This window comes from Eulemur rufifrons, chromosome 7 (assembly GCF_041146395.1).
Source record: "Eulemur rufifrons isolate Redbay chromosome 7, OSU_ERuf_1, whole genome shotgun sequence".
Classification (NCBI taxonomy): Eukaryota; Metazoa; Chordata; class Mammalia; order Primates; family Lemuridae; genus Eulemur; species Eulemur rufifrons.
Window position 1 is genome coordinate 8,705,141 of NC_090989.1, and position 71,332 is coordinate 8,776,472.

Below are 71,332 nucleotides of genomic sequence, written 5' to 3' on the forward strand. Positions count from 1 at the left end.
TGACAAATGTAAATAAGGAATAAGGAAAAGATTATAAGAAAATGTCCATATCTCATATTTCCTATGTCAGATGAGGGTAACTTTTTAGACTAACAAATACAAATAAAGGTTAAGGGAAATTTTTACAGAATCCATAGAGAATTATTATCGATTCCTCGGAATCTCACACACATTACTAAGGAGGACAGTGATTCAAAGTACACATATATGGGATAAAGACTGACGTTTTCACCTGCAGGGGAGGCGGGTATGAGAGGAAGTAGCACAGCAAGCCCGTACCCTCTCTGTGTTAGAAAGAAGTGAGAAGTGTCCGTCCGGGAAAGTGTTCTCAGATTAAGAAAACCCTTTGCATGGAAAGATACATCCTTTCAAACATGATTAATATGTCTTGCCTGTAGCTTTCTGCTCAAATTATTTGTAATTCTAGTGAGGAGGAAGCATTTCTTTCTAGCCAAAACAGCCGTCTGGATGAATACAAATGAGTTTATAAAAGGTTTGCGTTACTAATGGGACAAACTCCCAGGCAGGTGACCTCCTTGGTTTGAGCTCTGTGCTGAAGGCTGTCAGCGTCCGCCTGGCTGGCGTTCTCCTCGGGCTTGGTGGAGAGCCAGGCAAGGCTGCAGCTCACTCTACAGCAGACTCTGCCTGTGGTGGAGGAGGGAGGAAGCTGTTTCCAGAAACTTCCACTATTTCCAGAATCTTCTGCAGCTTCCAGAGCCCTCTGCTGCCCCCAACAATCTCCAAGTGCAGATTCCTTCACTGGGCAAAAGTAACTTGCCACCAGCCAGTGTGGGACCCACGGTGAGTCACCGTCTCCAGGACAGGGGCAGATGCCCCCTGAGTGGATAGAAGGCTCGGGGGACCCACATTCCTCAAGACCTGCTGACCGGGGAAGGGATCCCAGCCCAGCTCCTTAGTGAGAACGGGGTGGGCAGAGACCTGCAGCCCCACGGGAAGAGCAGAAACTGGGAAGTAAGTTGGCTGCCTTCTTTCTGAGAAGGGAAAAGTTGGAACATTCCAGAAGGAAGAGCTTTCTAACACTTGGCTTCCCTAATGCATAGAGGTTAAAAGCTTGGAATCAGATTTTTTAGTTCAAATCCGCTTAGGCTGTGGGACTGGACAGCCTCACTTTCCTCCACTGGAAGATGACAACAATAATAGTACCGGCCCCACAGGACGGTGGTGACAATGCCATGACTTAAAGCATGGACTACTCTTACCATGCTGCCTGGTACATGTTGAGGGTTGAATAAATGCCAGTTGTCATTATTCATACTTTATTTAACAGTAATTAAAGAGAGTGGATAACTAAAACAATTTACCTCCAAGGCTGAGACCAAACAGAGAAATTGAAAAACAAGGGTGATCTTAGAGCATTGGCAACATTGTGCCAAACATTGAAGAATAATAACCAATATTTTAAAAAGTAAAATTTCTAAAATGACTTTGAATGAGAATTAATTGTGATTGAGTCCATTCAGAAGATGAAAGTAGACATTTTTTTTTTTTAACCAATGCTACCTCAGCTCTGTGTCACAACTGCTGCTTTGGAAAGAAACATCCAGGGACAATGTGACTGAAACCAGGGTGTCCAAGGACTCTTCCTAAAACCATAGTTTAAAAGTTTTAAGCAGCCAAAATAAGGCTTTTTTTTCTGAGTAACAGAAAATAAGCAATAAGGAAAAAAAAAAAAAAAGAAATGGGGAAATGAAATTTAAATGTTTTATTGAATGCCTTAGCAGTGACGATCCCCTTTTCCTGCCAAACACCGGTGACCTGTTGTTTCTCCTATTTTCTCCCTGGAGAGTTGAGAAATCATTGCCTGATAAGTCATTTATCTTCAGTGCAGGTACAGCACGGATATAACCACATATTACCCAAAATGGGGAATTCACGTCACATTATTTTCTGTCGGTGAGTAATCGACGGGAAATGGGAAATGTCACTACGAGGCGGGCTGGCCATCTGGTCACAGCCTCTCCATGCATACGGCAGCTGATCTACGTGGAAATATTAGAGCAACAAAGTCTGAAGCTGTTTTGCTTCTCCAGGGAACTTCAGTTCATGCATGGAAGGAAGGTAATAAAGTCCAATTATTCCGAACGCGGCTACACAAGGCATGTGAAAATTATCTCATGTAGGGTAACTCTGAGCTAAGTATTTTTTAAAATAGCCATCAGTCACTCCCAGTAACAAAATCAAACAAACCGATCAATCTCTAAGGAACTACCCATTCATCAAAAGATGGTGGTGAGATGTTGGCAATTTTTCATTATTCCACGTGTAATATTTTAAATCTGACACGCTGACAGGGTGGTCGAAATCTGTGAAATGATCACGTCCAAGAGGAAGGACAGTTAAGCTTCGTAGCGTTGGACCCTTCACGCATTACCTGTTTGTCACAGTCCCCCACATTTTCCCTTTTAAGGTGGTTGCTTCCTTCTTAGTGCGTGGCGTGGTACCTGTAGTTGACAGCGACAATTATAAGAGGCCCTTACTACTGAGCAGGAACAAAACTTTGGGGATCTCTGTGCTTCTGTGGTCCTCAGCGCCGGGGTTTTGTCCATCAACATCCCGGTCTCAGGAGGTCGGCGTCCACCACACAGAGAAGCAGGTCTGTGCTGGCGGGATTCCTCCCGGCCTCGCCGAGCATCTGGCTTCAGTAGTGAGATGGATTGGGCCATTAGCAGGTGAAGGTAAGGCCCAGAGGAAAGATTAATTATAATTAAGTAGTCTCAGGCCCTACTGCCCAGGCGAACCTCACCAGTGTGAAGTGCCAGTAGCTGACCGCTGGGATTGAAAGTTTATTTGAATGAACACACCCTTAAAAAAAATACTAAAGTCCTTCATCTGTTTTTATTTTCTCTACCTCAGTGAACGTACAAACATCCCAGCAAGTTCCACTGGACTTTCAGATCTCTGAGTCAGTAAGATTCATAGCCTTTTCTGAGACCCAGCTTTGCCAGGAGGAAGGAGCTCAGTGAGCAGTCCAAGGAGGATTTAAGATTGAGGAGCTGGTCCCCTGAGTCCTTGACTGGTCCTAGTAGCTGTGCAGCACTGGTCAAGTCAGTTTGTCTTTCTGGGGCTCAGCTTTGTCATCTGCAAAATGGGAGCATCATACAAAATGGGAACCTGGCCCACTGCTTGTTTTTGTAAATAAAGCTTTATTGGGACACAGCCACGCCCATTCACTTGCTTCTGTCTGTGGCTGCTTTGGGGCTACGACAGCAGGGCTGAGCAGGAGCAAAATATCCCATGGCTGGCAAAACAGGAAACTTTCACTGGCCTTTTACAGGAAAAGTTTGGGCCCCCTGGACTAAGTGATCTCCTTCTAGGTTCCCTCCAGACTTCCATCTGTGACTCTGGGAAGAAAGAAAGAGCGTGGGGCCTTTGGGTACCTGAGTGAAGGGACAGCCCTGAGGGGAGAAAGAGGCTGGATGGACCCACAAGGGACACCTGTGAGCTGGCATCGTGTGGCTTCCCTCTGGCCCAGGGCCGTGCTTTGGGGGTCCCAGTGGGAAGTGTAGTGAGCAGGGAGAGGTCCGGCTCAGGCTTTAAAGACGAGCTATAACCCTTGGGCAGCAGATGATTGATTCCCAGTAAGAAGTCGACGATGCCAGTGGCTCCCCGGTACAGCTGTGCAGCTGGAGAGGTCAGATGTGGTCGGTGGCACTTTGTCCTCATCAGGGAGGGTCAGCTGCGCTCACAAGGCACCACCCGGGCCCCTACACGTGGCTGCCGCACAAATCGCCCGCCCTTGCCAGCCTGCTGCTCACCAGCTCAGGCAGTCACCAGTCTAAACCTCTGTGGCGTTTCCAAAGAGTCCCCTCTGCCTGGGCTCCCCATCTCTCCAGCCCATCCCAGCTCCTCTGTCATTACTGCTTCCCCCACCTCGGCCAGGGGGGCTCCTGGCCATCCTCCGCCCTCCCTTTCTGCCCTGGCCACCACGCTGCTCCCCTAGCCCCACACTGCCAGTTTCTATCCTCTTCATCCTTTAAGACTCAGCTTGGTGTTCACCTCCTCCATGAAGCCCGCTGGTCTCTCTGCCCCACAGTCCCCCAGGTGCCAGCAAACAGACACCCCCAGGTTCTGTGCACTTCCATTCTGGCTGTAGATGCCACCACACCTTCTTGACTTCTGGGTCTCTGACTTATGCTTCTCTCGGGGTCTCAGGGTTGGGTCTTGGATGGGAAGTCGAGTTTGACTGCTTACGGGGTGGTTTGGCCAACCCCACCGAGGAGGGCCTTGGCATCTGTTCTCCACGAGAGAGCTCTGGCTGGCACACTTCACAGAGCACCACGTGTGGGCATCAGAGCAGCTTCCGCGGCAGCAGGGGAGGGAGAAAGCTCTCTAAGGCCAGAACTCCAAGGACATGAGTCCAGGGGGCCTAGCAGCCAAGGCAGAGCCGAAGTAGGAAGCACCTTGTATCCATGCATTTCGCCTATGGTATATTCCAGAATGATCTGAGAAAAGATGTGCACCCCTGAACCCTCACATCACCTAGGCCCATGGTCTGAGTCCCTCTGTGTGTCCTAGTCTGGCAGAGGACGTTGGGCAGGACATCGCCCGGGCCCTGCTTCCTGTCCTCACAAGTGCCTACCAGCCCTGCGGCCAGGGCCAGCGGCTGTCTCTGAATGTAACATTTGAATACCAGGCGGCAGCATGTGCCCTGGGGGGCCCAGGTCCAACAGGTTCTGGATATATGATCTTGCCTCTCACGTGGTGGCCACACCGCCCACCCCTCTCATTTTGGGAAAGAGAAAAATGTCAATACTTTCCTTCAAATTCTAAATTGTGGTTTTTAATTTATGTGTTGAACTCCGGGACAGCGGCATCTTCTCGGGCTGCTCTCGGGTTACCGCCCCCGCGCATCTGCATCCTGTTCTCTGGACGGCGCCATATATCACAGGCTCCTCCCAGCGCCGTGGGTCGTGTGGGCTCTGGGAAACCGGGGGCAGCCGGACAGGCTGGGGTGGGGCAGAGGGAATTCTAGGCTGCTGGGATACTCCGGGCTTTGTGGGGCTTTGGGCAGGAATGTTTGCAAACCCCCAGCCCATCCTGGGGAGCGCTCAGCATCTCCCCAAGTTAGTAAGTGAGGACAAGGAAAAACATTTGCTCCAAGTCAGGATGCGCAATTTGGGTTTGAGTCACTCCCCTGTGGTTCTTTTTCTCTTTATTTCAAGACAGGCTCCGAGCCCGCCAGGGGAAATAGCATGTAGTTTTCGCATAAAGTGGGATCTGAATTTGGGGAAGCAGAGACCAGACTGTTGGGCACAGAGTGTGGCTGCCTTGATTACACTGGACGTGAAAAGAAGATGGATTTTATAATGAGCAGAGGCGGCAGGGAGCCTACTATTATCGCAGTTTGGGAATCAGTTTAACTGACGGAGAAGAGTCCAAAGATTTGTGCTGGGAGATACAGGCCTTTATTTTTAGAGTGAAGGCATAGATAAATGTCATATAATAACTTGATAGGGATTTTTTTAGCTGACATATTGCCACTGACAGAAAATTCTAAGGCCTAAGGCATCATGTCAGCCTCTGGCCTTCTTGTATAAAACTCCAAATATTTTCCAGCATGATTTGTATTTGGGGAACCCAGACAGTGCTGCCATTTTCCTTGGAAAGGAGGGGGAGGGAATTGGAACAATAGATGCGTCCCTGAATCTTTTTCCTACAGTCCCCCTGCCCCTGCTCAGCTAACATGGGTGCCCCCACCCAGCATCAACTCTGCACCAGGGACCACTTGTCCTCTCTGTCTGCATCCCCCACCCCCGCAGCGACCACCAGCCTTGGGCCTCCCTCTGTCGTTCCCAAGACATCTGCCCACACAGATGCACCTCCAATGTGTGGAATAAGATTTCCTTGGCAAAAAAAATCCCAAGCCGTCTACAGGACTCAGTTTCAGGATTTTCTTGGAATGTTGTGAAAATCTGTGTTTTTGCCATGGAACATTCAGAAGAAGAGGTCTGGGGGGCTCCAGTTACAAGACGGTATGTCTGGGGCTCTGTTTCTGGACTAAATGGATATTCCGCAGCCACTGGTCTCTTCTCCTGGGTGTCAGGGAGCCTGGGCAAGGCGGGAAGCCACCTTGACAACACGTTCCCACGCACTCCCTGCCTTCATCCTCCCGCCTCCTGCCCACCCCTCTCCAAGTGGTTACCAGAAGCAGCCACGTGATACCCTCGTGCTTCTCTCGGAACAATCCTCTGGCCACTTCGATGTGGTGCCAGGAGCCAGCTGGACGGCCTGGTGGTTTAGGAAGGAGCTGATCTTTACAAAACGGCCTCCACTTTTAGATACGTTGTGACGATAGCCAACTTTTTAAATCTTTGATACGCAGTGCCTATCCCCCCAAAAGTGGATTTTTTTCTTCCTTTCTGAAATGACAGCTTTTCAAGAAAATTTGGCTTCCCCCCAAGCCACTGCCGTTTCGGGATGTCTGCTCTGCACAGCTTGCAAATTGAAGCAAGCAGATGCTTGGGCTGCAGCATCCGACCTGGTTCAGATCCCCGCAGGAGTCGCTCTGCAGAGCAGCGCCCACTCCACAGGGAGCGTTGGAGGAGGGAGTTTCAAGAGACACACTGGCTGACTCCCATCAAACATCTAAATAGAAATGGGGCCTGACCTGCTTCTATTCTCTGCCCAGGTGGGTGGACAGTGGAGCTGGGCTGGCCTTGGAGGGAGATTATCTTTTGCTTGGGGTCGTCGTGGCTCCTGGTGGATTATTTATGGAGTTTCCTGCTGTTGTGGGTTGAATTGTGTTCCCACAAAGAATTTGTTCAAGTCTTAACCCCCATACGTGTGAATGTGACCTTATTTGGAAATAAGGTCTTTACAGATATGATCGAGTTAAGATAAGCTCATGCTGGAGTAGGGTAGGTCTGCAATCCATGGACCCGAGTCCTTGTAAGAGCAGGGAAATTTGGACACACAGGCACACAGAGGGAAGACGACCATGTGAAGGCAAAGGCAGAGATTGGGATGAAGCAGCTACTAGCCAAAGAATGCCAAGGACTGCCAGCAACCACCCAAAGTTAGGAAGTATGTGACCAATGTGGATGTAGCTTCCTGTTCAGCGGCTGCAATGGATGAGGTTCTCACGGCGTGAAGGTGGCACATTTGAAAGATCGGAATCTGGACCCAGGGCTTGTTTGTTACTGGGCTTGAGTGGGAAACCAGAGACACTTATGGCTTTTATTAATATCGATTGGGAGAGAAAAAGTTCAGAAAGGAAAAGGAAAAGAAAAAATAGGTTTTGCTAGTGCAAAGGCTGCACTGTTTGGAGTTATGGTTTCTCCCTATGAGAAGACCTCCCTCAGGTCCGAATATCATTTCTGTAACGGGCTTCCTCAAACAGGCCTGGTGGTCCCACTAACTGAGACTGATCGTCTCCCTCTCTTCATTCTGGGTAATTTGGGACAGAGATTACATCTTATCTTTGCATAACTCCCTAACAGCATCTACCAAATGGGTCACGAGAGTTCAACACACCTTTATTCAACTGAACGCTACATTTGTTGAATTAAAGTCCTAGGTGCAGCAGTGTGAAAGCTTTTTTTATTTGATGAAATGAAACTTGTAATTTCATCTCATTTTTGAAATTCTCAAAATTTTGAAACTTGAAAAAGAGATAGCATTTGCAAAGCACAGGAGTGAGTAGACTGAAAACCACTTTCAGACCAGAAACTAAAAATTTGGGTAATTATATTAATCAGCGTTCTCCAAAGTAACAAGACCAACAGGGTATGTGAGTGTGTGTGTGTATGTGTGTGTGTATAAATATGCATATATGTGTATGTATGTGCGTACAAATACATATATGTATGTGTGTACATATGTACGTATGGAGAGAGATTTATTTTAAGAATTGACTCGTGTGATTGTGGAGGCTTGGCAAATCCAGAATCTGATGGGGGAGGCAGAATCCTGGAGACTCAGGGGAGAATTGCGATTTTAGTCCAAAAGCTTAAGTCAACTGGCAGAATTCCTTCTTGCTCAGAGAGGTTGGACTTTGTTCTGTTCTGGCCTTCAACCGATTGGATGAGGCCCACCCACATTAGGGAGGGCTTTACTAAAAGTCTGCGGATTTAAATGTTAATCTCATCCAAAACACACCCTCACAGAAACATCCACAATAATATCTGACCAAATATCTGGGCCCCAGGGCCTAGCCAGGTTAACACATAAAATACATCACAGTAATTCTCCAGATCACTGTTTCTCAGTGGGTGCACCATTGTCATTTGGGGCACAGCACTTCTCTGCTGGGCAGGGCTGTCCCCAACATTGTCCAACATTTAACATTTTTAGTTCCTGCTTACTAAATACCCATGGTGATCCTTGTCGTTGCAACAATGAAGACTGGGCCCACACATTTCTCAGTGCCCTCTTGGGGGCTGCTTCTGCCCAAGTTGGGAACCACTGATCTAGGTTGTCGGACTCTGCAGTAATGTCAGAATGTTGGCAACATGGAGACGAACAGTGGGCTTCTCACGTCTTGATGTTCAAACGTCACAGGCATATGACTATTGGCTAATCCAGGGGGTGGCAAACCTTTTCAGTAAGGAGCCAGATAGTGACTATTTTAGGCTTTGGGACTGTATGGACTCTGTTAGAACCACTCAGCACTACAGTGGTAGGATGAAGACAGCCATAGACAACACATAAATGAATGAACATGGATGTGTTCCAATAAAACTTTAATTTATGGATGCTGAAATTTGAATCTCATATAATTTTCATGCCATGAAATATTCTTCTTTTGATTCTTTTTAACCATTTATGATGTAAAACTACATTCTTAGCTCATGGGCTATCAGAATTTATCTTTCCTATGTCTCACCCCTCACAAATTGACTGTGTGTCCAGCTAAGAATTGAAAAGATCTTCAATAAATTTTAGTTGAACCAAATGGGAATTGAGCAAATACAGTGCTCTTCAAACTTTTTTATTATTCGCAGAAACTTTTTGGAATTCAAATCTGACAGAAACCCCAATGTTTGAAATAAATTAGTATTTTATTAGTAAATTTTTATTTTACAAGTTCAAATTTATAGTATTTGTATATTTTGATGAATATAAAAATCAAGTTCCAGGTGGCTGTGTCAAGATGCTCTTTGATTAAACTGATCCAGATGCTGAGAGAGGAGAGTGAGAAGTTTCTGTCCTAAAGCAGAATCATTGACAATATCTAACAACAGTTTATATTCTTATTCACAACTATAAATGTCAGACAAGAAGTATCAAAACTTTACAATAAATGACAAATATAATACCATGATTCAGCACATTACAAGCTGTTTTTTACAAGCTGTTTCTTGTAGCCATGACAATAGTATATTATAGCTACCCTCCCACAATTTTATGTGAGTGGTTAAAAGCAAGTCTGAATTTTTCGAAGATCAATGCAAGAGACACAAACTTCCTAGCAACTGGCATATTTGCAATAAATGCAAACTTCCTGGCAGAAACGCTGGAAGAAGTTTGCTTCCCAAGTAGGCACAAAGAGAAGAAAAACGGAAGGCCAGTTTAGCATGCAAGTGGTCTCTGTGTATATTTTTGATATATGAGTGTTTTTCCTGTTCTTACTACAGTGTTTTTAATAGTGAGAAAATTTTTTTAATTTGTAACATTGGGTTAAAATATACATATCATAAAATTTACCATTTTAAACATTTTTAAGTATGCAATTTGGTGGCATTAAGTACATTGACATTGTTGCGCAACCATTTCTAGGACTTTTTCACCATATCAAACAGAAGCTCTGTACTATTAAACATTAACCCCCCTTTCCCTCTCCCCACAGCCCCTAGTAACCACCATTCTACCTTCTGACTCTGTGAATTCACCTATTCTAGGTTCCTCATGCAGGTGGAATCAGACACTATTTCTGTGTCTGCCTTATTTCACTTAGCATGATGTTGTCAGTGTTCATCCACACTGTAGTGTGTATCAGAACGTCATCACTTTTAAAGGCTGAATAAAATCCCATCATATAGATATACCACCTCTTATTTATCCATTCATCCATCAATGGACACTTGGATTGTTTCCACTTTTTGGCTGTTATGAATAATGCTGCTGTGAACACTGGTGTACAGATAGCTGTCTGAGTCCACCTGTCAGCCCTCTGGGCATGTATCTCAGAGTGGAATTGCTGGGTCACATGGTAGTTCTGTACTTAATTTTTGGGAGAACTTCCATACTGTTTTCACAGCTGCACCATCTTACATTCCCACCAACAGTGCAAAAGGATTTCCATTTCTCCACATCATCACTAAAACTTGTTGTTTTCTAGGGGTCTTGTTTTGTTTTGTTTTTTGATAAGGGCCATGCTAATGTGTAAGAAGTGGGAATAGCGACCAGGAGCGGTGGCTCACGCCTGTAATCCTAGCACTCTGGGATCGTTTGAGTGCCAGGAGCAAGACCCTGTCTCTACTAAAAATAGAAATTATATGGACAACTAAAAATATATATAGAAAAAATTAGCTGGGCATGGTGGTGCATGCCTGTAGTCCCAGCTACTTGGGAGGCTGAGGCAGGAGGATCACTTGAGCCCAGTTGTTTGAGGTTGCTGTGAGCTAGGCTGACACCATGGCACTCTAGCCCGGACAACAGAGTGAGACTCTGTCTCACAAAAAAAAGAACTGGGAATATCTTTGAATGAGATTTGAGTTGAGCATTTGTAGCCCCTGAAGCACCTTTAAGTCTCTCTAAGTCCCTTTAGGGTTCCGTAGATCACTGTGAAATGGCGGGGCTGGGTTTTTTATCCTCTCTCAGGATTTGCCCTGTAGGAACAAGGTCTTCCTTGACTTCATTCCAACAAGTGAGGAAAGTGGTTGATTTCAAGCTGGAGGCGAGACAGTGAAGCAAACAGCTATCTCAGTGCAAGGACTGGAGCTCAGAAACCAGCCAGCCCCTCTCCTGAGGACCAAGTTGAATGAGGACTTGTCCCTCTCCCTCTCCCCCTTCCTCCCCTCTCTCCCTTCCTCCCCTCTCCTCTCCTTCCTTCTCCTCCTCTCTCTCTCTCTCTCTCTCTCCCCCCACTGCCTTCCCCCTAAGCAAGCACAATAAGACCATTTCCCTGTTCTCCCTGCAAGGATCCAGCACCATTATACTGTAGGAGATGATTCCAGTTTAAAATGTATCAAATCAATAGCAGTTTGGGATCAGTGGAGTTTCATCCAGGTAGACTAATCTACAAACCAATGGAGGCCATCACTGCTTCTATCAGAGTGGATTCTAGGCACACCTGCAGAGGGCACACCTGCCTGTCTCTTCCCCCTGCAGCATGGCCCTGGGCTCTGCCCCTCCCCAGACTCTGCAAGGCCCACTGCCCTGGCCTCAGACTCACTCCAGCTCCTCCAGGCTGCTAACCTTTCCTGCTCCGCCATGAGAGCTGTGGCGCTTTCTTCTCTGAGGGAAAGAAATTTCTCTCCAAATAGCGTTAAGTTGTGATGGCTCTTTTGGTCTCCCAAAGGCAGCTCCCACCTCTTGTAAGAACTCATATCAAATACCCCCGGGGCTAGACTGAGCAGCCACTTGTCCATCTTTCTAGCTTACATTCACTGTCCCTCTCACCCTCCGAGTTGCCAGGGCAAAGAGGGCCCCCAGCTCCAAATGACTTCTCAGCCTCCTCAGGGTTTCCTCTTCCTTCCTAGCCGCAGAGGGGTCATGACCCCTTCTTCATTCTGGAATATGTTCTAGTTCAGCTGGGGTCATGTCCCTGAGGACCCAAATTTCTCCTCAGATGTGACCCAGGGGCTTGAGGTCTCACAACCAAACAGGGCTCCTGGCGACTGATATTTGAGTTGGGGTCTGTTGGGATGCAAGTAACAGATATTCCCACCTCACTGTCTTAAGCAAGAAGAAAAATGTGTTCTCTCGCTGGAGCCGAAGTCCTGAGGCAGGGCGACTCCCAGGTGGGCTGACTCAGCAGCCCCATGTCTTCAAGCACTCAGGTTTATCCAGCTGTCCACCAACACGCCCAGAGCCGGGCTCGGTGCCCAGGGCAGCTCCCAAGGCATGAGATGGCTGCCAGTTGCCGGTCATCACATCCAGAAACTGCACTGTCCAGTAGAAAGAAGAGGAGGTGCTTTATCTTCTTCACTCTTCTTTTAAGGGTAAAGAAGCTTTACCTAGCAGCCCCCTGGACATTTCCTCAAATCTCATTGGCCCTGATTGTATCACATGACCAAGCCTGACAAATCATGGCAGACGGATAGGACCACCATGACTTTATGTTTTTCTAGATGTCTCCTGAGACACATGCACATAGTTCCTGAGCAAATTTGGGATTCTGTAAACAAGGAGGAAGAGGAGAAGTTTCGGAGTCTGTGAGGTGGTAGGCAGACTGAGCCACCACGCTTACCTTTGGAGTCATCCCTTGGCATCTGTCATATACTTGCTTCGTTATTATGTTTTTCATTCTTTTCCTTTTTTTTTTTTTTTTTTTTGAGATAGAGTCTTGCTGTGTCACCCAGGCTAGAGTGCAGTGGCATCATCATAGCTCACTGCAACCTCCAACTCCTGGGCTCAAGCGATCCTCCTGCCTCAGCCTCCTGAGTAGCTGGGACTATAGCCACCCACGCACCACCACACTAGGCTAATTTTTTCTATTTTTAGTAGAGACGGCATCTCGCTCTTACTCAGGCTGGTCTAGAACTCCTGAGCTCAAACAGTCCCCCTGCCTTGGCCTCCCAGAGTGCAGGTGTGAGCTCCTTTCTTTTTTCACATAAGAAATGTATAAATATTTTCTTGTTCTAAATAATGTATTCAATACAAAAGTCTGTGGAGTGAAAACATGAAAAGCACCCTTCACTTCCCTCCCCAGTTTTACTTCTGTCCCCAGAAGGAACCTCTGGCTCTTTTGTGGTATGTCTTCCTCCGGTCCCTTCATGCACACGTGTGTGCTTTGCTTTAAGTTTTACTTAGATGGTATCTTGTTCTGCTACTGGCTTTTTTCCATTTAACTCTCAGTACATGTGAATCCACTTCATTCACTGTAATGACAGACCATTATTCCACACGGTGGATATTCCATTGTCTTGCATTTTAACGAACTTTTCAACCTTGTGCCTTAGCCCCTTAGGTAGATTATAAACATCCTGAAAGCATACAGTGTTTGTCTATCTCCGAACACTTAATAAAATATTCTCCTAAAAAATGAAAGTCAATTAAAAGTTATTGATGGAAAGACTCTCTCTCCCTTACCCAATAAAAATTCTCTTGGCACTTCCGACTGCAGGTAGAAGCCTCCTCTCAGCCAGTAGAAGGAATGCAGTGCCATAGCCTATCAGTGTGTCACTCTCTTGTCTATCCTCAGAGTGGCAAGTCAATCTAATAGCCTGGGAGAGTTGTTAATTTCCCACCGTTCCTGTGGCAGTGTTTTCCAGGTTTGGGATGGCACGCCGTCTCCATCTCCCAGGCAAGAATAAGAGCACTTGGCCACTTAAAAAGTTATACATTATCTCTTTGCTCAGCTCACACAGGAGCATCGGGGCCAGGTCATTAACAGCCAGCACTTCCTGGAGAACCGTTTCAAGGGCTACTAATGGTGTTCACAGACTGTTGCACTGCAGCAGCTATCCATATGCACAGACACATGCTCTTAACCCTTTCCAGGTTTCCAGAGGCAGTCATAACTACAGAAAACAGATTACAACTGAACCTATTCTATACCCTTTGGTGGGGAGAAATTACTTCGGGATGAGGCTATCACCTCAAAACAGATGAATCAAATTTAAGACTAGGATAGACTTCTCAAGGCAACCACTCTCTAAGCAGATGTTGATGTTCAGACCTGCTGATAACATCAACGACTCTCATCTCAGGTCTTGTTGTGGCTCCTCAGACTCCTGAATCTGCTGAGCTTCCTGTAGTAGCTGAAAAAATTACCATTGTGCGGGAGCAAAGAAAAGAAACACGTGGCTCGCAGATGTGCTCCCTGTAACAGGGAGGACTCTTGAAGTTTGAGCCGGGACAGGAAATCTGGAACTACGAAAGGAAATCAAGCAATAGGAATGAGACTGAAATTAGTTTATGTTCCCCAGCTGATAACACACAGGGACAACTTTTTGCTTAATCACTTTAATTACTATTGACTATGAAAATTCTGGTCCCTACTCCAAAGAAGTCAACAACTGAATTGGGAAAATGGGATATCCACATACGAAAAGTTGGACAATGACACAAGGTGATGTGGGATTAGGTCTAGGTAAATGCCTATTATGGGTTCAGAGGGAGAACCCATTGAGATGACAATGCTGTGCTTCCAAATAGGGCTAGTAATCTGCTTTGACACAACATAGAAAGAGCATGCTTGACCACACCTTCTCACTTATTCCTGAGTAGCTGGGACTACAGATGTGTGCCACATCTGGCTAATGTTTTTTATTTTTTGTAGAGACAAGGGTCTTGCTATGTTGTCCAGGCTGTTCTTGAACTCCTGGTCTCAAGCAATCCTCCTGCATTGGCCCCCCAAAGGGCTGGGATTACAGGTGTGAGCCACTGCACCTTACCAAGGTTCTTAATAAGTAGGTCAGGGCATGATTTGAAGGATTTGGCTCAGGGTTACCATACAGGCTCCACCCCTCGCTGCCCTGTTGCTGGTGTCCCCAACACCTCATGTGGGTGTTTCCATAGACAAATATTTTTCCAGACCAACATTGGCTTATGTGGCTTCAGACTCTGGGATTCAGAATGGAAAGATGAAACCTTCACAGCAACTTGGAGTTTTCTTTCAAGGGGAATTTTCTTTACAGAATATTTTGTTTTAATTGGTAATTAAAGGTGGGCAAAACATTCCTGTAGTAATGGGTTTTCCTCCTCTCCAAGCCTGTCCCTCCAAGAGAAACAAGCACAGGCAGGGCCCCAAGGCCTGCCCTGCTAACTAGAGGCAACTGCTCCTAATGGTTTATGGTCTGGTCCACTCAATTTCTCATGTGTCACCTTTCTAGGGGCTGCAAGGCCCAGCGATCTGGACACAGGCCAAGAAGTCAAGAACTGTTGAAGCCACAGTCTCCATTCTCCTACTGACACCAGAGACCACCCAGCCCAGGGAAACCATATGGCCTCTTGTTTTCCTGATGTATGAGGTGGGTAGAATGCTTTTCCCCCAAAAGAGGACTCCAAGGGATTAATTAGTTAAAACCTGTAAACATGTATCATTATAATTATTATTCCAGTTTCTAGTCAAAACTGAACTGGCCAAAAGGAAAGAAAATCCTGACACTGCCTTTGAGGGCAGCTGCCACTGCTTTTCTGGAATTTCCAGTCTGGCCGGTGGAAGAATGTCCCAGGCAAGCTCAGTGCTTGATTGGCCCAAAGCTGTGTGCCTGCCACAAGTGAGGATGAGGAGCCCAGGACTCCAACCAAGCCCTGCACATACTCAGGCTGAGGGTGTTACGCTATTTGCTGTAGCAAAGGCTGGACATCGCCTGTGGCTGGGGGACACAGCACGTCTACAGTAAAGCCCTAAACCTTTGAGTTCTCTGGGGATTGACAGGTCGAGCAGGCGGTCAGGACGCAAACTTTTGGTTTCTAAGAGGTCAGTCTAAAAGCGATGCCTCTGAGACGTCCGAGGTTGTCAGGGAGAAAGAATTTCTGCATGTCGGGGGCAGCACTTCCTCTCAACAGTGACTGTGCCCCCGCCATATTTATCTTGTTCCTAGGAGTCTCTCAGTAGATGCCTCAGCCGGCTACCACGGCTCCCCTTCTCTGGGCTAAAAGATTCCATCTGATTCCAACCCCAAATATCTACCCTGCTCCTAATTTAGCCCAAAGTAGGACAAAGAGCTGCTCTGGTTTAACGTTTCCAAAGCACATTCGGCCGGCCTGTGGTTTGCGGTCTGAGCTCCTCCCAAGATGGCTGACACCGGAAGTGCCCAACACCGGAAGTGCCAGAATAGGCAGGCAGGCAGGCAGGCGTTCCTCCCTGTCTGTAGAGCCAGGGCCTCCTCCCGCTCAATCAAAGAAAGTTAGAACACAACACAATACCACTCCAGCCTTGCCCAGGGCCAGGGTGAAACAGAATAATAATTTTACACTGCTTAAACGGGTGGTTTTAAAATATTTGTTCAATATTTACTTAGAGGAAAGGCTGAGTGCTCTAAATAAATAAAGGAAGGGCCCAGCAGAAGCGGAGGAGAGAGGGAGAATTAGGGGTAAGTGTGAGCCTCTTCCTTCCCTCTAGAGAATTCATTTCTGGCCTCAAATTTGCAGCCTCTTCTCAACAAAACAAAAGCCCAGTAATTAAGGGTACCTACCTGTCCCACTAGGCAATCAATGCCCAAGAGCAGACCCCTTGAGATCTAACCCCTCACTCCAGAACCTTCCATCTCCCACACTGCCTCTAAGAAGGAGAGTTCTGGAAAAGGCTATCCTTTGTGCATCTTGCTACCATTTTCAGTGACGATGCAGCAATTTAGCTGGCCCACCCTGGTGAAAAGGAGATGTGGTTTCTTTCCACGTGCACTGGGAGGCCTGAGTTCTCTAACCTTATTACAGGAAGTGGCTCTGTGCCGGCATGCCCCTTGCCCACCACTCCTGGCTCCCTGGGGACCCTCAATGTATCTGTGGGATAGGCCGTGACACAGGCAGTGCACAGGAGTTAGGAAAGACTGCTTGCTCTGTGGGGCTTTGTAAGCTTAATTCTGGCTTCCTACCATGATTCCCCTTTCAAATCCCCTCCGTCCTCTCTCCCAGTCTTGCAATGCCAATTACAATGTCCATCAGGATTGCAAAGGACTTTTCCACCTCTTCCCACAGCTCCCTGAACTTCACCCTCTGTTTCCTCCACGATTTCCATGAAGGCAACTTGAGCTGAGTAGAAACTGGTATTTGACGCCGAGTGTAATACTCTTCCTTGGTCTCTTTAGGGCAAGCCCAGGACGATCACTCAAACACCTCTTACCCATAACTGTGGGTCAGAACCATTCCCTAGAACAAGAAATAAGTGTCAGAAGAAAGACCAAGGTGAAGTAAACAATGTGTTTTGCAGAACATACTCAGCTCAGGACAGCACTGGAAATACTCGTGGGCTAAGAGTGTGTGCAGTGCAGTGTGCTGAGCTAAGGGCTCCTTCCTCAGCTCTCATTGGCTGAGAGTAGAGTGTGGTATGTGTGTATGTGTGTGTATACACATATGTATGTGTGTATAGCTTTATTTATTTATATGTGTATGTATATATGTGTGATAATTATATACAACTTTTAAGAAAAATATTTTTGAGACCAATGGTATCATAATCACCGTGGAATTAAACAGAAAACGCGAGTGTCCCATTTGTAAAGGTTCACAGCGCCACTGGTTGCCAAGACACTCCCTGTATTTATGAAGCAGAGCCAGGCAACATTTTTTATTTAAGTAACCAAACCCAATTCCTTCCCTCTCTCTCATTCCTTTCCACATAGTAAATAAACACTTAGGCAGTTGTCTCTGGGCTTTCTCACCTGGTGGTGGCTGTGGTCCCTGGAGGCCTTGGGTCCTCTGCCACATGTTCCACTGGGTTTTATGGTGTCCCTGGGGGATGGTAATGCTTGTTACTAAAAGATGTTCACCAGTCATGGGTGAGAGCAAACCAGAAGTTGTGTGCTTTTTCTTTGTCGATGTCTCTTGCACTTGAGGGCACTACCATTTTTTGTGACAGCTTATGCCAGGTTATGTCTTTGGCTGATGGATATTTGTTGCCATTTCTTGTAACCCTTGATACTCTGCAATGGACACCTTGTTCCCTATTAAATTAATGTATATTTTACTTTAAAAAGAAATCAAACCACATAGCAGGGTGTGATGTTAAAAATGAAAATTCTTCTCCGCAACCGTGACTCTTAGCTCTGCTTCCCAAAGGTGACAGCTGGAAACAGCTCCTTGTACAGCGTTCAGAAGGTTTCTCCACATGACCAAAGTGCATAGGCTGCCTTTTTACACAAACAGGATTGTGCTGTAGTCCTTGTACTTCAACTCACTTCCTTTCCTTAGAACTGTGTCTTGGAACTCTTTTCATATTAGTACCTAAAGAAGCATTTAATCTTTTAATGGCACATACAATTCCATTGTGTGGATGTACCATAAGTTATTTAACTAATCTCTTATTAAACATCTAGATTGTATCCAGTTTTGTTCTCTTAGAAAGAGTCGATGAAATGAGTATTGGATACTGTATTACACATGCCTTTGTTTACTTTAGATGTACAACTGTAAGATCTCTTTCTAACAGAGAAACTACTGAGCTAAGAAGTATTCACAATTTACAATATGATAGATATTACTGAATTATTTTCCCCAAAAGGCACTGACAGTATGACAGTGCAACAGGGTATTTTTCAGAGAAGCAAAGGGCCTGCTCACAGTTCTCCATAAATGGAATCCACAGTGCCTTAAGATTCCCTTCCATCAAAGCCAGCTGATCTTGGTTGGATCAAGCCAGGCAGGGGTTAACTATGTATTTCTCTTCTGAAGCTAAGTATGTAAGACTTGGGCAATTCTGAACGGGTTTGCATTTTCTTTTCACTGCAACTACCTGAGTTCCTCTTGTCCTGAGGGCCGTTGCAGGCTTGCTGTTGTGTGTGTGCATCGGGCCAGGGAGTCTCTGGGCCTTGGCAGAACTGGTGGGGCCGGTGAGCTGCTGACTGCAGGCTCAGAGACTGGGGCTGCCCGAGGTGTTCAGTTTTTAGGATTTCTTTTTGCCTTTTCAGTCATCCTGCCCTTCACAGTCAAGGTGCCCTGCTTTTGCACCCTTCCCTACTCCTGCTGTCTACCAGAAAATCATCCAGGGCAGTGACTGGGTCGTTGTTCTGGGGTTCCCTTTCCTGGGAGCTCGGGGTGGGTTCTTTGCAGTGCTTCAAAGGCTATCCAGGGTGAAGGGCCATTTTCCAAAATTCCAATCTGTTATGAGCCAATGCTTTTGTAAAATACTAGAAAAATCGAATTACTAGAAAAATGAAATATAAGATAAAGACATTTGTAAAATACAAGCCTAGTTTCTTTCCATTAGATTTAACGGCCATAAAATTACTTTGTTAATTTGCTATGCAAGTTTTGAAATGGTTATTCTCAATTTCTGTTCTCATCTCCATGGAGATGGGTGAGACTTTGAGCAGCAGTGCTCTGAGCGCATCTCTGCAAGCTTCGTGGGCTTCCTTGTGGCTCTAAAGCTTGCATCATTTTGCTGGAAGAGTGATTGTCACCCAACAGGGAGACTCTTCCAGGTTTTCAGCCAGGGAGGCCCTGGGTCCATGCCTAGGGCCAGCGTTAGGCTTGGGTTTAAGCTCTGTTTAGCCCCATAACCCTGGCTCCCCTGTCCATCTGGTTTTTCCTGCCCTGGTGAGCAGTGACTCATGTGTGCAGGGTACCATGATCTGCCATCTGCAAATTAGAAGATACCATATTCTTTCCTTCAAGTTCTACTTTTTACTTCATTTAAGTCAAACATCCACCCTCCTGTCAGCATTACCGTCTCTTCTCTCTAACCCGCCGCAGACTAGTCATGAGTCGTGAGATGTGAATTCTGGGGACGTGGATAGAAAGGAAGCAGTAGTTTTCTGTTAAGCCATTAAAACTTTTCAATTCTCTTTTTATATAATTTTATACTTTGTGAGATATTAATACTTCGTATAGGTCTTAGCACAGAGAAATAATGATTCACAACTCCCCAATATATGAGATTGTTAAGTCTTTTGTCTTTAAAGGGGGCAGACTCTTTCACCTTTAAATACTTTGAGAAAATTAGTTTTCCGATTTTATTTGGAACCTCAAGTAGCAGATCACAGCAGCATCTAGTGGAAATTTGTGGTATAACAGTTGGAGTAGCTTAGGCAGAAAAAGAAAATAAAATAATTTTAAATACTGTATTGTAGTTCATCGATTATCTAACCTATATTTTTACAGTTTTTAACATTTGTGAAGTTGGCATGTGGTTTATAATATATGGCATGTCATAGTTTAATGAAATTTTTTTTATCAGTGATACTTAATCTGACAATTGATGACATCTTAGTTTCATCAGAATACATTTTTTCATATGAAACTTTGTAGGCTGTCATTCAGTCATTCAGCAATATTTATTGAGCATCTAGTTTGTATCAGGAACTTAATGGTTTGTTGTATGTGTTATATCCCTTGCATATATTTTAGTTGCATTATATTCATAGCTTTTGACTGTAGTGTACAGTGTAGATCTTTCTCCTATATGACACATTAATGCATCGATACTAATCAGACCTAACTCCATGAGTTTGAAAATCCATTATTTCCTACACGCAGTAGTTCTCAACACTGGCTGCATTTAGAACCATCTGTAGAGTTTTCTAAACTCACTTCTTATACCACATTTCTCAGAGATCTGAATTAATTGGTCTAGAGGTGGGGCCTGTGCATTAAGACATTTTCAGGGCTTCCCAAGTGATCTACTGTGTAGCCTGGGTTGAAAACATTGTCCTTCATTTAGGTCAGATGCATTCAAGATGATGTAAATGTTTTAATAGATAGGAAATATTCAGTGTTTTGTTTTATAGTAGACAATTTATATGTCTTATTATTAATACCATCCTATTTATGAATGCAGAGAAACTTTATTAAAGCAGTAATAGGTAACACTGAAACCACGATATTCAAGGAAATATTTGTTCCTGAAGACATCAAGTAATTCATCAAGTAATGCATTATACAACTTGCATTTGATGCTTACACATTCCATATTATTTGAAGTGAACACCACAATAAGATCAGGAATGCTGATGAAGTGTAAAACAGTAGCTATAAAATTTACGAGATATCACAGCAATGTGTCTTCAACATACCATAAACCCTCTCAAGTCATGTCTATATACTAAGAGAGAAAAAAATCTAAGATATCCTTTCCTTGGAATACTTTTTTCGTGGCTGAGAGTGAACTCTGCTAATTCCAGGACTGACCCCTAAGCATACTGCAGGGATGGCATAATTGCTCCTGGCCTAGTTAGTGTGGCAGCATAATGTGATACCAGAGCAGACCTCAGCAGGGATAAGGGTAGCATTTCATGGGGCCAGCTTGCAGAAGAAAGGACCCCATTCATTTCTGGTTCCTACCTCTCGCTAACTTTGTAATCTTGGACAAGTTACTGAACTTATCAAGTCTCTTGTTCCCCAATATGCAAAATTAGGGTGATAATTCCAAGGTCAGCTATTGTGGATGTTAGAGTTAACATAGGTAAATGTGTACTCATGGAGATTTCTTCTGCTTTTAGCTCACTGCGGTGTTTTCCAGCATATTCCAGGCAGAATAGCACCATTAACTCTTTCCAGTCTCCTTGGTCCAGTCTCTATAATCTGGCCTGCAGGGTTCACCCCTTTGGGGTTCCTTGGATTTGGTCAATAAATGAGTTTTTAAAAATTCATAAGACTTTCTGTCCAATGTTCTCTCGTGGCAGAATAACAAAATCCTAAAATACATTCACTTTGATCTCCCTCTCTACATCAAAAACAACCCTTACCAAGGGCCAGGGGCTGGCTGGGAGCGTGGGGTGTGTCTCTTCAGATAGAAAGAACCATGGGGCATTTAATTTAAGGCCAGGCTGCAGAAAAGAGAGATTAGTGGAGGCTCACAGTCGCCCATCACAGGGGTGACCCTGTGGGCATGGGGCAGGGGGCTTCGCCCGTGTCAATGCAGCAGAAGCTGTAGAAGAGCAGAAGCAGGAAGGAGAAATGCAGCTGGAATTTTGGGAGTTCCTGGCCTGTTCCTTAAAACCCATAAATTCCAGTTCAATCTCATAGTCTCAGCCCCCCAGTGACTTCAGGGGGACCCTGACTGTGCTACCAGAGTCAACCCAACACCCATGCCTTTGAGCGTGACCCTCCCTGAGTCAGATGACAGTGGCCATATTCCAAAGGCCTTGCTTGATTTTAACCTGTTTCTACCACCCACAGTAGTGATCCCAATCATGCTTTCACTTTTGAAAAGAAGCATGATGTGGACAGAAACTCCTATCAGTAATTTATTCTAATTTTTTTTGCCGGACATTATTAATTGGACATAATGTATTTTAATGCTCTGCTGATGTGTCACTATAAATGGTAGCTTTCTTCGTTTTTCATGTTGCTGATATAAACTGGGCAGATACACCTAGTGCAAATAGAGGCTTGAGTTCGGTGAAATCTTTTGGCCCTCAGATAAGCCATCATCCTTCCTTCTCCAAGGCAAGGAAAGAAAATTGGGGGTGACATTGAAGGGTCCAGGATGTGGCGGGTCCTCCACCAAGCAGAGGGAGATCCTATAGCTGAGAAGACGCTCTCCTGAGCTGCTCCCCATTTGTTAGCTGGGTCACCTGGGGCCGCTTACTCAACCTCTCTGAGTTTGTTTTCTCATCATTAAATGGGATCTAATCCTACCCACTGCGTAGAGTTCTGTGCAGATGAAATGAAACAATGTAAATGGAGAAGATGGCACAGTGATGGTGACTATTATTAAAGTGTAATGTGGCACCTATTTGAAACTTGAGAGTAAACTTGAAGAAAGATCAGCAACTTACTATGGAAGGTTCATTGACTCTTTAAAAGAAAAGAAAATATGTAAGCAACATAGGAGCTAAAGAATGAGATCTGTCTCCTTCTGGGGAAATTGTCCTTCCGACCCTGCGGTTGGTCGGCTGGATGTGTCACAGTCTGAGGCATCACAGGTTGCAATAACAGGTCCGAGGCTGCAAAGTCTGAGGCGGCCTCATGTCCAGCCTGACCTCAGGTGAGCTCCAGCCGAGAGGGCAGGTGCAGGGAGGCGCCATCCAGCCCTCCCCATGTTTCATTTCGTTTGCCCACCCCCCGGCTTCTGCTAGATCTGGCGTTAGGCTCCTGGATGTGGGGCCGTGTGCTAACTTGCAGTGAACAGACTGAAAGGAGGGAACTTTGCAGCTAAGCCAAGTCAAACATCGCTGTGAAAACCTAGCCTGAGCTGCCGCAGGGTGTTTCCAAAAGCAAAGCAAACATTATAAATGAACAACATGCTCTAATTCTCTGCCTCCGGGGAACCAGCATGGGAAGACAGGTAGACTGTGTTTGCCGCTGGGGCAGGCTTCTGGGCTCAGCGCTGCCCACGCGGTTGCTCTGAACACCCCCAGATTTTCCCCACCAGCCCCTGATTCTGTGAGAATGTCGCTCTGCACTGGGAGACTCCTGCAGCCCTAGAAGTGATTGATCACCTAGGACGCAATAACTCACTGTTGGCTTTGCCCAGCTGGCTCGGTGAGCTGTAGTCAGTCACTAGTTTTGTCTTCGGTGCTGTAGCCCAAGAATCAGTATTTGCTGTCTATGTGTCTAGATCAGTGAATCTCAGCTTTACCCCGAGTAAGAATCACCGGGATTGGGATGGGGCTGACGTAACAGCCCAGAGTGCCAGCCTCAGTTCCTGAAATTCTGATCTGGTGTCTGGGTGGAGGCCCTGGAACATGCATTTCAACAAGAGGGGGCAGGCAGGCCTCGGGCACTCCTGTAGACCCTAAACACAGGTAAACCACTCTATTCTAACCCCAATCGTTTTTTATTACTAACCTGAACTCACTCAATCCCTCTGAAGAAATTCTCTGTAGGAACCCAGCCCATAAAACCAAATGGCTGTATCTGTGCAAGTTTCCAGTGGAAACTATGCTCGGCCTCTGCCCTGCACCATGCAGGCGGAAGCACAGATACGTCACGGTCCTGCCTGCAGTAAGCCTAAAATCTCGTTGAGGAAATGGCTTGTTAGTGACACCAGTGAACCAGAGAGGTGACGAGTAATTCGGGGATGAAGTCTCCTGCCATCTCATCGCCGTCGGGCCCTGGAAACAGAGGACATGGGGCAGCCTGGGGTGCTCTGGAAAGACCTCAGGGAAGCGTGTTCAAGGGAACAGCATGAGCCGGCCCGGCGGGAAGGGAGGAGGAGGAGACGGAGGGACCAGGACGCGGGCTGGAAGGGTAGAGCAGGGTGGCGGCTGGAGACGGGTTGGGGAAGGCTGTGGAGAATTCGGGTGCAGTGGCTCAGACTTGATCAGACAGGTAGAGGGTGAATGGGTTTCTTAACAGGAACATAATACTAAGAGAAGGGCTTCTTCTGGAGCAGAGGGGAAGCCACTGGGGCAGGCACAGAGACAGCTGGGCCGCAAGGCTGGGGGATGATTTCAGTGTCAGTGGAGACTAAGTTGAATAGTGTCCCCCCAAATTCATGTCCTTCCCAGAACCTCAAATGTGACTTATTTGGAAATAGGGTCACAGCAATGTAATCAGTGGGATTAAAAGGGGGCCATCCTGGAAGGCGGTGGCCTCCAAGCCAATCTGACCGACCGCTCACTTGTTACAGTGGCCACAGGAAACCAACACAGGGGCTTGAGGAAGGAAAGAAGGTTGAGGACAGGTCTCCAGGCAGGGAGGCATGGCAGGGCAGTGGCAAGGAGTCCCTGAGGCCCAGAGAGCCCAGCAGGAGTGCAGACCTCCCTGTGACAGCGTCTACTGGGTGACGGGGGTGGGGGCAAGGCCTGGGAAGAGGAAGCCGATGGGCACAGCCGCCTGGTCTCTCCCTGCTCATCCTCCTATTCCCTCTTCCACGTGTTTCCTAAGCAGATTTCATAGGAGCCACATACTTGGTAAAGCCTTTTGAGCCTTCTGGTCATTACGTGTACACCAAATGATTGTTAAGAGCTGGCCTTGTTTCCCACTTAGGTATTGGGTCGTTTCAAAGAGAAGATTACAATGCTCCCATTTTCTTCACTAGATTATACCCTTGACCTTCCCCTACCAATTTAAAATTGGAGAAAGCTGACACAGAATGGTCCCACCCATGTGAAAACTCTAATGGCCAGTTTCCCATGCAGGGTGGGGTTCATGCCCCCCAAACTGATGTGTGCTATGTGGCTTACTTCTCGAGACTTGCCATCTTTGGTATCGTCTCTCTCCCACTTCCGGATGAAATTTCCTAAGATGCAACCACAGAACAGTTCCCCTCCTTTCTCACGTGCCCTGAGACTGGCTAAATTAGAAAAAATGAGAAAAAGAAAGAAAGGTGCATCATCCAGGTGGATGGATTGCAAAAGGATGCCCTCACCTGGGTGGCTGAATTACAAACAGTGATTCTGAGTGAATCACATAGAAGAAAGGGGCAGGACTCCTCAACCCCTCGGGCAAGGACCAAGCCTGGGCCATCCAGCCCTGGTTGGATTTCAGCTCCCACGAGGCCCCCTCAGAGGCCACCTTCATGCAGGGCTGACGCTGCACAGGAGAACGAAGCACACTGGCCCCGGTTCAGAACTGAGACGCCCTTTCTCCTGCCTTTGTTGGAGCTGGAGGACCTGGCTAGGAGGTGCCCCACCTTTCTGTGGGCGGCTGTATGCCACCGCCAGTTCCTGCGTGCGCATCTTTCCCGGGGTGGAGGGGAAGAGTCTGCTATCAGTCTTGTCCGTTTGCACATCCTGGGTGCCTGCAACAGCGCTCAGTTATAGACACGCAGGCTCACAACTCGTCTGCTGAACTTCGGTGCGCATATCCCGTCTGGGACTGGAGATCTCTTGTTTTACTCAATCAACCCGCCAGCATACAAGTATTTTTCCCGTCAGTTGTCCTACTGGTCTTTAATGGCTACAGCCAGACAAGGGATGCAAAATACAATTTTGTGTAGATCTCCCAGGACCAGAGAAAAAGTATTATTATTACTATTATTTTACTTTTCTTCTTCTGTCTCCACTCACAATTCTCCTGGCTCACAAAAGCAGCCACCTCCTCCCTGTGAGTATTGTCACTCTGTGCTGTCACCACCAGTGGCTGAGACTGAAGAGTTACTGCTACTGAAACCACCATTTCCATCCATTTGCCTTGATACTACCCTGAAAGCAGCAAGGAAATGAAACCACAGCCCCACTCACCTCCCACCGGAACGACACTAAAGCCACTGGCAGCAGACGGAGCCCGGCTCGTAACTCACCCCTGTGAGGCGGATCCTGCAGGTGTCTTAGGGCGACTGGGACCCGGGTGGGGGCAGTGAAGGTGACAGATGTGACCTCAGAGGGGAACAACGTCTCACTTAAACGGCGATAAAATAAGGAGTGATTTCTGGACCTCGTTCCGGCTTTCCTGGGCTTAGGTCAGGCCTTTAAGATGATTTGTGCAAAAACCTTTGAAGTTCAATATTTTCACAGCTCACACGGGGCCTCCTTGAGTTTGCTGAAAGATAAGAGTTATTGGAGATATGAAAGATCAATTTGAAAGGAAGGGGAAAGAAAAGAAAACAGACTCTCAGCTGCTTCATGTTGGAAAGCAAAGAAAACCTGTGTTCCCTGCCAGCTCTTTTCCTTCCTTCCTTCCTTAGCTTTCTTCCCCCTTGGCTGGGGGAGCCCTGAATGATTTGGGAGCACTTGCTCTCGGGGGTCCACGCCAGCTGATTTAAACTAGGAAGGGGGCACCAGGGAGGGAGGCTCCATGGAGACGCCTTGGGAAGAGCTTGTGCCCTAACCCCCGACTGGTTCTAAATTTGAAGGAATTTGCCCCAGGAGAAAGGCTTCTAAGTCACCTAAGATAGAGCACAGTCCTTCAGAGACTCCAATTTTTATTACACGGGGTATCAGCTTCCCAGGGCTGCCGTAACAAACTTCCACAAACAGGGTGGCTTAAAACAGCTGAAATTTACTCTTTCACATTTCTGGAAGCTAAAAGTCTGGAATCAAGTGGTCAGGAGGGCCACGCTCTTCCTGAAGGCTCAAGGGAAGAATCCTTCCTGGTTTCCTCCAGCTTCCGGTCGTTGCCAGACATCTACACCATGCTTTGGCTTACAGCAGTGTAACCGCGATCTCTGCCTTGTGTTCCTGTGGCCATCTGACGTCTGTGTTTCCTCGGTGACTCCTTCTTGTAAGCACACCCGTCATGTTGGATGAGAGGCCCACCCTACTCCAGTGTGATCTCATCTTAACTAATTACATCTGCAACAATGCTACTTCCAAATACAGTCACATGCTGGGATTCCAGGTAGACGAGAACTTTAGGAGGACACTACTCAACCCAGTGCACATGAGTTCTACATCACCTTGGCTCTTAACCTGTGGGTCAGGGGGCTAGCTCCAAGCTCCAAGCTGTCAAGACTGAAGCTGCTTCTTCAGCTCCTCATTGTAAAGCACTGGCATCTGCATGTATAAAATGTGCATAGTAGCACCCGCTTCTTTGATTAAGTCAGATCATGTTTGCATTTTTGGTATGATTTCCTCAGGCTACAAACTCAGGTAGGCAAAAAAATTGTAAATTCCCTTTTCTATAACAAAACACAATTTCTCTCTCAAGCCTTCATCCCACCCTGTAATGGAATTCCTAAACCAGACAATTCGACAAAACTGAGCTGATTCAGGATCAAATTGACCCAATCAGACTCGCCGGTTCCCTTTCTGTGGGGGGATTCGTTCTCAGCCCTGGGCACCCAGGAGCAGCCGGCGTCCGAGGGAAGCGGAGGCAGCACCCGGGCCTCCTGTGTGGTCCTCGTTGGGACACAGATTTGGCAGGGATTTCTGCCTCCTGTGTCTTGGAGCATAACCGTTGTATTAGTTTGCCAGGAATGCTGTAGCCAAGTGCCACAGATGGGGGGGAGGGGATTAATCAACAGAAAATCATTTCCTCACAGTTCTGGAGGCTGGAAGTCCCAGATCAAGGTGTCGGCAGGGTTGGTTTCTTCTGCGGTCTCTCTCTTTGGCTTGCAGATGCCACCTTCTCCCTGTGTCCTCCCGTGGTCACCCCTCCGTGTGTGTCTGTGTCCTACTCTCCCCTTCTCATAAGGACACTGGTCCGACTGGACAGGGCCCACTCTAGTGACCTCATTTAACTTAATTACCTCCTTCAGGCCCTGTCCCCATTCTAAGTCCCTGGGGGTTGGTGGGGGGCAGTTCAGCCCGAAACAATCGTCCCACCAGGCCAAGGCAGCAGGAGCTCAGGTTCACTTGAAGTGTTCAGGTGTGCAGGGACCACGCTGCTTCTTCAGTTCTCTTCTTCATGAGACCTTCTCCTCTGGGTAGCGGAGGGGACTTTAATTTGTCATCAATACTCTCTTGACCCGTCTGGTTGAAACAGTGTCCCTTGACTGAAATAGGCTCTGTTAGGTAAATGTTTATTCATAGATTCAACTCTCATCAGTGCTGTTTCTCTCTTCCCTGCCGCCATATCCTACATGGTGACCAGGGCATGGGAAAGCGCATGGGGAAAGGGACAGTCTCCTGGTCTGTGCCAGGCAGCTGTGCTGGCCCTTGTGTGGGTGCTGGCGGGTATCCACCCAGCACAGGTGTCCCTGCTGAAGACCAGGGACTGGAGGTTTGAGCTTGGGGGCTCTCACATGTGACCAGGCCCACCATGGTGAGCCCCCCAAGGTCTGGTGGAATTCCCACTCTATCCCTGGCCAAGGAGGGCTCTTTGCAGCCATTGACTCCCAGCCAGACTCTTCCCGCTTTGGGAACATATGAGAATCCCTGGGTCCCCCCCAACCACAGAGGGGATGAAGGCAGTCGGGACTCCTGACTTGAGCTCATCTATCCCACTTTCCTTCAACCATGCAGTGCCCCACAATACCTACCCACATCCCCGTGTTGAGATGGGGCTTCCTCCAAGGATTCCAAACATGGAGCAGAAGAAAAGCCCACTTTCTCTGGGCTCCCACTCCAAAGTGTTAGACACTGGGGGACATTGGGACATTGGGGCAAATGTGTGGACACCAGGTCACCTTTCCTGCTCTCTCTTCTCCTCCTCATGCACCAGAACCGGAGGATGGAGCTTCCCCTCTTCCTCGAGGCAGACAACTATATGTGATGTCCTGAGTTTTCTGGATTATAAGAACATCAAAGGTCAAATCCCCAGGCATAGATATTTATTATGGTAACAGGAGCCAAAAGGATTTTGAAAATCATCTCTTGCCAATGCCTGGCTTACAAGAACACTGTCTTGCTGAGAACATAAAAATCTACATTGGATATCAGAAGCTGAAAACCTAGTCTTTCCTGCCATTTCTCCTCCCTGCTCCGCCTCCCAGGGCAGCCAGAAGAGCAGCCCTCTCTACTCACAGGCTCTCAGTTCAGGGGACCGTCTCCCACCTGCAGAGCTGACCCCGAGGCTAGGACAGGATGATGCCTCTACCCAGACCTCACTCTGAGGTTCCTCTTAATCTCCTCTCAGGTGGCAGGAAAACAAACCAGCAAACAAAAAACGGGCTAAGTATTCTCTCAAGATCAGTCCATCCTCAGCTCCCAACTTAGAGGCCAAGAACTTGACAGAGTTCTTCCTGGGTCTGATCTGACCCATCCCTCCCCATGGAGACACTGTGCCTCAGAGCCCTGAGCTGGAAGGGGGGACTGTGTGAATTTCCTCATATGCAGAACTTTATTCTCTCATGGTCTGGCGGCCAGAAGTCCAAAATCAAGGTGTCAGCAGGGCTGAGCTCCCCCGCAGTCTCCAGAGAAGATCTGTCCTCGCCTCTTCCAGCCTCCTCCGGCTCCCAGCACCCCGTGGCCTCCCTGGCTGGCAGCCGCAGCACCCCAATCCCTGCCTCTGTCTCACATTGCTGTCCTCTCTCGTGGGTCTCTTCTCCTCTTACAAGGACACCAGCCATTGAATTTCGGGCCAGTGTGACCTCATCTTAACTTCATTACATCTACAAAGACCCTATTTCCAAATAAGGTCACGTTCTGAGGTTCTGGGTGGACATGAGTTTTGGGGGGACACTATTCAACCCACTTCAAGGACTCATCGGTCCTGCTTCATGTGCTGTTCTTATGCCAGTGCACAGACCCAGCACAGAGCGGGTGCTCGAGAGGAGAGTGGTGCTGTGTTTTCATGACAGCCTCTCGCACGACCTTCAGACGTCACCAGCCTCCTGCAGACACTGGCCCACAGCGTCTGCTCCGGGCTCCCCCACCCCACCCCTTCCTGAAGCAGCCCCACTCCTCCCACAGATCGTTTATGATCACTTGCTTATTTGTTTATACCCCTCCTTGTTCCAAAAAGGATTTCGGGCAGAGGGTTTTTATTACCAGGCTAAATGAACACAGCGAGACCCTGTAGCAAACACAGTCTTCCCTACAAGCATAAATTTCCAAGAAGCCATGAAAAGACCCAAAAGCACTTGGAAATTAAAATGATCGTGTTAAGTTTGACATTGGGATCCTTTTCTTAATTTTGTTGTCTACTGAAACGCATTGTGTTCCTTGCTGTTCTGCCTTTGAAAGCTTTGTGCAGTGCTCCCTGTTTTCTGGTAAGCTCTGTGGAAAAGGCCCTTTGCTGAGAAGGGAGATCCTGATTATTAAGAGCTGAGGAGAGTGGGTAAGTGCCTTGTTTTAGGGCACGAACCTTAGGAAAGAGACTCTGTGAGTGAAGCTCATCGGGGCATCGGGGTATCTGGTGACCCTCGTTCACCCGCCAGATCTGTGCCCTGCAGCCACATGTGACCCTAACTGCTTCCCTGGAGTCAGGGTTTAGGGAAGCCATTGCAATGTTTTGTACCGAAGATGATGGATATGCTGCCTCTGGATTTAACTTGATGCAGAGGAAGGCCCTTCCCTGCCTCGAGGGTGCCCTCCTTTTCAACTGTTTACAGAGAATTTAGAAAGATTTAGCTTCGCTGCCGCCAAAAGTCATTTCAAGAAAAAAAATGTGTGTCCAGCTGTGTGTGTGTGTGTCTGTGTGTGTACGTGTGCATGTGTGTTTGTGTGTCTGTGCGTGCCCATGGGTTCATGCATGTGCACATGTGTCTGCATATATCAGTTGTGCTCATGTGTGTGCATGTGTTTGGGGAAGGAAGCAGAGGGAGGGGAAGGTGCAAACAAACGTGGTTCCGTGTGCTCAGAGCATCCCTCTCCCTTTGGAAAAGGACCCGCTGGTGTCGAGTGTCCCTAGAGCCTCCACCTTCCTCATCCCTGTACTGCCTGATCCGCGACAACCGCGGGATTTTGAAGAGTTTCCAGCGAGGCCTCAGCAAAGTCACCCCATCCCTCAGCCCTAGTGGACACAAGCTGGCCTAGGAGTGGAGAAAAAGACCTCTCAGAAAATAGTCTGCACACAGCTCCGCCTTGGACCTGCTTTCCTGAAACAACTCCTCTGACGGGAGGGTTGGTGACTCTGGCTGGCCAGTGGGGGAAAGAACTTAGGGCTTGGTTCCGAGGCCTAGGGTGAGGCCCAGATCTTCCTGTGACCGGCTGGGAGGACTGGACGAGGTGCCGGGCAACGATAACAGCCCCTTGTAGAGTCCTCAGCAAGATTAAATACCAGTCTGTGTCAAATGCTTAGGAAATTATAAGGCACACTAGGGGTTCATGTTCAGGGGACAGCAATTAGGTGGCGCCTAGGACAGGTGTGTCCAGCATGACAAGTGGATGACTCTGCAGTCATCCAGGCCCACCTGAGGCCAACACTGGCCCCCAGGCCCTGCAGCCAGCTTCCTGCCACCCTTCCCTGTGAGGACACTGCGGGACATTCAGTGTGTTGTGGCCTTAAATCCTGACAGTTGCCCAGCCCCCAGGTGGGAGTGGGGGTGGGCAGGATCTGGATTTGCCACTTGGCTCTCAGCATTAGCTGGAATAGAGATGGGAGGAAAGAGCTGTTTTGATTCATATCTCAGAACATTTATTCCAACAAAACTCCTGACTCTAAACTAGTGTCCAGCTGCAAGTCTGCATTTGGTGGGGCAGTCCGATTTGGAATCGCTAATATCAGACCAGTATGTTCTCTGTATATATTAATGTTTTTTACACATATCATAAAATTTACCATTTTAACAGTTTGAAGTGTACAGCTCTGTGGCATTAAGTACATTCATATTGTGCAACCATCACCACCGCTCATCTCCAGAACTTTCTCATCTTCCCAAACTGAAACTCTGCCCCCATTAAACAATAACTCCCCATCCCCCATCCCAGCCCTGGCAACCACCATTCTACCTTCTGTCTCCATGCATTTGCCTACTTTGGGGACCTCATAGAAGTGGAGTCATAAAGCATTTGTCTTTTTGTGACTGGCTTATTGCACTTAGCACAGTGTCCTCAAGCTGCATCCGTGTCATAGCATGTGTCAGAATTTCCTTCCTTTTTAAGGCTGAATATTCCATTGTACACATACATCGCATTTTGTTTGTCCCTTCATCCATTTGAGTGGTTTCCATCTTTTGGCTATTTGAACAATGCTGCCATGAACATGACTATGCAAATATCTAAGTCCTTACGTTCAATTCTTTTGATCTCTGTATATTTTAAGACACAATTTTCTGAATGTCACTTCTCATGAAGTGGTCCCTGGGAACCTCAGCTGGGAAGTTACTGGTGTCTGTCTCATCCAAAAGGTGAAACCTTCCAGTGTCCAGAGTACCGATGTGCAATGAGCAAATACAGGCCCATGTTGAAATGTCCGCTGCTGAGACTGTTGTCAGCTAAATTATGGGCAGCAGGTGAACAAAAGTGAGGTTGCCTTTCACAAATGTGTTGTGTGAATTTCCGAAACTTCCCATTGCAGACCAACTGCCCAGCATAGCCAACACATTTCTGCTCTGACAGCACCAAAGAAGCTGCAACCTGAGCTAAGATGTATCTAGCCTTTGAGAATGCAAGCATAAATAAGAACCTAGTTACTTCATTTCCCCACTAGTCTTCCCTATTAAATGCCTTTGCCCATCAATTAACATTCTATTCTCTATTTGGAAATTTCCTTACTAAACAAATTCCGACCCTCAAGTAGACTATGAGGCACTATTAACCAAGTTATTTATGAAGGATTATTTCAAGAAATGGGAAAATGTCCTAATTCATATTTGATGGGAAATAGGTTCTCCACAGTAGGCCGTGTGGTTTCCGGACAGTGACTTGGTTTACCTTTATTGTCACTTCGTTGTCACTTATCTCAGGATGAGAGGGTGTCCAGAGGCAGTCAAAGGAGCAGCTTCAGAAAACAAAACAAGGGAAGGCATCTTGCTTTTGCTTTGTATTTGGAAATGAACTTGACTGCTGCAATCACTAGTATAGCATCTTTTGCTCAATTGATTAACCTGCATTCAGGCGTCACTGGTGACAGATGAAACCTTTCTGCTCCTAATGAAAATCACCTTCTCACTATATGTCATAGAAATAGTAGTAACCGGGGAGCCACAGATATGACTGTTAGGGGTTGAATTCTGTCCCCCGAAAGATATGTTGAAGCTCTAACCCCTGGCACCCGTGAATGTGACCTTCTTTGGAAATAGGGACTTTGCTGATGTCATCCAGCCAAGATGAGGTCATTAGGGTGGGCCCTAATCTAACGTGAGGAGTGTCCTTATGAGAGGAACCACGTGAAGAGAGGGACACACGGGAGCACCGTGGGGTGAAGGAGGCAGAGACCGGAGCGACGCGGCTGCAAACCAGGGAACGCCAAGGAGGGCGGCCCCACGGGAGCTTGGGAGAGGCGAGGAGGAGCCACCCCGAGTCTCCGAGGGAGCACGGCCCCGAGGACACTGTGACTTTGGACTCTGGCCTCCGGCACTGTGAGAGAGTAAATGTCTGTTGTCCCAGGCCTCCCAGTTTGGGCAGCACAGGACACACAGGCACTGGCCAAGTGTCAGGGCTGTTTACTTGGTGAAAACATCTGAATTTGCAATTCATTCTTTATGTCAGAAAGGACAAGCTTAAACCCAAGAATATGAGGCTCTCGAATCCAGAATCTAACGGACATTCATGCCTAAGCAGAATCTGATTTGCACCCTCTTCCTACCGCCCTCGTTTTGGAGGCAGTGCCATGGGATTTTCCTTACCAAAGTGTCTTCCTGTCACGACAGCCCAGAAACCACAGTTCTGAATCCAGACCGAGTCTGAGCGTGGATGGTCTAGGCCCCCGGCCCCTCCACTCTAGTGGGGCCATAAGTCCCGAGTCCTCCTCAGTGAAGAAACGAGACTACCCACCCCTGCAACGGATACATACCTGCCCCAGCCCCCTGGGCCCATGACAGGGTGAGGGTGGCTCTGAGGTCGGTTTTCCTCATTACTGTGATTGGCCCTCTCCTGGTTCCCCATCCTGGCTCCTGTCCTGCCCGAGTCACCAACAGGCAAGGACGGAGACTCCTCCACCACACGGCCCCGCCCCAGACAATGCCACCATCAATGCCAGGAACCCAAAATGTCCCAAGCCCCCATACCAGCACCTTGGCAACCTGGCGCCCATGACACCCCTCCCCTCGAAGGAGTGACGAGAGCTCCCTTTCAGAGATCCCCACAGTGGACAAGGGACCAAGCCAGGCACTTTGCATCCATCAGCTCATAGGACGATGCCCTTGCTAATCCCCAAGCTCACTGTTCTTTCAACCAAAGAGAGAGGATCCCTTTCCAAGGCTGACCTGTGCTCCCAGTCGCCACGGACAGAGAGGAAACCCTGTTCCCTTCACTGTGCGGCTCCATTGAGGTCTCAGAGGAAGCAGCTTTGCTCTCTGGACCTCACATGACCTCTAGACCTCGCTGGACACAGACAGACCCCATGACTCCAGACAAAGGTTGGAGAACTTTCCAAGGCCCAGCCTGGCAGCCCCTGCTCAGACAGACCCACGGTTTGAAAGTGAGTGAAGCACCTTCGCTCTCGGGCAGCCCTTCGGTTTTGACACTTTTTTTGACACTTGCAAAGCCGACACTGGGGCTCCCTCCTCCTCCTCCTGGCCTCTGGACGCAGTTGACAGAGACACAGACCCCAAGTCAGAAACACCACACCTGGCCATGGGGTGGACGAGGCAAGTAGCCCGTGCCGAGATGGGAGGCTGTAGCAAGGCGTGGGGAGAACTTGTGGCCTCCAGCTCATTTTGGAGACGTGATACAGTGCAGTGATATGAGCCCAGACAGCAAGGCCAGCCCGCCTGGGCTCAAACCCTGCCTCTCCCATTTACAGCTATGTGACCCTGGGCAAGTTATTGAACTTGCTATGGTCTCTGTTTTGCCATCCACACAATGAGGTTAATAGGAGCAGCTATCATGAGTCATTTACACCTCCTTAGCATTTTAGAATTTAAAATAAGATCCCAGGGCAGACGTGGATGGCAGGTGGGAGGAGCCAGAAGGAGGGTCCTGGTTCGGGAGAGAAGGGCTGGAGCCTCCAAGACTAGCCTTCCTGGCCCCCTAATTTCCCCAGCTTGGGCAGGCTCTGTGCCGCCTGTGACCGCCCCTCTGAGAGGCAGGGGAAGTATCTGTCTCTCTCGCCAAGCACCCCGGTGCTCACACACACTGCAGCTCAGTCACTATTTGATGAATGAAAAACAAATCAATACTTTTATATTTAGATTTCCATCACATAATGTCCTGGTGACTTTGCCCTCTGGCCCAGGAAAAGCTGTTTCATCCCTGTGGAGCCAGGGTCACAGGCCTGGGACTTGCATACTTCAGCCCAGAACAGGAACAAATTGTTCCAAAGAAAATCTAGACTAATAAAGGTTTAATGAAATGCCTACAAAACATAACATTTATGCCCATTCATTGTTAAACACAGTGTTCCTTAAAATACCATGATATCTTAAAACAATTTGGAGCTTACATTTTCCCTCTCTGCAGGATTTCCCATGAACCCACGAGTGCCAAGAAATAGAAGCCAGTTGTACGCTAAATGGAGTACTTGGAGCCAAATCATCCCAAAGGCAAAATTATTTTTTAAAAATTCAAAAAACAAATTCTGGCATAGAATTATAGATAATGTGGCTGCATCTTACTCTATATGCTAGTATCCCTAGCATATCCCAATATTCCTAAAATATTGCTGCTCAGCAAAGGCAATTCTTCTATCTCCAGGTTGGTTCATTCCTTCAGCAACCTCATTCCAGCTGTACACATGCTCTAGGTGGGGTAGAGGGTGCTGTCAGGCAAAATTCTGTTGCCATTTTGTTTCAGTGTCCTGGCATAGACAGTGACATAGTATATTTAGAGGTGGGAAATCTCTACATATAAGAGGATCTGGGCCTATGAATGACCTTGAACCAAAGATGTTTTTGTTTGACTGTGACTTCCAGAGAAGAGACGAAAAAAGTTGTGCAGACGTGGGCTGTGGATAAACCCTGGATCAATACTATTTAACAGACACCCTGAACTCCTGCTCCACGCGCCTGGCGCTGCCACCGGATGCTCCCCCTCTCTGTCCATCACCATCCCATCGCCAGGGACGCTGGGACCAGGCTACTGGTCCACGCCCAGGGCACCCGCCCACACCACAGTTCCTTCGCTGCGACTTTTTTGCCCCACAGATGGACGCATGCAGTGGATGACACGCCACAGCCCAGGCCCTGAGCAGCTGCAATGGGATCAGTGAGGAGGGGCTAGAAATGCATGTTCTCAGCACGCTTCTGAATTCCAGAACCGCCTGCGGCACGCCTGAAGGAGCTAGAAGCAACAGTAGCATGGCCTGGTTCCCTGCACCCTTGGGTGCTGTCCTAACTGCCAGCAGACCTCTCTCCAGCCCTTGATGCAAACGTCTTGGACCTCCTGAGAAAGCCACCTTCCTCCATCAGTGCCAGATCCCTACTTTGCTGCGTCTGTTATCTCCAACTTGTAGCAAATTGTCCCTGTTCCACATGGTGCCCCTCGACCCACCCAGTTCCACCCAGCAGACATCACCTGACTTCCCACCGCTGCAGTTGTAGCACAAAACAAACAAACAAACAAACAAACAAACAAAAACCCCAAAAAACAAAATTCACTGACGAGACTCGGCCAGCATGCATCTAGGGCCCAAGGCAGCCAGAAGGTTGAGACACTGAGTTGCTCAATGTGAGAAAAGTCCAAAGCGGGGTGGGGACAACTGCCAGGTAAACAGTTCAGAGGAGGACACAGTTGCTGTGTCCGGGTGGTCAGGGAGCAGGAGGGGATGAGCCGTGGGTTTCTAGTGATCGGCAGGGATTGGGCAGTTCGTGGGGAAGCCGTGAACAAGGAGCAGAGAAGTGAGTGTGAACAGCCAACAGGCCCGGGAGCCTGGGCAGGCGCTGGCCGGACTGCGACAGCCCTCGGTGCCAGGCTGGGGACAGAAGGCTTGATCCTGCCAGCCTTGGAGAGTCGCTGGAGGGCGTTTTAGGGAGATGACCGTGTGCAGAGGTACCAGGTACTCTTTTCCCAAAGTGCGGACATGACATTTCTGGTTGGTCTTGAATGTCTGCCTCTGCCAAGCCACTTCATCTCGTCCATGGGCGAATTACCTTCCAACCAAATAGCCCGTGTGCCCACGCAGGCCACCGTCAAAGAGCACCGTAATTGTCTGGACAATTTCCTCTCAAATGCTCTGGGCGTGAGGCTTCCAGTCGGTGGAAGAGGGAAGACAGCAGGGTGACAGCGTCCCTGCTGGGTCCCCGGTGTACACGGGAGTTGGCGCCCAGCCAGGCTCCAGAGCAGCCCGGGCTGGCGAGGGACCTGGCCAGGCAGATGGGACTCAAGGTGCTCTGCATGTGAGTTTGGGGTGAAGCTGTGGGTGTGGGGGGCGGGGGCTGGGGTTGACGATCATTTGTCTTGAAGCTGGGAGGCCCCTCGGGTCAAGTGTGGGGGTGGCTGGGGGCCAGAGCATGCTCCAGGTGAAGGGGTCATTGTGGTCCCTGTAGGAAAGGCAGCTGCAGGCTGGGCCTGGGTGGCCCTGCGGGACCCTCAGCAGCTGGTGCAAGGGTGGCCAGGAGCCTAACGAGACAGGAAGGACAGGAATCTGGTTCCGAGTGTTTGGGCAGAACTCTTCCATGGCCGCCGGGCCTCAGCTTGGGAGCGAGGACTGAACCTGTTGAGTGTTTTGAGACCACGTCGTCGGCTTGGGGAGCCCATCCCCACTGTCCCCTTCTGTCTGTGTGACGCTCACTTTTCTGCAAAGAGGTCCAGGCAGAGTGTTCAGTTTCCAGGCTTAGGAGCATTATCCTCCCCCTCCCCCACCCCCACCCGAGACCCCCTGGCCCTGCGCCCAGTGCGCACACATTGGCTTGGGAGGAGGGGCGGGAACGTTATAGAGCTTTCTTAGTAAGGGTGAAGAACGGTACCAAAGAGGGGAAATCCCATGCAATCCGATACGTGCGTAATCCCCCGACGACCTTGAGCCCCACGCCCCAACAGCTGCTGAGGTCTTCCCAGGATGAGCGGGACGGCCCCCGCCTGCTGGGAGGGCCCAGGCAAAGTAGAAAGGGAACCTGGATTAGTGCCCCGAGAGGGTCCCCAAACCCTGGAGCCACTCGGGGTGCTGGCTTTGGGCTGTATGTTCCCACCAAAAGATTTAATTCCTGAATTTTTCAAGGCCAAAAATCTCTTAATCCCTGGGTTTAGTTTTGGAGTCTTGGGACACCGGAGGACAGCCCCATCGTGGCATTCTCCCAGCGCAGTGCTCGAGCCTGTGTCTCTGGTCGGTTCACCGGAGTCAGGACAGACTTATCTGTAAAGACGATAAAACAGTAGCACACACCTTGCATTTGCCGCTGTCCTGTAAGGGCTTGTAGGTTTTTATGTATAATATCTTAACATCTTCCAGACGGCTCTGGAAGGGAGCTGTTCCGACGTGGACAGCGAGATGAGTCACGTATCCACAATTACTCAGCACCAGCCTCTATCCTTATCTGGCTCCACCTGACTCGCAAATCTCTTGCTTACTGTGCTTTGTTTACTCATCTGTATAATGGGCTCAATGCTTAAGGCAGTTGTAGCGATATCTATAAAAAGGGAGAAACAGATTCTTCAGTGCTATAAAAATGTCACTAATAAATATTTCCTCTGTTTTCCAGTTTCTTTAGATAAAGATTGAGTATGTCCATTTATGTTCTTAAAAACTATTTTCTGGCTGGGTGAGGTGGCTCACACCTGTTAATCCCAGCACTTTGGGAAGCTGAGATGGGAGGATTGCTTGAAGCCAGGAGTTCAAGACCAGCCCGGGCAACATGGCAAGACCTTGTCTTTACAAAAATATTTCAAAATTATCTGAGTGTGGTGGTGTGTGCCTGTAATAGCAGCTACTTGGGAGGCAGGAGGAGCCCTTGAACCCAGGAGTTTGAGGCTGCAGTGAGCTATGATCATGCTACTGCACCCCAGCCTAGACAACACAGCAAGACCCTGTCTCTAAAAAAAAAAAAAATAATAATAATCTTTTTCTTGCTTATATCAGAAAAGATCTTCCATTACACAGAATAAGGAGTCTAAAGGTCTGTTTTTAAGGCTTGTACCAGTGTCTTTTGAAAGTGCAGATGGCCAGCCTTGCCAGTACAGGCGTGATTCCCGGCACTTTCATACCCAGACATTCCTCCTTCCAGCTGATCTGCATTATCCTCACTCACACTGTTTGCGGGACGAGCGGCTGCCAGGGCCACGGGCTTTTTGCTGGGCAGCCAACAGCAACATCACGCAGGGCATTTGCCACTGTGCGGCATTTGCTGGGAGGGTCCCAGGGCCTGAGCCCAGAGAGCCCCCTCATCGCTACCTGTTGGGTGACTCTGAAAAAAAAAGACGGGAAAAGCTGAGACTCATTCACTTGCCTCATCTGCTTCACTCCCAGGGCAGTCAGGGGGGCAGCCAGGGTCGGGGAGGCCTTAAGCTGAGTCTCTTGGGCAGAGAAGCAGCCACCCAGAGGTGGCTGTCCATCCGCCTCTGGACTTGGAAGTGCACACGTGCGCCTACAGCTCCCCTGGAGCAAGAGACAAAGGAACCCCGAGGTGTAGGACACCAGGTCTGTTCGCACCGGCAGCCACTTCTGCGCACGAGAGACCAGCAAGGGCTTTGTGTCCGAAAGGCTCCTCCTTGGCAGGTATTCACAGAGGCATCTGGGCTATACTTAAATGAAGAAAAGATAAACGTAGGAAACCGTATATTTGCATTCTACTGAACACCGAGAGAGTGTCTCCTGTTCCTTTCCACATCCTAACTAGACGTACTCATCGGGTTAAGGCAGGTAAACCCCAGGGTCCAGTTCCTGGTACGCCGTAACAGGCAGGGCCAGCTTCACACGGGGCCCCGAGCTCGGAGGGTCTTGGCACTTGGTTGTTTCACTGCGGTCACCATCGTAAAATTCTTCGTAATTTTTGAACAAGGGGCCCTGCGTTTTCACTTTGCACCGGGTTCTGCAGATTACGTAGCCAGCCCGGAGAGCAGGCAAAGGTAGCCTACAGCGCCCAGCACTCTGCAGAGAACTCGCATGACCTTGTCGCCGTGTACCTGTGTCTGAAGGCTAAGCAGCAACCGCTGTGCGCTACTTTATTGGCAAGGCCCTTTGCTTTCAGGAGGACTTCTGCAATCTGAAATCTCATACCTGACCCACTTAATGAATTCCAATTAACTCTAAACTTCTTAGACGTTTTAAAAATACAGACATCAAAGCATCCCTGGCTTCCCCGAGGACTGATCCAGTCACGTTCTTACCGCTGTGATTGTTCTCTGGCAACAGGGCCAGGAGGAGTTTTCTTTTCAGGGGTCATTTGTGAAAATGTAAACGTCTGTGGATAACCTCCCGGCCAAGATTAATTAACACATGAGGGAGGCTGAGTGCCCACGAGGGGCTGGGGTCCCAGGACCAGGACTCGGGCGGCAAGAACAGGTTTCCATGGGGCGCTAGGAGGTGGGAGCGGGACGGGGAGGAAATGTGAGAACCAAAGCTAGGGTAGATCAGACAATATTCAGGGGACAGGCGGGGCACAATTGTCCCCATCTCAGGAGAGCCCAGAGAGAGCCCGCTGTCAGCAGGCCGACCCAGAGGAAAGACATTTGTACTATAACTCTTTGCTAAACAGTTTCAAACTCTGAATCTCCTGATAGGACTTTTAAACGTCCCATCAGTTAAGACCAAGACCGTGCTTCTCAACCCTGTCTGCACCTCCCAGTCACCTGGTGGGGGAGGGGGGCTCAGAAGTTCCCACTCGAGGACCCCACCCCAATCAATGAATCAGACTCTCTGGGGGTGACCAGCACACCAGGATCTGTTTAAAGCACCCCAGGGATGCTCAGTGAAGCCCGTGAATCCGGTTACGTTTCTGGAATACACAGAGCTGGGGGAGCTGAGGGGTGAAACCAGAGCAGAGGAGCCCCCAGGCTGGGAGGGCCCTTCCCACGCTGGACGCACCCCACAAGGGTGAGTGAAAGAGAAGAACAGAAAAGTAAGGAAACCGCAGCTGATTTCCTCTGTCCAGCTATCTCAGGTCACACGTGTGAGTTATGCAGCATGTGCCTTTCTCTGCTCGGCGCAGGTATACCCTCCCCACCCCCAGGACTGTCTTAAACCCTGTCGTCATAATGGAAAGCTGCCGTTCCTCATTAGGGTGTCGGGTGGCTGGAACGTGGATGGCGTGTGACAATAGACGTTGAAGGTTAAGTTCTGGGAACAAGATGTGTTCCACGGGGCAGTCCTGCGAGCGAAGGCACAAAGGCAGAACAAAGACTGAGGCTGGGAGTTGAGATCATTATTCCCGCATAAGCAGGAAGAGGACTTGGGAGGCGTGCACGCCTCTGTTTCTCTCTCTGGCCCTGGTTCTCTTGTCCCCACTGAGGGGAGGGGACACGTGACCTCTCCCGCAATGGCTGAAACGGCTGGGTGGCGAGTTGTGCTGAGCGCTTCCATTCCTCTCCTCCCTGCCTTTCTTCCACCTCCTGGGGTCCTCCCCACCCGTATCTCGCTCTACACTTGCCATCAGTCTCCTGACCACACTGTCTCCTGTCTTGCAGCTCACTCCTCCCGGGGAGTGGCCCAATGTCCTCCAGCCTCCTGGAACCTGCTGTCCCTGATCCCACCACCTGAGCACCGTCCTCGCCCCCTTTGTGTCCTCATTTCCCTCCTTCCCAGCTTTGCACTCACTCCTTTGTGCAAATGCTCATCTCCCTTGCCTCCTCTGCCTTCATTTTCCTTTAGAAAAACCCTCAGAGTCCAGTCCAGCCCTCTGTCCCCTGGGGACCCATGCAGAGCAGCCACCAGCACCGGAGAAGGCTGTCTGGTGAGGTGGCGTTGGGGAACCGGCAGGACCACTTGCCCACATGGCACTGGGCACTGACCAGCCCCGGCCCGCTTGTCCTCGTCCGGTCCTGCCCTCATTCTCCTGGATGACCGTGGCCCGCTCCCCTGCGCTCAGACCTCCAGCACCTCCTCCCCATCTTCCTCCTCAAGACATCATCTTGCTTCCTATTTGTCTGAGAAAATTGAGCAATCTGAGAACATCCACTAATGCCCACGTCCCCAGGCCCCTGTACCCACCTGCCGCCATTGTGGAACGAGCTGTGTGCCTTCCGGTCTGGGCTGGTCTCGCCACGTGGGCACCAGGCCCTGCTGCCCTGCTTAGGGACATCTCTTCAACATCATCGATGCTTCCGTTCTCACCAAATCATTTCCAGAGGCATGAAACATGCTTCAAGGTCATCTTCAAAACAACAACAAAACAAAACACACCCACTGGCAGAGAGTCCTAACTATTTTGGTTTCATTGTTTGGGGGGTTATTTGTTCTGCCTTGGATTCCTCTGGCAAATCTGGTGAAGTCTGTGTATCTCTTCTCAGCACAATGCTTTCAAATGTATAAAACAACATACGGGATGACAAAGGAAGCCCATCATATTGAAATACAGTCCCCAGACTAGTTTAAAGCAATTCTGTCCATAGGAATATGTGGGCTTCCACAGTAATTTGTCACATGACGGGATCTAGCAGGGGTTTTATAGCCACCATTTGAAATAGTGATAACAGCAAATGCTCTTTCCGGGTATCTGCGCCACCTGCGATGTGACGCAAATCGTCAGTGATTTCTATTGCTGGTTAAGTCATGGGCACGAATCAAACCGCTGGAGGCGGCTGCCTCTGCTCATGGTTGAGGGAAGTGCTAGTTGTCGGTGAAATAAAAGATGTTACTTGTTTTCCTATCCGAGTTGACAGATACCCTGAATTCTACAGGCCCTGGACCCTGTCCTACAACTCTTGCCTCATTTTCTGGTTCCCTTTCAGGGTCCAGGTCCTTGAAAGAGTTCCCTGGGCTCATTCTCTGCCGTCCCTCTGTCCCAATTCTCTCTTGAGCCCACTCCAGTCACTCCATCAAACCTCACTCACCCAAATCTCCGGTTTCCTTCACGTGGCTAAATCCAATGACCATTGCTCAATGCTCAGATGACTTGATTCATCCAATCACTTGCTCTCTCCAACGCGGAGCCCCGTCCTAACCCACCAGCCTCCTCTGGGTTGATTCCTAACTCCCGGCCACGCCTTATACCCCATGGCTGCCTCCTCCTCAGGCCCCATCTGCGGCGGGGAGGGCTCCTGGGTCAGCCCCCAGGGCCCTGCTCTTCTCTGTCCACACTCACTCCCTAGGGGCCTCCATCTAGTCTCACGGCTTCCAACCCCATCTCCGTGCTGTGGAGTCCCTGAACTCTGCACTTACTTATCCAACCGTGCTTATCCTCAGCTGGTTGGGCACAGTCACCTCCAAACCAACACGTCCAGAACAAAACTCCCTGTGTCTGCCCTGCATCCTCTGCATTTGTCAGGGTCCCCCAGAGAAACAGAACCAATAGGCTGTGCATATACAGAGAAAGAGACATTATGAGGAATTGGCTGACGTGATTGTGGGGACTGGCAAGTCCAAAATCTGCAGGGTGGGCCAGCAGGCCAGAGACCCAGGAGACACAATGCTGCGGCCCCAGTGGGAAGGCAGTCTGCTGTAGAACCGGGGAGGGCTGATGTTGCAAATAAAGCCCAAAGACAATCTGCTGGAGAAATCTTTCTTGCTAGGGGAGGACAGATGTTATGGACTGAATGTTTGTATCCTCCCAAAATTCATATATGGAAGCCCTAGCTCCCAATATAATATTAATAGTATTTGGAGACGGGGCCTTTGGGATGTAATTAGGGTTAGATGAGGTCATGAGGGTGAGGCCTTCATGATGGGATTAGTAGCCTTATAAGAAAAGGAAAAAAGAAAGATTTCTCTCTGCTCACACACAAAGATGAGGTCACATGCGTCCTTACCAGGATCCAAATCAGCCAGAACCTTGATCTTGGACTTTCCAGCCTCCAGAATTTTGACAAAATACATTCTGTAGCTTAAGCCGCCAAGTCTATGGTATTTGGTGATGGCAACCTGGACTAAGACTCAGCCTTTTTGTTCTATTCAGGCCTTCAACTGATTGGGCGAGACCCACCCACATTAGGGAGGGCAATCTGCTTTACTCAAAGTCTACTGACTCAAATATTAATCTTATCCAAAAACTAACCTCATAAAACACAACAAATAATGTTTGACCACATAACTGGGCAGCCTATAGCCCAGCCAATTGACACATAAAATTGACCATCACACCCTCCAAACCCAGACCCTCACACCTCCCATCCTCTTCACTCTTTCAGTAAATGGCAACTCCATTCTTCCAGTTGCCTAAGACAATAATCTTGGGCACCTGTCTGTCACACCCTACAGCTAAACCATCAGCAAATCTTGCCAGCCTCACCTTCCAAATGTATCTAGAAACTGACCTCTTCTCAGCACCCACCTTTATCACCACCACCCTGCCCAGTCTCCCAGCATCTTGGACCTGGATGATTACAGGAGCCTCCTAGTTGGTCTCCCTGATTCAGCCCAGATGTGACCTTGGACATGTTACTTTAACCGCTCTAAGCCTCAATTTCCCCATCTGTAAATAAGGATGACAGCATGAAAGTTGAGATTTGTTTAAGAATTAAATAAATGATGGGACCAGCCTGGGCAATATAGTGAGACTCTGCATCTACAAAACATTAAAAATTTCCTTTCTCTTTGCATCCATGCCAACATCTATTGTTTTTCAACTTTTTAATAAAAGTCATTCTAACTGGGGTAAGGTGATATCACATTGTGGTTTTAATTTGCATTTCCCTGATGGTTACTGACTTTGAGAGTTTGTTTCATATGTTTATTGGCCATTAGTCTATCTTCTTTTGAAAAGCTTCTGTTCATGTCTTTTGCCCACTTTTTAACAAGGTTGTTTAATTTCTTTTCTTGCTGTTTCGCTTGAGTCTTTGTAGATTCTGGTTATTAGCCCTTTATCAGATGTATAGCTTGTAAATATTTTCTCCCATTCTGTAGGTTGTCTATTTGCATTCTTGATTATTTCCTTGGCTGTGCAGAGCTTTTTAATTTAATCAAGTCCCATTTATTTATTGTTGTTGCCGCGATTGCCACTGGGGTCTTCTTCATAAATTCTTTGCCTAGGCTGATATCTAGAAGAGTTTTTCCAACATTATATTCTAGAATTCTTACGGTTTCATGACTAACATTTATGTCTTTTATTCATCTTGAATTAATTTTTGTGAGTGGTGAGAGATATGGATCCTGTTTCATTCTTCTGCATGTGGCCATCCAGTTGTCCCAGCACCGAGAATGACCTTTAGACATTCATGTTTCATAATATTTTGTTTGGCATTAGTAAATCTTAGCCTTATGTTTTCATTTGACACCACATTTTAACCACTGCAATATATTCCCAGTTCAATGCTCAAATAAATAATTTTCAGAGACTTACAAAATTCATAGAATAATTGTCTTACTCATGGAGGTTTCCAGCCCACTGTGACAATGTTCTATTGCTTGTTTTGGGGTTTCTTGTTTTTCTGTTTCGATGTAAGTCCTCAGTAAAGTGAGGCCTCGCTGAGCTCCACTGAATTTCCAAGGTAAAGCCTCACGGGCCTTCGGAGTCACTTTATCCAAACCTGGCCTGCACCCCAAATTTGGGTTTTTATGGTCTATGAAACCAAGGCATGTTGATTTTAAGAAAATCAGACAAGCAGCCTGAAAAGCTCAGTCACCAGTCTGGGTGCAAACCAGCCCACCGCATGCAAACTAGAAAAATGAGCCCCCACATTCTTTGTGGGCCAAGTGCAGTCACACGCTTTTTAAATCTGGAGAAGCTGAGTCATTTGCTTACTGTCTGGGTTACTTACTATGGACAGTGTTTGCTCTTGACTTTTCAGATCTACACGGGCCTTTCCAGATTCTTCCTTCTCCATGTTCTCCATCTGCTCCTTGGATTTTGTCCTCCACACTTTGGAACCTGAAGCTAACCACTGCTTTATTTTTTTCAGTGACAAAGGTGAAGCCACCAGATCATGCTCAATGCCTGTTCTGGAAGGGGATCCACTTCTCCTATGCAGACATGAGTGGTTTTTTTCTAACACTCTCTGTGTTGCGTTCAGCTAGGTCACTGTTGAAGGTTCCCGGGGCTGCCATAGCAAAGTGCCCACAAACTGGGTGGCTCAAAACAACAGGAATATATTCTGTCACAGTTGTAGAGGCCTGAAATCAAGGTGTCAGCAGAGTTGGTTTCTTCTGAGGGCTGAGGGGGACTCTGGTCCAGGGCTCTCTCCAGCTCCCAGCAGCTGCCGGCATCCTTGGTGTTTCTTGGCTTATAGACGTGTCACTCCACCGCCTGCCTCCATCTCTCACCGTATCTCTCTGTCTTCATGCGGCCATCTTGTAAGGACACCAGGCTTATTGGTTCAGGGGCCCACCCCACTCCAGTGTGACTTCATCTTAACTAATCACATCTGCAGTGACACTGTTTCCAAATAAGCTCACACTCTGAGGTCTTCTGGGTGAGGACTTCAACCTATCTCTTTTGGGGGACACAGTTCAATCCATGGCATCCGATATATAAAGCTTTCGCACGGAACACTAAACAATTAGTCATCTAATACCATTTAAGTCTTTAGAAAATATCCTTACGTCCTCCTGGGGATTTTTTGCCTTTCTAATATTTTTTCTTATATGGCAGGTTTTTAGATGGGTATAACACAGCAAACCTACACACCTATCTTGTCAGGGAAAAACAGTCATGAAAAGGCAGTGATGTATTTTACTAAATGAAATTCAATCATTTCATTTTAAAATGTTGATCTATTTCATTTTTAATGAATTCTAATGAAATTTGGTGAGCTGAGAGATAATGCCTCCTGGGAAAGGGTCTAGAATTTTTGTGGTCATGGTGACCTAAGTTTGTAATATTCAGTACATTAATAGATGGTTCAATCTCACTGAGTTGAAAATGACCTCTGCAAACATTTAACCACATACCATGGTTTTCATTTGTGTTAACATGAACTTTGACCAAAACCAATTCTTGTTATGAAAAATAGATTTTTCTTTATTCGTCCAAAAGAGAAGGGGGGAATTTAATCTAGAACTTGTCGTTTCTGTATGATTTGGAGTAACATATTTCACACTGGTTTTCCTCAATAACAATAGCAAGATAGTAATTAGCATGATAGTAATAAGTTCTAGTCATATAATTTTCCTGTCTCTGCCTCTCCTGGGAAGACTGCGTGAAAGGCTGTGTGGATGGCATGGAAAGTCCTCATAAATTTAAAATATAGCAGCCTGCCAGTTTGAAAAATAACTCAAGGGAAGTTACAGAGAGTTTGGAATAGCAAGGAAGGAAACTTCATTTTTAAAGCCAAAAAACCCACAGTACGGCCCATCCTAAATGAATATCAAATAGTTTTTCCAAGGTATTACTTGATTACTTTCTCATAATTCTTATATATTTGCGTAAGAGGATGCGCTAAAATAGCACCTCGGAAGTGTACCTAAGCTTCTAGGAAAGAGGTTCATTTGCTGTGTGTATTAATAAGAAACACAGTGTCCAACATGTCCTTAGGAAATACTAGTTGAAGTTATTTCATTTAGATATATAATAGCACAAAAGTTATTTTCTTTTTTAGTGTTGGGTAGTTTTGCTAATACATCTCATTTAGATGAATCCAAATCTCCCTTGAGTCTATTCTTACCTCCCAAATTCGAGCGCTTTGTGATAGTTAATACCGAAGAGGCCATTCAGTTGAGGGGACAGGGACCACATTCGGGGTTTTGAACCAGACGTTTCCTGAAATTGCTGAACATCAAAGTTGAAGCAACATTCAAGGGCCAATGACTGAGTTCATTTAAAGGCAGCTCTTCATTTTTCTCTAATAAAGTTAGTGGAAGCAAATCAAGGTGTAAGCTGTCTCTATAACAGACCCAACACCGTGCCAGGAGCATCTGGGGCAGACACGGGAGCGATAGTTCTCTCCCAAACAGCTCTAACTCCACTCAGACTACACGGCAGGAAAAGCTGAGATGAGGCACAAATGGCCAAATCCTCCAACTCTCCACTGGGACAGCAGAGCCCGGGTGGTTCTGGGTAAAGAAACTTCCACCACGCCTGGCTCAGGCCCCCCTCCCCGCCTACAGCTGGCACCTCGGCCGCCTGGGCCTGGCATTTTCTTCCCCAGTGTGGCTGGGAAAGGCCCACACAGCGATGCGTGTCTGTAGGAAAGCCTTCATAGCTCAGGCCGACTTTGCGAGGGGTGAAGTGACAGCCGCAGGTAGCAAAGGTGAGACTGTGGAGGGACCAGGAAAGCCTGGGACTCGAACATCCGCTACCCACCCCTGCAGCCCTCCAAGAAGCCCGGGTGGGAGGAGGCCCAAGCACGGGCCTTGCAGGGCCTAGAAAGGGTTTCCGGAGACGGATGGGGCGAAGGATGAAACAGACACGCCCAGGGAAGGACACCGGCCAGTCAAGACGCATGAGCCGGGACTGGCAGACGACACCTCTGCCCCTTATTCCCGGCCAGGCTTCCCCACTGGCCACCGCTGTTGAAATGGCGTTTAAATTGAAGCCACAACTCTGACGTTGACACAGCTGGGGTGCAGACAGGCTGGGAGGTGAGCAAGTCGAGGGAACCCCAGTGTGTGCCGTAGGTTCCTGCCTTTGGCTTTTTTAAAAAATTTTCTTTAAAAGAAAATGTAGCTCACAGACAACGGAGGAAGGAGACAACAGAAAAGTTCATACGGAGAAAATGAAAACCCTCACCTTTCAGGGCTGCGGCTCCTAAGACCAGAGCTGGTGTGAGGGGCCGACCGTGGCTCTGGTGTCTCCACAACTGCCCTTCACAGATTTTCACAGCACTTTACAGCCCCTTGTTTCTGGTACTCTCTGCTGGGGACTAAGCAAGGCTTCCTGCTAGCCCTCCCGAAAATCAAATCATCTTCTCCTTTTTTTTTTTTTTTTTAGCAACTCTATCTCACCATGGCCTCCATTAAACTTTCAAGGGACTCTAAGTCCAAGTGATTTTGCCAAAGTGAGGTTCCTGCAAGTTGTTCTTCTTTGGGGAAAGGGGTGGGGAGATGTCTCTAGTCAAATAAGTTTAGCAAATGCTGCACATGAGACCTTTTCTGGGAGGGTCACGATGCACATTTGCATATTACCATCTTTGAGAAGTCCTAGTTACCCAGCTGCTCTCAAACATACTTGACATTGACGTCCTCGGTATAAGACATCCTGCAAATGCAGCATTCCAAGACGCAGGCACTGGGAAACCCCGCCCTCGATCCGGCTCACGCCTGCTGCTAAGCCACGTGCTACCCACCCAGGGTTGTGCTTTTTGGGCTTTGTGGACCCAAATGCAAGACCCAGTATTTATTCCTGGAACATGTCATCTTGTTAGACTCTGCCCCGCCCACCCAGCCGGTCAAGAACTTTTTGGAACTTGATGCTTGGAATCATATTTGTTTTGGACCCGTATCTCTCAAGCAGATGTTTCCACGTGCACACATGCATCTGCAGGGAAAGGGTAGCTCTTAGGTGAACAGCCAGTTCAGCCCGGCACACGCTCATCCTCCTGGGAGGTCAGGCTGGGACCAGTTCCTTCCTATACAAACAGCCCCGCAGGGTGGGGCCCTTCCAGAGCATCAGGGAAGAGTTTTATGTGGTTTCCAGGGAGATGCGTTCAGTTAAAGTTGTTTTTCCAACAAATGGCCCCAAAGTGAAAAGTGGTTGCTGGGAGGTTGAATTATTACCTAACGCCAGTAGCAGCTGCTGGTAACCACAGGAGAAAGGGGTGGGGAGCTCCTGTCTGGGAGTTGGGGGCTCATTAACACTCCTTAAATTAGCAAACCCGTATAGCACAAGTTTAAAAATAGCAACCTAATAGTTTCTAAAATTAGCCATCATTGCTCTCCATAAATATTTAGACCTCCAATAAACTTCTGGTCCACTTGCCTTGCCTAACGGGGTCAAACCAGGCTTAGTTTTTAATGCCACATTCTTTAGGATCAGTAGACTTAATGGTTGACCTTGACAAGTGAGAGATGTGAGAAGTGCTGAATACATGGACCAGGGACAGCCTGCATGGCCGACGGCCTGCAGGTAGGGCCAGGAGGCATCTGAGACTCTTCATTGATCTGGATGCTTGCAGGGGCCAACAGTCCTGCTTTGATGGGAACTGTCTCAGTTTTAGCACTGAAAGTCCCCTGTCCTGGGCAACCCTTCAGACCCAGCAAAGCAAGACAGTTGGTCACCCTGGCTACCTAAACCACTGCAAAAAGACTGAGGCCACTCTTCTGGGACATCTTTGGGGAGGACATTCTGCTCCCCAAAATCTGTTGTTGATCTCACCTGAAGCCCTCATGCTAACTTCGGTCCTATTTAGTTGAGGCAGGGAGTGTGTAAAGGAGGAATGAAACCAAGGACAGTACTCTCCGCCAGGCACAGAACTGTCGCCCTGCGCATCCCTGGTTTCTCCATGCGTAAAACAGGGACGGTAACAGCCGCTGCCTCATTAGGTTGTTGGGAACAAGCTGATTTACATCTAGTAGGGGATTCCTTAACACCCCAGGATTAAAGCCAGAGAGCTGTGGAACCCCACAGATGGTCCCTGGCCAGCACGTGTCCCTGTCGCCTAGGAGATGCCCTGCAGCCCCTCTGTCCCAGCCCGTAGTCTCCACTGCTTAAATGCAGCGCATTCCTCTGCTCTGAAGAAGAAGAAAGAAACAGGTTTTGCCTACTGAATTCTTGCCGGTTTGGGGACACTGACGTGACATTGTCAGTAGAGATGCTTCCCTCTTCTCCCTTCAGAACCAGAAATCACTTTAGGGCCCTGAGTGAAGTCTGACTCCCTCATATTAAAAAGGTGCAGTGGTTCATGCCTGCAATGTTAGCACTTTAGGAGGCCGAGGTGGGAGGATCATTTGAGCCCAGGAATTCAAGACTAGCCTGAGCAAGAGTGAGACCCCTGTCTCTACAAAAAATAGAAAAATTAGCCAGGTGAGGTGGTGCACACCTGTAGTCCCATCTACTCGGGAGGCTGAGGCAGGAAGCTTGAGCCCAGGAGTTTGAGGTTGCTGTGAGCTATGATGACGCCACTGCACTCCAGTCTGGGCAACAGAGTGAGACTCTGTCTCAAAAGAAAAAGAATAAATAAATAAAAATTTAAAAAAAGGAAGCTGAACCCTAGAGATAAGCCCCAAGTTGCCCAGGGGTGAGGGCACTGCCAGGGCCCAGGACTCCTGATTCTCTGTCTTTTGCTGGTTACCAGGCCCCAAGCAGGGGAGAAGAGCTAGTGGTGTCCACCGGGAGATTCCCACTGCCCCTCCCTCCCTCCCTCCCTCCCCCTTTTCCTCTCTCCAACTCTCCTTCCCCTTCCTTCCTTCCTTCAATATTTCCTGAGTGTCCCCTATATGCCTGGCACTATCTGTGTGCTATGTCCTTACCCCCAAAAAGTGTTCTGGATTTTGCTATGCTTAGAATTTTTTGAAAACCTTTGACATGGCTCCACATTCCCCTATCTCTGAAAGCCAGGTGGCAGTCTCTATTTTATAACAAAGCCACCCTCTGAAGGTCCTCACTCATCACAGGCTGGGATGAACAGGGCAGCGTGGTGTGAACGGAGGCCTGTGCCAGAGGAGAGGGATGCTGGCCTCTGGTCCTGGCCGCAGCTCCTAAGGAGCTGGTGACCTTGGTAATTTCTGCCACTGGCATCAGTTAGCAATCTCTAGGTCACATTCAGCTCCATGATTCTGAAGACAGTGTCTCGTCTGCCTATGAAGTTAAACCTGTCCCTCCTTGAGCCCCAGAGTGAGGAAGTCACCCACTTCAGAGAACACTTCACCCTGATGACAGCCCAAGGCCACTAAGTCGCAAGCAGCACACACCTTAGCACTTGTCATTCCACGGTGTGAATTACATTTGCTGGTTTAACAACTGTTCTTACTGGTTACTGGTGGAACACAGGACGTGAGAGTCAAATGCCGTAGAAGGGCTTGAGGGTAGACATGAGGTAGGACTTCCAGCAGGTGGCCAGTCAGTGCTCAGAGAATCCAGGAATGGAGGCTCGGGAGTGCCCTTCTCTGAGGTCAGATTCCTGCTGTCATCCCTTCAGTTTCCAGGGAGAGCAGCTATGCTCCCGCCCAGTGAGTTCTCAGGAACCATTTCTTAGACTATGCTAATTGTCATACCAACCACCTATTGAAAATTCGCTGTCGGGGACAGAAATAAGTGCATCGAGATAATCTTTAACCCGTTTCCTTTCTCTCCCCGCCCCCACCTCTCCGGCTTCATTAGGCCTCCCGCCGGCGCCTGAGGAGCGCGATCCCCGGGGCGCAGGCAGCCACCCGGCTGGCCTAGCAGGTGGCCGGCCATGGCCAGCACGGCCGTGCAGCTGCTGGGCTTCCTGCTCAGCTTCCTGGGCATGGTGGGCACGCTCATCACCACCATCCTGCCGCACTGGCGGCGCACGGCGCACGTGGGCACCAACATCCTGACGGCCGTGTCCTACCTGAAGGGACTGTGGATGGAGTGCGTGTGGCACAGCACGGGCATCTACCAGTGCCAGATCTACCGCTCCCTGCTGGCGCTGCCCCGCGACCTGCAGGCGGCGCGCGCGCTCATGGTCATCTCCTGCCTGCTGTCGGGCGCCGCCTGCGCCGCGGCCGTCGTGGGCATGAAGTGCACGCGCTGCGCCAAGGGCACGGCCGCCAAGGCCACGTTCGCCGCGCTGGGCGGCGCGCTCTTCATCCTGGCCGGCCTCCTCTGCATGGTGGCCGTCTCCTGGACCACCAACGACGTGGTGCAGAACTTCTACAACCCGCTGCTGCCCAGCGGCATGAAGTTCGAGCTCGGCCAGGCCCTGTACCTCGGCTTCATCTCCTCGTCCCTGTCGCTCATCGGCGGCACCTTGCTCTGCCTGTCGTGTCAGGACGAAGCACCCTACCGGCCCTACCCGGCCCAGCCCAGGGCCGCCACGGCCACCGCCGCCGCCACCGCGCCCGAGTACCGGCCACCGGCCGCCTACAAGGACAACCGGGCCCCCTCGGCGACCTCGGCCTCGTATAGCGGGTACCGGCTGAACGACTACGTGTGAGTCCCAGCCCGGCCTCCCCGGGGCCGCTGTCAGGGCCAGGGCGCTGCGCCCCTGGGGGACTGTTGGCCCCGGCAGGGGTTCTAGCACAGTTGACTTCTGGGCTATTTTTGTACCCAAGGAAACAATGTGAAAGTGAAGAAATGTTCTTGGAACCCAGGGAAGGAGGGGGGAAATAGGAAGAGGAGAAAGCTCTATATACCAAAGACTTTTTAAAAAATCCTTTCTGTTTTTGTATTTATTATATATATTTATGTGGGTGATTTAATAAGAGCTTAATAAAAAATGACTTGGGAGTTTGGTTGGTGGGGCTTGTGATACAGGAATAAACCTTTTGGATGTGGTTGTTTATGAGGTGGACAGCATTCCTTTCGTTTCCACACTTATTCCGGCTACTAAGGTGCTGGTCACCTCCGTCAGAGCCCAGCGGGGCCCAGGGTTGCAGGGCCATGCAGCGGTGCTGACTACTAGTGCCCTGGAGTCGTGACACTCAGGGTGTGGCCACCGCCCACTGGGAATAATATTCCTCCAAAAGATGCCTGAGCTACACCCACAAGAAACAGTCGCTGTAGCTGGGTTTAAGCTCAGAGGCAGGGCAGGAGGGAAGGGGCTTCCTTGGAAAAAGATAGTTGACATAAGTCACAAAATAAGGACCATGTCATTTTCTTCCCATGAGCAACAGGTCCCCACCAGTAAGAAAACAAGAGTCAGAAGAAAAAGCAAAGAACGTGCCTGGTGGCGTGGCTTTCTAGGCATTGACAAGAAGCCGGGTTAGTAGTGCTGCTCACCCCCAAGGTCCCCAGCAGGACTGCGCTGGCCTCTTTTCTGGGGAGGCCAGTTCTGCCGCCACAGAGCAGGTCCTAGCGCCCGCTGCCTGCTCCTTCAGCTGGAAAGAACGGCCGGGAGGGCAGGGTGAGACCCGACTGCTCTGAGAACCCTGACAACCTCTCTAGCTGTGCCCAGAGTCACACGGTCAGAGAGCTGTACATGGTGACACATGCGCCCATTAGCCCAGGGAGCTGGGACCTGCTCGCATGTCCACACCAGCTCACATCCTTGCCCCACTGCTGACAGCACCCTGCGCATGCCTCGGTCCCAGCTCTCAAGATCTGAACGTGGAAAGAAATACCCCGGGCTGTGGAACGGCTGAGCCCGAGGGCTACACACAGACAGAGTGGGCGTTATGTGAAATCCCTCCATGCTCAAGGCTCCTGGAGTAGGGACACCAGGGCCGCAGCTGTCACTGTATGTAGGGAAGGGAGGTGTGATTCCTCTGGTGCCACACATGCTGGCATTCCCCTGGCCCCAGAGGAGCTAAACAGGCTGGGATTTGCCATCCATTTAAGCCAGGCATTGAGAGCAGAGAAGTCATCACTTATGTATGATGAAACAAGAAATTTTAATCTACTCTTTAAATTATAAAAATGAATAAATGTGAATCAATAAGAAGAAAAATAAAACTTTCTACAAACAGAATGACATTCTGTCAGTCCTTACTGGATGGTCACAGTCTAGAATGTGTTCAGTGACATTATTCTAGTTAATAGAACTATTACAAATGAAAGAAAAAATTTCTTTTTAAAAACATTCTCTGAATTCTGTCACTACTAAAATGAAATACATCTCTCTTTCCTACACAGGTGAAAGAGCAATAATAGTGATTATAATTAATTGAGCACTTACTATGTGCCAGGCATACTTTTCATTTGTTAATTTGATCCAATGAGATAAATGAGAACCCCGTGGGGTAAATACTATTCTTAACCTTGTTTTGCAAAGGACAAAACTAAAGCACAAAGAGATTGAATTGCTTGTACAGATCACAGAGAAAGTGAGTAAAAGATCCAGGATTCAAACCCAGACAGGTAAGAAAGGGGAAAGTATATTAACTCAAATAGGGGCATGACCTATAGTCTAATCAATTTGTGTCCATTTGCAAATAATAGAATTGTTGCATGGCCATATTTGGCTCTTTCTAGAACCATCACTCCACAAAGCTTCTGTTAACTGGCTCCTGGCTTGGATGAAAGGTGATGTCAGACCCAGAGGTTCAAATTTGAATCCCCATGGGAACACAGGAAGTGACATACGATGGCTCCATCCTACAGCTGGCCAGCTAACACAGGACGTGGATCCGAATAAACCTTGATCCCGCCCAGGTAACGGGGTGACAATGCCGTTCCCAGCTTTCCTCTGCGCTCCTGCTCTCACATGATGAACCTGAGGTCCTCTGAGCCCCTTTTTTGCCACAAGACAGCAATGGCCGTTGAGTAGATTCCTATTTCTGCCCAAATCACCAGCACTAGCAAGTCTTAACCAAGGTTCTTTTGGCAAACATATGGTCTCCTTTTGGAGGCATGACACACGATCCTAAATTTCAGAATGAAAAGTAAACATGAGTCAGACTCATGTTTTCCAGGAAACCGCTATAGGTATAAATTTACAACATGACCTTTGTGGATTAAGAAATGCTTCGTTTCTTTGTGTCTCTAAATCAAATCAAATTTGGCTCTGATTCAGAAAGGTCTAAAGTCTGGACGAAAAAATGCGTATCTAAGGTCAGCCATGTTTTCCGGTCCCCTCCTCCTGCAGGTAAGAGCTCTCCGGGCCCAGCACTAGGGGAGGCCTGGACTCGGAAGGGGTGGGAGACCCGTCATCAGTCCTTGGCCACCCTGAAGCCTTCACAGCTCGGGGGCTCCCAGTGTTCCTCATCCATCCTGTAAATAGGAGTGGAATGTTCTACCCTATGGAACCCTGGAGAGAAAACCAACCTATTTCCCAGTCCGTCTCTGGGAAGCCACCTCCTGAGATGGTGCCACTCTCCTCTTGTACTCAAAGCACCTGACTGTCTTCCCTCCTCACCTACATACCCCAATTGCTTTCATGGGTTTAGCCTTTTGAAATCAAAGCCTCTGAAATCTCCCAGGGATCCTACTTTCGTGTAACCCACCGTGGCCCTAAGGGGAAATATTTTGAAAACTACATTCAAAATCTGTATGAGTCAATTACTTGATAGTAAGAAACCAAAGATGGAACCAGGACTTGCACCCTAGAATCCTAGCCCCAAAGCCCCACACTTGGCCACGATGCCATCCTGCTTCTCCCTGCCTTGGTCCCTCTGTCCCTTACTGCAGACAGAAGGGACAGCACGGAGGGCAACAGTCCTGGCGGTGGATGTGGGTCTGGACCAGGCGGTAGGTGGAGAGACAGGATGTGTCTGACGGTAGAGCTGACGGGATTTACTGATGGCCAGTGTGGGGGGTGAAAAGAAAAGAAGCTTTAAGGATGGTTCCAAGATTTGAAACTGGATGAACTGGAAGAAGGGGGCTACCATTTTCTGAAATGAAGAAGGTTCTGCAAAGAATAGGTTTTGGGGAGGTAGATCATCTTTGTTTTACATGTGGTTGGTCTGAGCTGCCTCTGGTGGAGACGCTGAGCGGTACTTAGGTACATAGAGCTGCAGAGATCAGCTCCGGAGCCGTCAGCCCAGGGATGGTGTTTAAACCACGCAGCCAGAAGTGAATCCAGATGAGGAGGCAGAGAGACCAGGGCCAGAGCCCAGGACAGCGCCACATCCGAGGCCAGCGGGGCGGGGGTCCAGCCAGACAGGAATGCCCAGTGAGCGAGGGGAACCGGAATGTCCTGCAAGCCAAGGGCAGAGCCCGTCTCGAGGAGGAGGCACGATCAACCGCGCTACACTACGTCCTTCAGTCTTCACAGTGACACGGGAGTCAGCATCATTATCACCTGCCTTGCACGGGTGGGAGCACCGGGGCAGAGAAAAGGAGAACAGTTTGCTCGAAGTGATTTGAAGATTCACTTACAGCCCCTGCACCCTGAGAAGACGTTCGTGCAACAGAAAATTCCAATTTCCTCCCGCACATAAGTGACTGTTCAGTGAAGGGCCTCAGGTGTGCGTGTCTGGGAGCAGGTGTGTGTGTACCTGGGTGGAGTGGAGCACCATTCCTGAGGACAGCAGAAAGCTGGGTCCGTCACTCATGCCGAGCATCCTGCCCCTGTCTGTCCAGGACTACAATGATGAGCCTAGAAGGTGGTTTGTCATGCGTGCACTGTACGAGCCATCTCAGTGCCTTGAAGGCAGAATGTCCATCTGTTATAAACAGAATCAGATACCGGGTCACGGCTTCAGGCCCTGTGGGCAGGTACCACGGCTGTCTTGGCACGCTCCGCAGACTGGAGGGAGGGAGCAAAACGCTAGAGCCCCTGGGAGGGGCCTTGCTGCCCCAGGCAGGCCAAGAGCAAAGGCAAGCCAATTGCACATTTCTTCTGGCAGAAGCACCAATTTCGGACAAATGAAATCAGAACTGGCAATGCTCTGTGGCTTAATGGGCGCTGTGGGAAGGGAGGAGAAAGCAGAGAAGCCCCAGGGGGAGTGACAGATGAGTTAAACAGATTTAACTAAGACTTTCAGGATTTAAAAGAAGAGCTGCCCCTTATCTCCTCCTATAGCAAGGACCCCTTGCTTGCCTAAGAAGAGACACAGGTGTGTGCACTAGCGCTTATGAGACAGAGATGACAGGGACAGAGACAGGGACAGAGAGTAAGCCATAGAGACAGAGAGAGACAAAGAGAAATACTGAAGTCTAAGGTCTTGCATACTTTAAGCCATTTCTTGAATCAAAAGCACAAAGCCAATTACTGGGCAACCATCCAAAGGAAAACACAGAAACTTCGTTCTAGTAAATTATTTTAAAATACTACCAACTGGCTTCCGCAGGTGTGTGGCAGGGGAAAGGCATAGTAAACAGCCCATTTCCTGCCTGGGAAAGGCCAGTGGAGGTCACCCCATAAATCAGGGAGGGTCCGCCCCGGGGGGCTAATCACCTGCCTCTTCCTCACCTCACCTCCGCTGTGCCCGCTTCACCCCCGCCAACCCGGGACAACGTACGCTTAATTCCTTTATCCTGGGGGGCTTTCTATTTAAAAGCTCATCATCACCTTCCCTGTCCCCGCTGGGGAAATGATTAACTGGCTCAAGCTTTCCATCCTGCCAGGGCAGCCCACCAGCTCCTGCCGGGAGCATTAGCTGCCTCCAGCTCTGGGGAGGTCTGGGATTTTTTTTTAAGTCATCCCAGGCATTTTTCCAAAATAAAGCATTTGCATAGGTTTCCTATCCAGCATAATAAATAGCAAGAAGGTAAGATTTAACAGTCAGGAAAACACAGGAGAGTTTTGGTCTAGTGGCTTCAACAGGTGTCTGAGGAAGCCGATGCCTGCCTTGGGTAGGAGCTTGCCCTGACTTGCTGAGCCTGGGTTGGAGGCAGCGGGGCAGGATCGGGAAGAGGCTGTGAGAATGGGGAGACCCCGTGCTACCCTTGGAAGTCCTTGAGCCTGGACAGGACCTGATTCCCAGCCCCCTCCAGATACACGCGTGCGCGCGCGCGCACACACACACACACACACACACACACACAGTGGGACATCCCAGACAACCCTCTGAGTGGTTGGGTATCCTCTTTTTCCATCTATAGCCCCATAGATACTTCTGTTATGAAATTCAGCATTCATCTTTATAACTATTACTAAGTGCTTCATTATACACAGGGAAAAGAATATCACATGCCTTTATTTTTCCAAAATCAAATCTGGTTCTGATTAAAACCACTATAAGTACCACTACACGCCCACTAGAATGGCTAAAATGTAACAGACTGACAATATCAAGCGTTACTTACATTCCACGGGGAGTGTAAATTGATATGATTACTTTTGTAATCGGGAGGGAGTATGAAGTGCGAGGCGGCTTGTGTTGCTGATAATATTCCCTCTCTTGACCTGGGCGGTAGTTACACAGGTGTATTCATTCTATGATCATTTATCCAGGTGGACACTCATAATTGGGATATTTTTTGTTTGTTTTTGTTTTCTCTACAACACACCCTATGTTCATCTTTTTCCTCACTGGATTGTGAACCTCACTGTCCCAGTCACTTCTTTATTCCCATGGCCTTGCACACAGTAGTTGCTCAACAAGTGATTTGTGTTTGAACGCAAAGCCGTGTGCTTTACAAAATGCCACCACTGAATCCCTTTAGATATGCAACTCCTCTAATATACTTGACATATGACTTGGTTTAACGTAAAAATCCATTTGCACAGAACTTCCCAGGACCACACTGTGGAGAACAAGGCCTGGGCACCACGAGCCATCCCACTGCTAGAAACAGGGTAAGGTCTTGACCAAAGCTGAAAGGGAGGAAAAAATGTAAGGTAATACATTTTGTACTTTTCCTAAGTGGTCGTTGAACCTGGTTTCATTAGGAGAGTCAGTAATAGACAGCAAAAACAGACATATTCCACCACCAGGCTTGAATATGGTCAAGGTTATGGTCAAATCAGCATCTTTTGGGAGAAGCTCTGAAGTATGATTCTCAGTGCTCTAAAACATCTGCACCATATGGTCTTCCATGCATGTATGCATGAAATTCCTTTTGTTTTTTTTTTTTTAGAGTCAAAGTCTTGCTCTGTTACTCAGGCTGGAGTGCAGTGGCATAATCATAGCTCACTGCAGCCTCCAACTCCTAGGCTCAAGCTCAAGCAATCTTCTCACCTCAGCCTCCTGAGTCAAAGTCACTGCACCCAACTTAAAATTCTTTTAATGAAAGCAAAGATAAGCTTCCTCTATCCTATCTCCAAGTCCTCAAATTTAGTCGTATTTAATCCCATCTTCTCCTGCTTCCTTTCTGCTCTCCTCCCAAGTCAAAAGCCAGTCTTTCATACACTTAGGGATCCCAACCCCTCCAGACTTCTCCAGGCTGCCTCCTTGAGCATTTTTCTCTGTCTTCTTGTTCAAGTATTTCACATCCATCCTGCTTTTCTATTTTTATATCAATTATTGATAGAAGGATATTAAAATCTCTGACTATAAATTAAGGATTCATCTATTTCTCCTTACAATTCTATAAGTTTTTACGTCATGTATTTTGAAACTCTGTTAGGTGCATAAACTAGAATTGTTACATCCTCTTCATTTAAACCTAACCATATCAATAATCACATTTAATGTAAGTGGTATAAATACACCAATCAAAGGCAGAGATTATCAAATTGGACAAAAAAGCAAGACCCAATTATGTGCTGCCTACATAGAAATCTACCTTAAAAATAAAGACACAGGCTGGGTACAGTGGCTTATGCCTGTAATCCCAGAATTTGGGAAGGCCAAGATAGGAGGATCACTTGAGGCTAGGAGTTTGAAACTGGCCTGGGCAACATAGTAAGACCCCGTCTGTACAAAAAAATTTAAAAATTAGCTGGGCATGGTGGTGCACACCTCTAGTCCCGGATAATCAGGAGGCTGAGGCAGGAGGACTGCATGAGCCCCAGAATTCAAGATTGTAGTGAACTATGACTGTGCCACTGCACACCAGCCTGGGCAATGGAGCAAGACCCTGTCTCTAACAAATAAAATAAAATAAATAAAGACACAATGATTTAAAATTAAAAGCATGCAAAAAATATGCAATATTAACACTAATTTTTTAAAAAGATGAAGTGGCTACATTAATATCACACAAAGCAGATTTCAGAGCAAAAAATATTATCATGGATAAAGAAGTTCATTTTCTAATGATGAAAGGGTCATGACAATTCCGGACAGTTCTAGGTTACTATTCTCCTTTCCACTTCCCTCTCATAGAACAGCCAAAGTAATCTTTCTAAATCAGGAGATTTCATTTCAAGACAGCAGACTAAGTTCATGTGTTTAAATGCCCATCCCTCCCAGGCCCCATTAAAATAATAGTAATTAATAAAAGAGTATAACAACAAAGAGAATGGGAGAAAGGCCATCATTTTTTTTTTTAATTATTGGAGACAGCTGATGTGAAAAACATAATTTCTGAATCAGGGTGGCAGGAGGTGCAGCTGGGAGTACAAGCCTGAAGTACAAGTGGAAGGTCTGCAGCTGCGAGAGCTGACCTGGCAGGCAGACCCTAGGGACACTCAAAAAGCAGGAGAGGAGGAAGAGAGTGGAGCTCAAAGTGCAGAATGCCACGCACCCAGGCGCTCACATGTTTACTGCCTCCCCTTCCGCATCATGCAATTTCAGATAAGTGCAAGCACACAATGTGTGACCTTTTGTGTCTGGTTTCCTTCACTTGGCATAATGTTTCTTGGAGGTTCATCCATATTGTAGCATGTATCAGAACACTATAGCATGTATCAGAACACATGTAGCATGTATTCCACCGTGTGGGTAGACCACACTGTGTTTATCTATTTGTCTATTGATGGACATTGGAGTTGTTTCCACCTTTCAGGATTGTGGATGCTGCTGCTGTGAGCAAGTATTTGTTTGAGTCCCTGCTTTCAATTCTTTTGGATATATCCCTAGGAGTGGGATTGTGGGGTCATTATCACATTTTAATTAGAATGACTCTCTATTCTTCCAGTTGTGTTGGTGAAATCACTTTCTGTTTCTTCCTCAGGATTCCTATCCATCATTTCACACTTTCTCAATTCTCCGTTCTCACCTACTTGAAGTGCTCCCTGAGAACTACTCCTGGACTCCAAGGTGTGTGTTGTGGGGGCGCTGAGTCCTGTAGGCCCCGGAGATTTCTCTTCCTCTGGGGCTGGTCAGGGAGGAGTACGGAGCTGTCGATGTCCCTCCCAGCCCCTGCAAGAGCACACACGGCCTGGTTTTGCAGTGAAATGGAGAAAGTGATTAAAAGAGGAGGATTGCTCTGCTGTTACGGCCTTGGCCAAGGTGGAGGGTAGAAGAGACTGGATGAAGCTGTCATCCTTTAGCTGCCATCGGACCCTCCCCTGTCAGCAGAGTCGGAGTCACTGCTGTGAGACCAGTGACCAAGAGAAGCCCCACCAGGGAAGAAGGGTTGGTGCTAACGCCTGTGGCCCCTCAGGCTCGGGTAGAGGGGTCCGGTGAGAGTGTCCACTGCTAACTTCAAGCTTGGGCTTGAACCTGTGCAGAGGGTGGAGTCTAGACGGACGGGGTGACCGCGGAGCCAGCTGTTCTTGGGGCTCCCAAAGTCTCTTTGTCCCACTGCTCTCACGCCTGTGCCCTAACCTCCCTCCCCGAGACTTCATACTCCAGTAAACCAGGTTAACTTTGGAGCTAATTTAACCCAACCTACAAAGGCAGCTTCTGGGCTGAGGCCTCTCCCAAGATTTTGTGTGTGTGTGTGTGTGTGTGCATTCATGAAATATTTATTGAACACTTACTGTGTGTCAGGCCCTGTTTTGTATTCTGGGGATATAGCAGTGAAGGTCCCTCCACTAATGGTGCTTCATTCTAGACGCTGGAGACAAACAATCAAATAGATAGGGTGGGAATAAGTACCATGAAGACAATAGAACAAGGTGATGTAAGCAAGTGATGCTGAGGAGGTGACATTCAAGCTGAAACCTGGATGACGCAAAGCATCTATCCACTGATGGTTCTCGGCAAAACTATGAGGTCACCTCTGCTCTGGGTGCAGAGGATTTGCGATGTGGCAGCAAATAACATTTCTGAGGCTTCTCATCCATTGTAAGTAGAGTACCCAGGGTCTCCTGGATGTTTATGAATGGAAAGGCCTTGCTCGTGGATCAAGGTTAGCTCCTGTGGTGAGTGTGGCCAAGAATTTTTTTTTATGTGTTTTTTTTTTTTTTTTTTTTTTGAAAGAGTTTTGCTCTGTCACCCAGGTTGGAGTGCAGTGATATCATCATAGCTCACTGCAACCTCCAACTCCCGGGCTCAAGTGATCCTCCTGCCTCAGCCTCCCTAGTAGCTGGGACTATAGGTGCACGCCACCATGCCTGGATAACTTTTCAATTTGTTGTAGAGATAGTTGTCCAGACTGGTCTTGAACTCCTGGCCTCAAGCAATCCTCCCACCTCAGCCTCCCACAGTGCTAGGATTATAGGCATGAGCCACCACACCCAGCTGTCATCTCAATTTTTTAAAAATGTAACAGTAAATGGTTTTCCAAGGCTGTGGCCAGAGAGGAAGAAGGGAGTTCACAGTCTGCGGCTGCACCTGGGAGGGACACTGGCAGCCCTGTGCTCTTCTCCGGCCACTCTCAGAGGAAGAGAAATCTCCAAGTGGCAGGACTACTTAGCAAAACATCTAAGGAGGATTTTTCAGTCGTTCGCTATGGAGCATAAGCTGTAATTCCCTACTCTGTCTCCCTACAAAACCTTCAGTAAAATTTGTAAAATTGCTAATGCCTTTGGGCAACAGGGAATATTTGGGAGGAAACTGAAGAAACACTGAGTTCTATGAGTGGGCTGGCACAGCGTGGAACACACACATGTGAACGCAGCAGCAAAAGGACAAGAGCACCATTGATAACTGAGTTCCATGAGAAAGGAAACTCCATTTCTTCTGAAGTTATGAAAAGCCCCCACCTCTCGTCATAAACTTCAAAGACCACTGGCCAAATGTCAGTGAGAACGGACACACCAGGAGCTTGTGAGCACAGTGAGTGTTGGCAAAGGAAAAGAAAGAAATTCTAAAGAGCTCTCCCCACCCGAAGATGTCCCCTGAGTGGGTTTATGCAGATCAGCAAGGCAGAAATAAAAGGTTCTCAGCTAAGCAGCATCAAGCTTTCTCCAGCTCAGGGCTTCGTGTCTGCTGTTCCCTCTGCCTGGAATGCTCTTCCCCTGGAACTTCCAATGGCTCACTCCTTTCCTTCCTTCATGTTTCTGCTCTCATGCCAACTTCCCAGAGAGGCCTGGTTTCCCAGCTGGGGAGATCTGAAGACACACATACTCCACAGCTGCAGACAAGTGGTGACTGTCGGACAAAAGTAAGTGCTCGTACACAGAACAAAGTCTGCAAGCCAGGCTGCCAGGCACCACCCCAACTCCACTTCTCACTGGAGCGACTGCCTCGCACCAGTGCAGAAAACCAAACTGCAATCCAAAGGTTATCCCACATGCACAGAACAACTGATTTCCCATGGAGTTGACACTTTCAGAGAGAAGACGCAGGGCTAGAGTTTCCAGAACGCCCAAAGTCTCAGTCCTCCACCCAAACACTAAAGCAACTGCTCAAGCAACTGAAGATCTGAATGAGAATTCAAACAGTGCTCAGGAGCACAGGAAAGGGAAATTTCACCCATTTATTTTTTTAAGAGACAGAGTCTTGCTCTGTTTCCCAGGCTGGAGTGCAGTGGCATCATCATAGCTCACTGCAGCCTCCAACTCTTGGGCTCAAGTGATCCTCCTGCCTCAGCCTCCCAAGTAGCTGGGACCACAGGCACACACCAGCACGCCCATCTAATTTTTCTTTTTTTTTTTTTTTTTTAATTTCCCCGCAAGGGTAATTTTATTGATGGCTCTAGTTTATTCCCTCCCAAAAGACCAACGGCAACCAAATGAAGTTAATTAACATAACCTCAAGATTTTTTCGTCTTCATAATAAAACAAAAGACGCTTAGAACTGGATTACTTGGCCCTTTCTCTTCTTATCTCCTCCCAGTTCGAAATGCTTGCATCTCTTAATAGCCAGCATTCTCTTAGATCTGCAGTTGGGCTCGACACACTCAAGCCTCAGCACAATCTTCTTTGTAGTTTTAGCCTTTTTCCGGAAAATCGGCTTAGTCTGCCCACCATAGCCACTCTGCTTCCTATCATAACGGCGCTTTCCCTGGGCATACAGAGAATCCTTGCCCTTCTTGTACTGTGTCACTTTGTGGGGTTGATGCTTGCCACATTTCTTACAGAAAGTCCGGCGGGTTTTAGGAACGTTCACCATGTTTGCGTGAGCGCTATCGGCAACGAAAGCCCATCTAATTTTTCTATTTTTTTTTTTTTTTGTAGAGACGTGGTCTATTTATGTTACCCAAGTTGGTCTCAAATTCCTGGGCTCAAGCAGTCCTCCTGCCTCAGCTTCCCATAAAGTGCTGGGATTACAGGCATGAGCCACAGCACCCAGCCACCCATATTATTTTTGATAACAAACATTTCCGTCACCTCTGAAAGTTTATCATACCCCTTTTGCAATCTATCCCTCTCTCCAGCCCCCTCCCCAGGTAATTACTGCATGTTCCGGTTACATAAAACTCCAGAAAATACAAACAGAGACAATTGTACCTTGTCACTTCTTATGTTTATGCCTTTTTTTTTTTCTTTTTCCTGCCTATTGCAATGTGTATAACCTCCAGAACCGTGTGGAACAGAAGCATTAAAAGTGAGCATACTTATTGCCAATTTCAGGGGTAAACAACTTGGTCTTTCACCATTTAGAATGATGCTAGCTGTGGTCAAGTTTTTTTAGGGAAGACTGAATGATATAGTTCATGACTCCCTGACTGTACGATGACATCTCTCTGTGGGCTTGTCACATGAATGAAAACCTGGCAGGTTATGGAAAACTGGATCATACAGAATCCTTCAAACAAAGCCCTCCATAGACATTGTTCCATGTTCCTCTTTCATTTAAAATTGCTAAGAAGAAATCTGAAGTCAGACTAATTTTTTTAGTACATAACTTTATTTTTGCCACATTCCTTTTAAGTTTGTGTTTTGATAATTTCACTCTGATTTTATAGTTCTTTATGATAATGAAGGACTCCTTGGATGTACATATTTATGTCTTCATTTCAGAAAATTCCATTCCACCCTTTAAAATTTTTTTTTCTATTCAATTTGTCCTACTGTATTGTTTAGGTCTACAAAATCAGCTGTGCCTTGGATATTGGAATTGCCCTTTATATAGAGCATCCTTTTTTTTTCCTCACATGGAAATATTTGTTATCTTTACTGCAGTGATGGTTTCAGGGGATGTGTACATAAGTGGATCAGACCGTACACTTTATATACATGCAGTTTAGAGCACTGCAAGTATACCTCAATAAAATTGAAAAAAATCTACTTAAAGATGTAGTCAATTTGAAAGATAAGACAAAAATAACTCAGAAGTGAAGAAGTCATGCAATGAAAAATCTGGACTGAGCATTGAATCTATTAAATATAAATTACATCCAAATAAGGAAGAAATCTTAATTATAAGAATATAATCATCAAAATTCCTGGTAAGGAAAGAACTATTTCATTATTTTTAATTGACAATGAGACAAAGTTGAACAAAAACTCCAGAACAAGAGAATAAAGTTAAAGAAGAGAGGAATAGGTGGTCCAAAAATACTAATTTTCTCATCTTTTATATGAAAAAAATAAAGACGGTTGAGTTACTAAAATTGATACATTATTTAAAAAACAGGTTTAAGCATACTACTTAAAGTTTGTAAAAGTAACTGCTAGTAGAACCCCAAAGACTATATGCCTTCCTAATCCAAAGGAAAGAAAAACTCAGCATAACAAAAGGTAGAAACCAAAAAAATAGCAAGAAAGTTTTTGTTTTTGTTTTTGTTTCTGTTTTTATTTTGAAGACAGGGTGGCAATCTTTCACCCAGGCTAGAGTGCAGTGGCATCATCATAGCTCACTGCAACCTCAAACTCCTGCACTCAAGCAATCTTCCTGCCTCAGCCTCCCAAGTAGCTGGGACAACAGGAACATGCCACCTGTTTTGCAAGAAAGTATTAAAAATACACATACACAGGCCGGGCGCGGTGGCTCACGCCTGTAATCCTAGCACTCTGGGAGGCCGAGGTGGGTGGATCACTCGAGGTCAGGAGTTCGAGACCAGCCTGAGCAAGAGTGAGACCCCGTCTCTACTAAAAATAGAAAGAAATTATATGGACAACTAAAATATATATATACAAAAAATTAGCCGGGCATGGTGGCACATGCCTGTAGTCCCAGCTACTCGGGAGGCTGAGGCAGTAGGATCGCTTAAGCCCAGGAGTTTGAGGTTGCTGTGAGCTTGACTGACGCCACGGCACTCACTCTAGCCCGGGCAACAGAGTGAGACTCTGTCTCAAAAAAAAAAAAAAAAAAAAAAATACACATACACAGAAAGAGAGAGAGAGCTTTCAGATAAAGGTAATCAATTATAATATAATCAGAGAAACTTAATAAAAGGTAAAAATTCTCACATTAGATTAAAAAAGCAAACTCTAAGTATATACTGATATATAAAAACAAAGTGACTCAGAAGAGCCAAAAGTCAAGTTATGAACAAAATAACAGATAAAATGATGGTACCTAAATAAAAAGAAAGCAAGGGAAAGTGTATAGTATTCATATCAGAGAAAGCTGAATTCAAGGAAAAATCAGTAAGTTATATACAAGGCTAGCTTCATCATGATGAACTTTATAATCCGCAGTGAAAAGATATTTCTCATGAAGCAGAAAAAAATGATACAAACACATTAATAGTAAGTCCCTATCATCAAGAAAAAAAAGTTATTGATGTCTGAATAATAGATCTTACACTGTACATATATCTTATATTGTACATGTATATCTAATTCTGTATCCTGAAAAGAAAAATATAATACACTCTCTTTTCAAAACCAATAGAAGACTATATAATTTTGTAATATATTAGATCACAAAGGAAACCTCAATATATTTCAAGAGTGAAATAGAAACCACATTCTCAAGCCATAATAAAACTAAAAATAATAAAGTCGAAGCAAAAAAAAATTAATACTCAACCTATTGGAAATGTAAAAAAAAAAATCTCATTTTTCCTTGTTTTAAAGAGGAAATCAAACTACAACTGCAGCCTATCTAGGAAATTACAATAACAAGGATATTATATGTTAAAACCCCACGGAATAGGGTCAATGCTGAAGGCAAAGTAATAATCATATCCTTACAGACGTCATGGAATGCAAAAACTAATCGAGCATTCTGGGGAACTTAGAAAAATTAATACAAAACTTAAAGAAAACGGAAGGGGAAAAAATAGAAGAATTGATAATGAATTCAAGATTCAGGTTTTTTTGAAATATGAAGTAGAGAGACCACAAACTAGCTTGATCATTTTTTAAAAAGACAGGGATCGAAGAGCACAAATACATAAAATAAGGATTAAGTAAGGGAAATAATTATAAGAACATGTAAGCAACTCTATGCTAGTGAATGGTCTTCTAGGAAAGGATATCTTACTCAAATTGACTAAAGAAAGGATGGAAAGGCTAACTTAAAGATTTTTGGTAGAAATTGAAAAAGCTGTCAATGAACTATTCCCCCACAAAAGCTTCACGCTCAGATGGTTTGATGGCAATTCTGCCCAACCTTCAGGGAACGGATGCTTTCTATGCTATTTAAACTATTCGAGGGCACAGAGAAAGACGGAAAGCTTCCTGATTCATTCGGGTGCCAGTTTTTTACCTACTGTCTCTTGGTCCTAAGACTACTCTTCTGTAATCAGCTCCATACTGGGACTGGGACCCACTGTCATTCAGATGGCAACAGGGGGCCCTGAAGGGAGATGAGCTTCCACAGCTGCAGCTGGTCCCAACCTCCAGTCTCTTTGTCACCCTGTAGGAGCCTCATCACACCCTTTCAGACACATCAACAGCAGCCTGGCCGAGATCTACGATCTACGCACTAATTCTATGGGGCCCTCTGTGTTCCCGGGTTCCCCTTTTATTTCTTCAGCCCTAGAGGAGGAGGCTGATTCCTGAAGTCATTAACTCTGGGTTACCTAGATGTCCTCTCTTTGTTCTTTGAGCCCATCAATACCTGTCACAAACTCCCTGCATTAAATCCCTTTTGTCTGTCACACTTAGTGCGCTTTCTGTTTTACTGGGTGGACCCTGACTGATGCAAACACTGATAGCAAGGCCAGTTAAACATCTCTCTTACACACACACACACCAGATCAATCTCAGTTATAAATATTGATACAAATGCTTAATAAAATACTAGCAAATAGATCACATACAGATAAATACATACCATGAATGAGTTTATTCAAAATAGATCACAGAGGACTCAGTAGTTCAAAGGAGGAAAAAAAAAGTATGACCATCACAAATGATGGCCCATTGAGACATTTGATAAACTTCCACTGCCTTTTCTAATTGGAAGAAGAAGACCACAGTGAAGAAGTCAGAAGAAAGCTCCTTGTGCTTGTATTTGCATAAATTATTAATATCTCTGGAAAGCCACACAAGAAATTGATAACTTTGTTTGCCTCTGGGTAAAGAGCACAGAGGACAAGGGTGAGAAGAACAGTTTTTAAATTATACCTTTTTTTTGTTTGTTTGTTTTAAGAGATGGGGTCTCACTCTGTTGCCCAGGCTGGAGTACAGTGACACGATCATAGCTCACTGCAGCCTCAAACTCCTGCCTCCTGCCTTATCCTCCAAAGTAGCTGGGACTACAGGTGCATGCCACCATGCCTGGTTAATTTTTTTTTTAATTTTTTGTAGAGACAGTGGTCTCACTATGCTGCCCTCATTGGTTTGGAATGCCTGGGCTCAAATGATCCTCCCACCCCCGTCTCCCAAAGTGCTAGGATTACAGGCGTGAACCATGGCACCCAGACTATACTTTCTTATTATAGCCTTGTGCACCTTTTGAATTTTGAACCATGGGAATGTGTTAAATATTCAAAAAATAAGAAGTAAGTCTAAGAGTAAAAAATGTTTTAAAAATTTGAAAGATGCTTTTTAGTAAAATATAATTGGGTTAAGACTACTTTAAGATGATAATATATTTTATGTACACTTGTGGGCATGCACACACATATTAGGAACAAATCAAGGGCACCCACTTCCTCTGTAACTGAACATTATTTGGGAAGTGCTGAACCATAAAAACAAGAGAACCAATAAGAAAAATAAATCATTGAAAATAAGAGGGAAGGAACACTCTTACACTGCTGGTGGGACTGCAAACTAGTACAACCTCTGTGGAAAGCAATATGGAGACACCTCAAAGAACTAAAAATAGAACTACCATTTGATCCAGCAATCCCACTACTAGGCATCTACCCACAGGAAAAAAAGTCATTTTACAATAAAAACATCTGCACAATTCACAATTGCAAAGATATGGAAACTACCCAAGTGCCCATCAATACATGAGTGGATTAATAAAATGTGCTATATGTATACCATGGAGTTCTACTCAGCCACAAAAAACAATGGTGATCTAGCACCTCTTGTATTATCCTGGATAGAGCTGGAGCCCATTCTACTAAGTGAAGTATCCCAAGAATGGAAAAACAAGCACCACATGTACTCACCATCAAATTGGTATTAACTGATCAACACTTAGGTGCACATCATCGGGTGCGGGGCAGGTAGGAGGAGGGTGGAGGGGATGGGTAAATTCATAACTAATGGGTGCAGAGCGCGTAACTAATGGGGGATGGGCACACTTGCAGCTCTGGCGTGGGCGATGCAAAGGCAATATATGTAACCAAAATGTTTGTACCCCCTTAATATTCTGAAATTTAAAAAATAAATAAATAAATAAAATAGGAGGGGAAATTTTACTTATTTCCTGATGATACGGTTATATGCCTGGCAAGTCTAGTTCAATAAGGTGACTGGTTAAAGAATGGACGGAGGGATAGATAGGTAGTTTTAAAGCTTTCATACAACAAGCAATAACAGTAGTATCAGGACCAGACAGGATCGGGTTTGGAAAACAGAAACTGTGCCAGTTATCATAAGAGAGAGGAGTTTAGGGACTTGGTCAAACAGGCACTGAAGAAGTGAAAAGGGGACTGTGGTGGACAAAAGAAAGACCCCCCTTGAGATGCCCACATGGGAATGCCCAGAGCCCGCAAACACGTGCGCTTACGTGGTAAGGGAGAGCTGAGGTCGCAGATGGAATTAAGGCTGCTAACGCACTGACCTTAAAACAAGGAGATGCCCCCGGAATACCCGGATAGGCCCAACGTCGTCACAAATGTCCTTGTAAAGAGGAGGGAGGAGGCAGAGTGGGAGAACCAGAGAGATGGCAGCATGAGACGCGCTTGGTCCCTCGTAGCTGGCTTGGAAGGTGGACGAGGGGGCCTTGAGCCCAGGAGTGCCGGGAAACTGGAAAACACAGGAAACAGATTCCCCCCTCGAGCCTCCAGAAGGAATGAGCCTGCCGACACCTCCACTGGAGCCCAGTGAGATGGGTGTTGAACCTCTAACCTCCAGGCCTGTAAAATAAGAAATTTGCGTTGTTTTAAGCTGCTGCATTGGTGATGGTTTGTTACAGCGGCCACAGGAAACTCATGTGGGGACAGTGGGGTAACACGGAGAAAGTAACGGCAGGAAGCAGCTGTCACTGAGGGCTAGGGAAGCCAAGAGGCTGAGAGGTCTGGAAGCTCAGAGGACAGGTCTGCAGCGCTGGTCCAGACCTCGGAGGAAGGTGCTGTCCAGCAAGGGCTGGTGCCCTGGTTCCTGAGGGTGCGAAGAGGCTGCCTCAGGGTGTGCACATGGGCACAGCCACC

The 71,332-nt window shown here is 47.4% G+C and overlaps 2 protein-coding genes and 1 long non-coding RNA gene across 4 annotated transcripts; 1 reads left to right on the plus strand and 2 right to left on the minus strand.

Annotated features, from left to right (window-relative positions):
- The first annotated feature begins 14,928 nt into the window (after positions 1 to 14,928).
- On the plus strand, positions 14,929 to 53,504 carry CLDN14 (claudin 14). 2 transcript variants are annotated; one of them, XM_069474960.1, is made up of 2 exons: positions 14,929 to 15,098; positions 52,259 to 53,504. In XM_069474960.1, the coding sequence occupies exon 2, from the start codon at positions 52,335 to 52,337 to the stop codon at positions 53,055 to 53,057; it is 723 nt and encodes a 240-aa protein (XP_069331061.1). In that variant the 5' UTR covers positions 14,929 to 15,098; positions 52,259 to 52,334; the 3' UTR covers positions 53,058 to 53,504. The 2 variants fall into 2 exon arrangements, with proteins under 2 accessions (XP_069331061.1, XP_069331060.1); XM_069474959.1 differs by lacking the exon at positions 14,929 to 15,098 and adding an exon at positions 36,753 to 37,375.
- Positions 15,052 to 33,877, minus strand: LOC138387836 (uncharacterized). The gene is made up of 4 exons (XR_011233990.1): positions 33,728 to 33,877; positions 25,860 to 26,157; positions 17,454 to 17,523; positions 15,052 to 16,941 (listed from the first exon to the last, which is right to left on the minus strand). It is a non-coding gene; the product is annotated as an uncharacterized lncRNA (long non-coding RNA).
- Positions 53,505 to 64,331: 10,827 nt separating the features above from the next.
- On the minus strand, positions 64,332 to 64,779 carry LOC138386091 (large ribosomal subunit protein eL42). The gene has a single exon (XM_069472299.1). It carries the CDS (start codon positions 64,771 to 64,773, stop codon positions 64,453 to 64,455), a length of 321 nt encoding a protein of 106 aa, XP_069328400.1. The 5' UTR covers positions 64,774 to 64,779; the 3' UTR covers positions 64,332 to 64,452.
- Between the last annotated feature and the right edge of the window lie 6,553 nt (positions 64,780 to 71,332).

Coding starts and splice junctions, on each gene's coding strand:
- CLDN14 (XM_069474960.1), top strand. CDS start 52,335: ATGGCCAGCACGGCCGTGCAGCTGCTGGGCTTCCTGCTCAGCTTCCTG.
- LOC138386091 (XM_069472299.1), bottom strand. CDS start 64,773: ATGGTGAACGTTCCTAAAACCCGCCGGACTTTCTGTAAGAAATGTGGC.